Source organism: Phoenix dactylifera, chromosome 3 (assembly GCF_051530095.1).
Source record: "Phoenix dactylifera cultivar Ajwa chromosome 3, Ajwa_hap1_PhDact_Kaust_v1.1, whole genome shotgun sequence".
Taxonomy (NCBI): Eukaryota; Viridiplantae; Streptophyta; class Magnoliopsida; order Arecales; family Arecaceae; genus Phoenix; species Phoenix dactylifera.
In genome coordinates this window covers 52,688,658-52,747,727 of record NC_143192.1, presented here as the reverse complement: position 1 = coordinate 52,747,727, position 59,070 = coordinate 52,688,658, and the positions used below count along the sequence as shown (strand labels likewise).

General features: G+C 37.9%; 5 protein-coding genes across 25 annotated transcripts; 4 read left to right on the top strand and 1 right to left on the bottom strand.

Annotated features, from left to right (window-relative positions):
* Positions 1-2,161: 2,161 nt before the first annotated feature.
* LOC103706163 (protein HIGH ARSENIC CONTENT 1, mitochondrial-like) lies at positions 2,162-4,714 on the top strand. 2 transcript variants are annotated; one of them, XM_008790193.4, is made up of 6 exons: positions 2,162-2,309; positions 2,511-2,588; positions 2,684-2,757; positions 2,829-2,899; positions 3,003-3,056; positions 4,232-4,714. In XM_008790193.4, the coding sequence occupies exons 1-6, from the start codon at positions 2,293-2,295 to the stop codon at positions 4,322-4,324; spliced, it is 387 nt and encodes a 128-aa protein (XP_008788415.1). In that variant the 5' UTR covers positions 2,162-2,292; the 3' UTR covers positions 4,325-4,714. The 2 variants fall into 2 exon arrangements, with proteins under 2 accessions (XP_008788415.1, XP_008788413.1); XM_008790191.5 differs by having other exon boundaries at positions 2,508-2,588.
* Positions 4,715-6,700: 1,986 nt separating this feature from the next.
* Positions 6,701-17,023, top strand: LOC103706164 (uncharacterized). Its single transcript, XM_008790194.5, has 3 exons — positions 6,701-7,913; positions 13,102-13,450; positions 16,530-17,023. Exons 1-3 carry the CDS (start codon positions 6,889-6,891, stop codon positions 16,791-16,793), a joined length of 1,638 nt encoding a protein of 545 aa, XP_008788416.4. The 5' UTR covers positions 6,701-6,888; the 3' UTR covers positions 16,794-17,023.
* Positions 17,024-24,745: 7,722 nt separating this feature from the next.
* LOC103706166 (26S proteasome non-ATPase regulatory subunit 4 homolog) lies at positions 24,746-40,947 on the top strand. 4 transcript variants are annotated; one of them, XM_008790198.6, is made up of 11 exons: positions 24,746-24,945; positions 25,066-25,179; positions 25,339-25,444; positions 27,081-27,195; positions 27,278-27,487; positions 27,574-27,886; positions 32,140-32,266; positions 33,530-33,633; positions 33,723-33,791; positions 40,082-40,174; positions 40,650-40,947. In XM_008790198.6, exons 1-10 carry the CDS (start codon positions 24,934-24,936, stop codon positions 40,130-40,132), a joined length of 1,221 nt encoding a protein of 406 aa, XP_008788420.4. In that variant the 5' UTR covers positions 24,746-24,933; the 3' UTR covers positions 40,133-40,174; positions 40,650-40,947. The 4 variants fall into 4 exon arrangements, with proteins under 4 accessions (XP_008788420.4, XP_008788419.4, XP_008788418.4 ...); XM_008790197.5 differs by having other exon boundaries at positions 40,645-40,947; XM_008790196.5 differs by having other exon boundaries at positions 24,775-24,945; positions 33,723-33,809.
* A 1,948-nt stretch (positions 40,948-42,895) lies between these two features.
* On the bottom strand, positions 42,896-58,757 carry LOC103706168 (uncharacterized). 17 transcript variants are annotated; one of them, XR_015976682.2, is made up of 9 exons: positions 58,387-58,728; positions 58,137-58,249; positions 56,497-56,568; positions 55,806-55,841; positions 50,273-50,318; positions 49,537-49,624; positions 49,364-49,421; positions 48,776-48,894; positions 42,905-42,948 (listed from the first exon to the last, which is right to left on the bottom strand). XR_015976682.2 is itself a non-coding variant. In XM_008790202.6 (8 exons), the coding sequence occupies exons 1-8, from the start codon at positions 58,463-58,465 to the stop codon at positions 48,844-48,846; spliced, it is 543 nt and encodes a 180-aa protein (XP_008788424.2). In that variant the 5' UTR covers positions 58,466-58,728; the 3' UTR covers positions 48,523-48,843. The 17 variants fall into 17 exon arrangements, 12 of the variants coding, with proteins under 12 accessions (XP_088575176.1, XP_008788424.2, XP_026660126.2 ...); XR_015976681.2 differs by lacking the exon at positions 42,905-42,948 and adding an exon at positions 48,523-48,636; XR_015976683.2 differs by lacking the exons at positions 42,905-42,948; positions 49,364-49,421 and adding an exon at positions 48,523-48,636 and having other exon boundaries at positions 49,537-49,656; positions 58,387-58,731.
* LOC103706167 (actin-depolymerizing factor 5-like) lies at positions 45,967-48,318 on the top strand. Its single transcript, XM_008790199.5, has 3 exons — positions 45,967-46,384; positions 46,462-46,718; positions 47,923-48,318. The coding sequence occupies exons 1-3, from the start codon at positions 46,370-46,372 to the stop codon at positions 48,074-48,076; spliced, it is 426 nt and encodes a 141-aa protein (XP_008788421.1). The 5' UTR covers positions 45,967-46,369; the 3' UTR covers positions 48,077-48,318.
* Positions 58,758-59,070: the final 313 nt, after the last annotated feature.

Genomic DNA, 59,070 nt, shown 5'->3' with positions numbered 1-59,070 from the left:
ACTTGCAACATGAAGAAATGAGAATATGCTAGCTATTTTTGGTCTTTAGTCTATTGAAGAAAAACTAGAGCCTGCAAGTGGAAAATAGAAAACAAAGATAAAAGAAGTTGACTGCAGTAATTTTAAGAGAAAAGTATCGATAAACCACTTATATAATCAAATAATGAGAGATTTGTTTCTGATTGATAAGTGTAATTCTATAAGAAAGTTAAAATTCAATCAACTGAAAAAAGTCAAATAATGAGTGCATGACCCTCTTCACTGGTGGATGCTTGACCATCTCAACATTGGAAAGAGTTTCTACACCTTTCATCCTGGTCAAAAGTTCTGTACTAATGAAGACTCCAAGGTCCAAGCGAAGAATCTAGCCCCATTGATGATAGTTTGAATCTGATAAATTACTACTAGAAATATATATATTTTTCTCTTTGCACCTAAGCTTAATAAATAGCATTTATGCTTATGTACGATACTGCATTTAAATCCAATAAGTATCGGGCGTAACACGCCACTAATATTTCAAACTCTTACCATCAGACTTGTCTTCAACTTAAGCAAAATATATCAACCTATATACATATCAGGATTTTCATATTAAAATATATTTTATATTTCAACCATTCAAATATTTTCAAAACTACTACGATGATTCCTTCTTCTAGATCAGGAATCTTTGCTTATCCGAGTCAGACCCGTGAGATGGCTACTATTGTACATTCAAGAAAAAAACCCCACTCTACTATTGTACAATTGACTTATTTTATTTGCAGATTTTTTTTTTTTTTTGCTCGAATGCCCTTTTTTTTTAATACTAATGCTTAGGTATATATACTTAAAAAAATAATTTTTATAAATTTTGTTGATTATGAGAAAGTAATAAATTTCATAATAGCATATTTTTAGTCGAGCAACTACTTTTTTAGAATAATTATATAAAATAAATGTTATATGTTTAATAAAAAAAATTTACTCCATTCTATCTAAAAAATTAAAGGTATTTTTGAAAAAAAAATAGTCCAATATCTAGCTGATGAAAACTAATTTTTTTCATATTCTATATATTTTTTTATACTATATATATTATTTTATAAAAAACTGCATTTTTATTTTTTTTAAAAAATAAGTTTTTTTAATACAACAGTAACTCAAACAATTCTAGTGCGAGTACAACCAATAGAATCAAGAAAGAGAAAAAAGTGTAAACATAGAGGGGTAGTTATCTCAGTAGTCCTTATGACTGCATTAAAATACCGAGCAACAAAAAAAGCAATACAGAAGGCCACCCTATTGGCCTCCTTGAAGACATGGACTGCCTGAAACCAGTCGACGGATATAATATAACAACAGGTGCCCACACCCATACCGGTCCTCTTTCTGAATCCAATCAATCATAGAAAAGTCCCCTCAAGATACATCCTATCCATACTAAGCACCTATGTCGCGAAGGTGATATCCTCTTAAGCTGCCTATAACTCAATTAAGGGCTCGTTTGGTTCGCGGGAAGTATTTTCCCTCCTAGGAATATGAATCCTGGGAATCAGATTCCTAGGAAGAGGATACCTAGGAAAGTACTTTTGACATGTTTGGTTAACCATGGGAAAGTGACTAATTTCCAAAGTGCTTATGTTTGGTTGACCATCCACTTTCCTAGGAAAGTTATGTATAATTCCTATTATGCCCTTAATAAAAATTAGGTCTTTAATGCCTCTTTAATGCTTCTTTAATACTGAAGGGTCTTTTTGGGAAAAAATAAAAAAGAAGTGATTCCCACCTCATGGGAAAGTAACTTTCCCATGTTTCTCACGGAAAAGACTTTCCCATGAAATGTGGGAATCATATTCCCATGGGAATACAACTTTCCCATCTCTCTCCTTTGAAAACTCCAACCAAACAAGAGGCATTTCATTACTTTCCCATTGACCACACTTTCCCCCCTCCTTTTCCTGCGAACCAAACCAGCCCTAAATATGGGGTACTTCTTAATTTTTTCATTAACCTCTTTTTTTTTTAGCCCTTTCCTTGTCGTGGAATCAAGCGGGTCCGACGGGTAATCTCGGGTACACCGCCCCGCTCAGCCGTTACGTCGGCAAACAGAACGTTGAACCGTTCTCCTCCTTGGTACTATACTAAACTATAGAAAAAAAGAAATGGGGCCAGGCCGACTCCCTTCTTATATCTGGTGGCGCCGTCGGAGAGGAAAACCAGAGCCTGGAAAGCCAACGGCAGCACCCACAGACACTCCCTCCTCCGCCCTCCGAATCTCACCTCCTTTGCTTCTACTTTGACCCTTCCATGGCTCCCACTTTAAGGTAACCAAATTCCCCCACTTTCTCTCTTTTCCTCGTCCCTCTCCCTCTTCCTCTCCCTCTTATTATTTCCTTACCATCTCAAATCCAGTAGTTAAAAGAATACAAAATCATGGCGGCTTCTCTTTGGGTGATGAAATGGTTTTGGTTTTGTAATGTTATCTCCTTGTTTCTTCTTTTCCTGTGGCCGCCTTTTTCCAGTAGCTCGGAAGCAGTCGCGACCGTGGACGTCCACGCCGCGAAACGCCTCATGTGCTCCGGCCACCGCTACTTGGACGTCAGGTCCTTTAATCTCCTCTCCTGCTCCTCCATTTCCTTTCTATTTGCTCTTTCCCTTGTTCTTATCACTAAAAATTTATGTATTCATTACTGTATAGGACCGTGGAGGAATTCAACAAGGGTCATCTAGAGAACGCCATAAACGTCCCGTATCTGTTCTTCACCCCACAAGGTAAGCCTCTGCTTAGTTTTTACTTTTGGCATGGAAGTCGAGATGCATTTCTTTTCTTTTTTTTGGATCAGGGAGGGAGAAAAATTCGAAGTTTGTGGAGCAGGTGTCGTTGGTTTGCAACAAGGATGATCACATAGTTGTGGTATTTCCTCTTGGTTTTCACATGGAAATAAATTCCATGATTCGAATGGCCGAACGTTAATCATGTTCTTTTCTTTTCGTTTTTCTTTTTGTCGCCTGGGCAGGGATGTCAGAGTGGAATGCGATCCCTCCCAGCAACTGTGGATCTTGTCAACGCTGTGAGTGGTTTTCTTCTTTACAGGTTGAACGATAAATTTAGCGAGCAATCCGGTTTGACGGTCCGCCCGTGGATCGTGCATGCAGAGGGCGCGATTCAAGAGGCGGTTGAACCTCTCATTTTGGTGCCTCCACGGCGCACAGCCAATCAGTCACCTCGAGTCTTGATTCAAAGTAGACAGATTATGTCACACATGAAGCACACCTCAAATCTTATCGATTCTTTTAGTTCCATCTGAAAATAATATTTGGAATCTTGTCCAATATGATATCAAGCTAGGTCCTATCCATACGAGTAAGGATCAATATACCAGTATCGAAGCCTGTACCAATCAATTTGTACCAGCATGGAGAAAAAGAGGTAGAGAGGGAGGAAGGAAGAGGGAGAAAGACGATAAAATAGGAGGGCTAAGAGGGCTGAGCCCCTCCTCTAACTCTCTACAACCCTCCCTCCTCCTTCTCCTGTCTCTTTCTCTTGTTTTCTTTTTTTTCTTCTCCCTCTTTCTCTTCTTCACCGGTTTCTTTGTTTTGAATGTTGAAACCATCCGGATTTATTGCAGGCACGACTCGGTATGCTCTGAACTGTACAATTTGAGATAATTTCGCATTCCTTGCATATAAAGAACTCACTTTGCAAGCTCCTAATAGGCTCCTCTAAGATACAATTATCTTTCCTCTATAGCAGCTTAAGCCCAAGGAATAAATTAGATATTCCTTGTGCTGAATCCATCTCAGGACTCTATTATACTATTAAATGGAAAGGCGGTATATTATAAAGTGATTATTACAAAGCTATTATTGAGATGACCTAAGAAAACTCTGTCTGCACATTTTAGGTTATTTCTCCTTTTCATTTGTTATGTGTGAACGTGTGTAAAGATTCCTCTTGATATTATCTCACAAGCTAGAACTTTTACTCTCATGACAAGTTACGAGAATAGCTCTCGCGTGCAAGTTTCAAGTAAATCAATGCAATTTGATTTACATACTTGGTTCTGTGAATCAAGAACTATTAATTTGATTCCCTTTTAGCTGATTGATGCTAAAAGGAAAAGGACTTTGCTTTCAACCTTCAAATTAGCTGGTACCAAAGAAAAAGGTTGCTCTTTTGTTGTTTAGGTACATAAGCTTTGTTTCTGTAGATGAAATTGAGCTGGCGTTTTTAATTAAATTGCAGGGTTTCAAGCACGCAAAGAACATGGGAGGTGGTTATGCCGCATGGGTGGAGAACGGGTTTGTCGTGAAGAAGCCCAAGGGAGAGCTGCAGTGATCGCGTTACGTTTAAGTTGGCCGTCCATTGCGTATGCGTACGTCTAATTATGAAATAAAATAACTATTAAACTAATATTAGCTAATAAACCTCAGGTTGACTCTCCGTGAGCTCACTTGCTGTTGCAACCTTTCATGATTTTTGTATAATTATTTTGTTTTCGAGATGCAGTGCCTGTATTTTAGTTGGATTGTTTTCTAGTTTTGTTGGTCGTTGAATATGAGCTCCGTTGTACCAACAAAAAAAAATTAGTTGGATTGATGGGTTGGCCTTCGTAATAATAATATAGCCACTTTTGCTTTGCTCCCTTGGTGGTAGTCACCATACTAAGTTGTATTTATTAGTAACTGATGTGAGTATTTGATGGTTATGTTGAATTTTAGAATTAAATGCTTCTAAAATTTTGCCAACTTTCTCTGGTTGCTCCAAGTAATAACTTCAAAGAGGAGCAAACCTTTTGCCCTAAAAGGTTCGCACTTGATGCTAAGCCTTTGGTGAAGGTGCATGCACATTAGCAATCGTGTTTCATACACGATTATAAGAAACCCACCTTCGATATGCTCGAAAGCTACTCTAATTGTGATCAAGGCTGGATTTGATACAAGGTGTGTCCTTCATCACTAGGTTACATAGATAAGTAAGTCCATGAATACTGGATTCAAGAGCATATCGGCAACCCACGATCTCTTTAGTTTCTCTCTTGTACTACTATTAGGGTTCGTTTGGTTCACCGTAAGCATTTTTCCTCCTAAGAATATGATTCCTGAGAAACAAATTTCTAGGAAGAGGATGCCTAGAAAAGTACTTTTGGCATGTTTGGTTGATCATGAAAAAGTGACAAATTTTCAAAGTGCTTATGTTTGGTTGGCCATCCACTTTCTTGGGAAAGTTATATATAATTTCTATTATGCTCTTAATAAAAATTAAGTCTTTAATGCCTCTTTAATGCTTCTTTAATGCTGAAGGGCCTTTTTGGAAAAAAATAAAAATGGAGTGATTCCTGCCTCATGGAAAAGTAACTTTTCCATGTTTCTCATGGGAAAGACTTTCCCAAAATGTGGGAATCATATTTCCATGGGAATACAACTTTTCCATCTCTCTTCTTTAAAAACTTCAATCAAACAAGAGGCATCTCATTACTTTTCCATTGACCACACTTTTCCCCTTCTTTTCTCGTGAACCAAACGAGCCCTTATTGATTCAAATGCCCAACCCATTGGAGATGTTATCACTAGATAACCCCAAAGTGTTTTGTTATTGGGGTCGACAACTTTCAGAAATAACTTCTTAGAACCATTTGCTATCGGCTCCCTTCCTCTTTATCTCACCTATACTATTTCAAACAAATAGTATTGGGGTTAACGATTTTAGAAATAACTTTAAAAGAACAAAGTCTACGAAGCTCTCAAATTGCCCATGATATTTAGTGTAGCCAATACATCGAGTTGCATTCCTTAACTACTAAAGTTTTTTCGTGCAAGATGCATAGGTGATCACCTTCCTTGTTATTTAATCATCATTTGTGAATAATGCATCTGCATTTTTTTCAAGCTTTCATGAGCTAATCATCCGTTGGATTAAAAGAACAAAGTCTACGAAGCTCTCAAATTGCCCATGATATTTAGTGTAGCCAATACATCGAGTTGCATTCCTTAACTACTAAAGTTTTTTCGTGCAAGATGCATAGGTGATCACCTTCCTTGTTATTTAATCATCATTTGTGAATAATGCATCTGCATTTTTTTCAAGCTTTCATGAGCTAATCATCCGTTGGATCACCTCATGAAGGTCTTTTTTTTATTGCATATTCCCCATGGCCTGCACCAGACAAAAACAGCCGGACATAATAGTTGTGATTATTGAAGAAAATCATTATCACTTGAAAAAAAGTACGATAAAGTCTGATTCCCTTAATAACCCATCCGACATGGCACCTCATGATTGGTCTAGCTTCATGCGGACCACTCCAACTTCTACGAACTACACTAATCTCGTCGTGCCACGTCGAATGGCTACGTAACTTTTCAAGTGGATCGAATTGGATTTAATTCTTAATCGCATGCGAACCGTACCTTCGGTCTTCGTTAGTTAACGAGAAGCCGCGGTCCTCCGTACACCTTACAGCAACAGTCCACGTGTCTCTCATACGCCCTCCACAGCATGCCCCATCGTCCCCATCCAAGAGCCAAGCTAATGTCGCACCCGTGGTCCCCACACGACATGTTCTCCAGCCACGTGGACCGAAACGGGTGGTGAATTCGGTAGAATTTGTTCCGGTTGGTGGGTGGCAAGGGAACTTCTCACGTGCGTGAGCGGGCGCCCCCAGAGAATTTTCCTTATAAAAAACGGCTCTGCAAACAAACAAACCTCGACACTTACTTCAGCAAAAAAAAAAAAAAAACAAAACAAACAAACCTCGCGCTGCTTCCAAAAGACTAAAACACCCTTTCCCTTTCCGGATCTTATTTGATTTCATCAGGCCTTGGACGCTGGCATTTCCTACCTTCATCGTCCAACTCCGGACCCGGAGATCTCCAACCCGTCCATCCCACACGAGCCGTCTGATGGGAGGCGGCGAAGAGACCAAGCCGTCCATCCTGTACGACCCCTCCGCCTCCACCCAGCCCCTCCTCTCCGCCGCCGACCCCGCCGCCCCCCCGCAGGACGCCGACGACGACGACCAGTACCCCCCGATCTCCTACCAGCACGGCCCTCGCCCCCTTCGCGACCTTCCCGCTCTCATACTCTTCCTCCTCCTCTCTCTTTCCACCATCGCCCTCGGCCTCGTCGCTGTCGCCCGCCGCAACCCCGCCGCCTCCCGTGTCTCCTCCTTCGTCTTCGACCCCGCCTCCTCCTCCTGCGTCCTCCCCTCCTCCAATACTCTCTCGCTCTCCCTCTCCCTCTACTCCTCCTCTTCTTCCCCTTTCTTGAAGGATCTCATCTGGACTCTCGTCGTCACCCTCCTCCTCTCCGGCCCCATCGCCCTCGCTGTCCTCTGGATCCTTCGCCATTACCCCAAACAAGTGGTGTACACTGCCCTTCCCTTCTTCATCCTCATCCCGGCCTTCGTCAATGTCTACTGGTTCGCCGCCTGCGCCCTCAGCCACGGGTGCCGCCACTCCTTCCCTCTCGCCTACCGAATCCTCACCCTCATCTTTATCTTCCTCCTCATCGCTATCATCCTTTGGATCATCGTCGCCAACTGGCACCGCGTCGAGCTGACCGTGCGGATCGTCCGGATATCCGCCGCCGCCCTCGCCAGCAACATCAGCCTGCTCGCCATTCTTCCTGCGTTGGGACTCGGGCTCCTGGTGTACTTCACCCCAATTGTGGTGTTCTTGGTGTATTCGACCTGGAACGGGAAGGTGGTGCCGAAGGAGAAGGAGGGCGCCGGTGGGGAGTATTATTTGTGTGTGTGGAGGCAGGATGGGTGGGTGCCGGCATACTTTGCGCTGGCGATCATCACGATGGTTTGGTCAGTGGCGACAATGGTGGAAGCACAGGTGTATGTCATTAGTGGGACGATCGCTCAGTGGTACTTCTCCAAGGAGCGGTCCAAGCATATCCGAAACATAAGGAACTCTTTGAGGTATGATTGATGTTCTTATCCCCTTCCAATCTTTCTTTCTGCTAGCTGGAAAGAGAACTAATGGTGGCTGGCTGGTTATACTGGCCGGTTTATACAGTAATTTCCCTTGTTCAAGATGCATCTCTTTTTCAGTAGATTGGTATGTAGTTTAGATTATGTGGTCACGATGCTGCATTCGTGAACTCATGAGGTCGACTTACAATTTAATTGTCCATGTAGAAATGAGATGTAATCCATGCTCTGGTTTTCATTTGCTTGCTTGCTTTTGATCTTTAGGACAAAAATTGAACTTTCCTTGTTCCAGCAAAGAAAATATATAGGATGCTAGATGAGAAAAGAAAACTAGATTTTGACTTGCTTAGATTTCTTTAGTTGTAGGCTGAAATTTTTATTGAGGTGAACATAGGTGTGCGTTTCCTTAACGTAGCACATCTAGTAATTTTCCTTTCCAAAATATTGTGGTCGTAGAGAAAGTTGGCTGGGCATTTCTGACCTGGCAGCGCATCCTGATCACTCTTGCCCAGAAGTTATCCTATTTGATGAGGTTGACTTGTTAAACTTTGCAAAGCATACAAACTGCAAGAGCTTCTTTTAAACTTAGAGAGCCTGACAATATGGTTAACTGCTACCAGATTCTTTGTGTAAACTTTAGAAGCCTTATTGCTAGATTAAACCATAGTTACTTAACTATGATCATATTTAAAAAAAAAACTTATACTATTTACTTGAGGATCTCAAAAGTATTCTCAGAATGGCACTTTTTCTGACAATGGTGCTTCATTTCCCAAGAATTCAAAGGCTGCCAAGATTAAGGATTTGATTTTTGTCCTGAATAAAAGGACTATGACAACCTTTGGAAATTGATGAACTTTTAATATTCTTTTGATTTAGTTGATAGTTACACTAAGAGTAAAATATAAAGGAATCCCTCAATTGCAATTTAAAAGGACAACAAAATGGCTTTTTAGTTGGGCACTGTTGGTATGGCTGTGAGGTTGGTGAACTATTAGTTACATACTTGAGTTTGGACTTAATGTTGGGAAATTGTATGCATATGATGAGATTAGTTGGATAAGATCTTTTGAGGTTACAGTAAAGTGATAAACTAGCAAAATTTAATCTATTTGTGCTCCTCATCTACTAGTAAGCCTTCTTGCGACAATGCAGCTAAGGATTTTCCCTAGCGACTTTCCTTGTAAAGATTAAATGGTGGTTGACCAAAATGGGAATTTAGTGTTGGCTATTGGGATAACGTCGCAAGGCCAAGACCAAGAGCTAAGGCGGTCAGGTTGAGAAAGCTGGACCAAATGAAAGCACTTACTTGTGAGTAGTTCTGAAGGTTTAGGATTGGAGAAGAGGTGGTTTGGGCTTTGGAGAAATATGATTGATTACAAAACTGCACAGGAAGAGTTTATTTGGCTAAGATAGCTATATTAGCTTGATTCATGGATTGCACAAAATATCATTAGCGGAAAAGGTTGCTATGATGGTTAGTTTGGAAGAGGTAAAAAAAAAAATGAAACTGCAGCTATTTATACTGTCCCATAGAGTTCCTTAACATTTTCTTTGACTATTGGTAAGGATGTGGGCCTTTTGGTTATGTTTGTTATGCTACCAAAACTATTTTTAAATTTTTGTCATCTAGTGATGACCCTCACGGCCTCACGGTTATCCTAATTATGATCCTTAAATTATGAGCACTTTGTTTCCATATTCATTTCCATACCTAAGGTGGAAGGCTTCTAAGTTGAAGGTTTTAAAAGGAGGAAGGGAAAACCTAAACTGAGAAAGCCAGAAGTTGTGTTAAAAAAAGGATATTGAAAATCTTAATATAATGTTAGAGGACTCCTAGATGGGAATGCTTGGTGATGGATGATTTATATAGCTGAACCCAATTTGTTGGGACATGGCTTCTGATGGTATGATTATGATCGTTTCCTTAGCTGGCATTATGCTCTCAAAATAAGCCAGTTTTTCATTTTTTTTTCTTTAAAGACCTTTTTTCATTAAACACTATTCACTACATTGCAACTTATGCATTGAACCAAATAGGATATGGAATTAAATGATGGGTTGCAAGGATTTAGGTGTCAATACCTATTGCTCTGCACCATATAGTAAATACCATGCTGGCTAGGTGTGGGCATGATGTGCCTTTGAAGGGGGGATGGGGAGGCTTACTGCTGTATTATGCATTTTAATTAGTGTTAATTTGTGCTGGCTGGTGTTAAGCGGTACAGACTTCATAGGAACCCCTTTTTCGTTCTCGGCATGAGCCATTGCATAAAGTTGATTCATAAATTTGCACCAACTGTTAATAAAATCAAACTTATGTTCCATGCTTGGAAATTATGGGGAAGAGTGATAGAACAAAGAATTAAGGCAAAGAAAAACCTCTAAATTATAGCCATATGTTCGGTAGGTAAATAATGGAGGCTATCTTTTTGCTTAGGCAATAGATGGGAAGGTTTTGAGAGAAGCAGAAAATCTAGACATGGTTTTATCAACTTGGAGAAAGCATATGAAGAGTATTATGAGGTGCAATTTCCTGGTCATTAGGGAAGTAAGTTTTGAATAAGTTATACCTTGAATTGTTGATGGCATGTATCTTAAGGCAGTGACAGTTGCCAGTGGTTATGGCGAGGCAAGTAAATTTGCAGCTGCAGTGAGTTCACATTGAGGATTAACTATAAGTTCTGCATCCCAAGAATAGTCTTAGTTGAACTTATTGCTAATATTTAAGAAAATGTTTAGTGTTTGTTATTTTTATAAGATATGGTGAGAAGTGGATGAGATCTGACTGTTCCGTTGGAATATGATTTCAACTGGCATACATAGATACATAAATACATGCAATGTGAGGCCTTCATTAAAATTAATGGCAAAGATATACCACATTGTTATCAGCTTCACTGTAGATGAACTTGCTGCCAATATTCAGCAAAATATATTATAGTTAGTATGTTATGTTCAAATGATATGATGCTGATGTATGAGAAAAGGATGAGGTTAAATTTTCATGTGGAATTATGGTGGAAAATCTTAAAAGAAGGGCCTTAAAGTCAGTAAAGATAAATGGAATTCCAGTGGACTACAAATGAAAGGGAGGTCTCATTTGACGGCCAAGACATACTACATAGCAATAAGTTTTGCTTTCTTGGATCCAATTGTAAAATAAACAATGACACAATAGACTAATGCATTCAAAAGGATTAGCACTAAGTGGGTAAAGTGGAGAGATGCTTATCGTGTTATGCATCTCATGTGTTCCTCAGCAGAGGGGATTTTTCCTTTTCTTAAATGGCAGAAAAGACCATACTGTTGTATGCTTTCTAATACTGGGCAACAAGAGGTGTAAGAGAACATGATGAACATGGCATATATGAGAATATTGATGTGGATGTATGGTAAAGCTAAGAAGGTTAGAATTAAGAATGGCTGCATTAGGGGCATTGGAGCTGCCAGTGATCAGTCCCTGATAAGGAGAGGTGTTTGAATCTATGCTAAAGAGTCTAAAAAAGAAGGGAGAGGAGGGCCTACACTAGCATTGATGGAGCAGTAACAGTGGATGCAAAAAGCTCATGGGAAAGATTGTTAAATGAAGATTCATACAGATGATTCAAAATAATTTGGTAAGGCAGTGAGGCTTGATGGTGATGATTAGGGATGGCAGTGTGTTTGCTTTTGCTTGATGATATTGAATATTGTAGATTTTTCAAATTTAGATATGGAATATAATATAGCAGTAACAGTGGACGTAAAAAGCTCATTGGAAAAGATTGTTAAATGAGGATTCATATAGATAATTCCAAAATAATTTGGTAAGGCAGTGAGGCTTGATAGTGATGATTATGGATGACAGCATAGTATGTTGAACCGGCCTGTACCAGCCGGTTCAGCACGTACCGTACCGGTCCGGACCCTGACCGGTACAGTTCAGCCGTAGAAATTGGTACAGGGCCCGTATTGGCTGAACCCAGCCAGAGTCGGAAGATAAGAAGAGGAGAGAGAAAGCGGGGGAGGGAGGGCCACGCCGGGGGAGGTCGCGGCGGCGGCCTTGGCCTCCGCCCCCCACTCCCCCCTTACGGCCCTTCACGGGCGGCGGAGGCCTCTCCTTCCTCCCTCCCTCCCTCCCCCACTCGCTCTCTCTAGGCCTTCGTCTTCTCCGGCTCCGGCTGGGTCTAGTTCGGCAAACAAGCCGAACTGATCTGGTAGGCCACCGGTACGCCTACTGGTACAGGTTCGGCATCTCTTTGATGACAGGGTGTTTGCTTTTGCTCGATGACATTGAATATTGTAGATTTTTCAAATTTAGATATGGACTATAACATAGACTCATGATTCTCTTTGCTTGGCTGTTTGCTCTGTTTTATTCTAATTATATTTGCGGTGGCTATTTTGTTCTATTTTCAAACTTAGATATGGAATTTAACATAGACTCATGATTCTATATGCTGTGGCTATTTTATTCTGTTTTCTGCTTTGTTTTAACATTCTTCTAGAAGAGTGGTTAGAGGCTAGGAAATACTTGAAAATGTAAAATAGTTGGTCACCTATCCAAGTCATTGAACAAATGTAGCTTCTTTTCTCCATTATGTATCTTTTGTACAAGCAAGGTTTGGAAGTTGGGAAGCAATACTTATATGCTTTTATTATTAGCTGTTGAAAGAGAAATTTCCAAAACCAGAAGTGTTATTATTTATGAGGCAAACTAACTGCTTTTTTTCAACAAATCCACAATGTGAAACCAACACTCTTCATACAATAGCCTATTACATCTTCATATGACACCATAAACCTAATACCAAATAGGTGCTGGTACCAACACTATAAATCCAGTCATCAGCGCCAAAAAGACAAAACCTGCCCTAATCCTAAATTATGACGGAGAAACCCTAAACTCCCTCAAAACAGTCATTAAAATAATAAACAACAGCAAAAAAGGGTGTCCCGATGAATTACTAGGATGCCAACCCAGCTCGAGCATCCAGATAATACTGTCCCAACCCAGTCCTTGACCAATACCATGTTTAGGATTGGGATTTAAAACCTGAGTCACAGATGTTGTTAAACAGAAAGCTCAGCATTGTTTATTGCTTGTCCAATGAATGCTATGATACATTTGTATATAGATACTTTCATATAAACATTTCGTTCGTGTTCATGATTAATTTCCTAATATATGCAGGAATGCTTTTGGTCCCTCCTTTGGTACGGTATGTTTTTCAGGAATGGTAATGGGTGCTATCCGTGTCATCCGTGCTGTTGTAGATAGTGCAAAGCAAGAAGATGTGGCTCAAGGATGTGTGAATCTAATGCTCAAGTGCTGTGCTAATTTCTTGCTGTCAGCATGCGACTTTGTCAACAAGTTTACTGTAAACTTTGCTGCGATAACGGGTGAAGGATACTGTTCTGCTGCTAAGATGACATATGAGCTTCTAAAACGGAATCTTCTTTCTGCTGTTTTTGTTGAGACAGTCTCCACACGCATACTGGCTGGAATAATTTTTGTTCTCTCGGCGTTGTACGCTATAGTGGTATGTTGAGCCTATTAATTTCTCATTGTTATATCTAAGATACGCCATTTCGGTACCAGGCTCTGTATCGGTGCCATCTTATTATTATGTCACTACGTCCGGTACGGAAACCGGTTCGACATACTGAGTGGCGATATGCCCCTTCTTAGCGCATACCAGTATTGAACTAGTACAGTTCGGTATGGTACACCCCGTACCGTCCAGTTCAGTATGGTGTACCTTAGTTATATCTAGTAACTTCAATGTCCTTTTGTAGAGAGCAATGAATAATGCCTGTACCTGTGATAGATGAAGTGTTTCAGTTTATGCCATAGTATTTTTCATCTAATCAGACAATTATCGTGACTGTAAACAGGGTCATCACCCAGCTATCTGTTTTTAGGTTGATTAGTTGTCTTTCGTGGTATTTTTGGGCGAACATGTATAGTCTATTTTTATATGGAGATGCTTTGGATAAATTACAGTTTTGTTTGAAATCTCATCGAAATTAGATTCTGCATACTCTTTTCATCTGATTCTTAGGCTTGCATTTTTAAAAATCTCCTTAGTTTTTTTAAATTTAGCATCTATTCAAATCCTGCTTGAAATGATGAACTGATGTCACAAACAAAGCTGGGCTTAAATGAGTTGATAGTGGGCCTTGGATCAGGCCTTTTTGTCCTCCAGAGATGGTTTAATGTTTGTTGTTGACAACATGACATCCTTTTAATGGTATACTGGAGACTTTTGGGATCTTCAATGAGAAAATAAAGGGGCTTGTATAGCTTTCAGATTTTAGATTTCTTTCTTCCTTTGCAAGGATTTGGAAGAAAATTAGTGGCATTTGTTGTGGTCTTTTGTACTTATTCTCCGATATTTTATAGCTAGCAATTTTATAGAAGTGGAGAGGTTTGCAGGAAAGGGACTGGTTTGCTGTTGTCTGGACACAGAAGTAGTGAAAGGGCCATCTTCAGCCTGCTTTTCTCCTTGTAACCTCTCCTTTTGTTTGCAAAATCTCCTTGTAGTCTTCAGCCACCTTTTCCTTTACCCTGTCCCTTTTCCCCTCTTTTTCTCTTCTTTCTTTCTACTTTTTTCTTACTGCCGTTTCTTGGCTAACATTTACCTCCCCCCCCCCCCCCCCCCCATACCGGGCGTACCGACACTGAGTAAGGAGGGTGTACATTAGCTTTTTCTTAAGAAATCCTCAATTCACCCTTCTTTGCCCAAACACTATAGATATGTCCAGATCCATCAGCAGAAAAATTTCTTGGCTAACATTCCTATAGAATCCCTTAAAAACCTAATATTCATATCTATTAGTCTCCCTGTAGATTGTACATGATCCCAACTTTAGGAAGATGAATCAAAGTGGTATCATGAAACTTCTATACTAAGTCGAGAGTTCTTACTAAGAGGATGAGCCCAAATATAGAGGCTGTAATGTTGGATATCAAGAGGATGCTCATGCTGTTAGCGAGCTGTGTACACCTAAAGGTTCCACCCTTCCAGCACAAGATCTCTTGGTCACTTACTACACAGCAATTAGACTTGGAGGATAAGAGAGACACTGAGAGATTACAACTTGGATGGAGGCAAGCCTTCTGTCTTCTAATATTATGTTTAAAATTATGAAGGAAGCTGACTGTTTGTCATTCCATAAAATCAAGACTGGTCAACCTTCATATTCACTAGATATTTCACAAGAGACTCGAAAGGTTGAAAGAAACTCTTCCTGCAAAAAGGTCTGTAATGATTTGGAAATCTATTGGATCATGAGGGTTGGAATAACACCAATAATTTAAAACTCTATCATAAACATGCTGGAAAAGTGTGTAAAATGACTTTAGTATGGGAAGCACCGGAACTTTCTTTCCAAGGAAATAGTTAAGAGGTTTTAGTTATAGTTAGAATATACTTTTTCTAGTTATGGACATGTTGGGAAAAGGCTTAATAGTGGGATTTATGTTGAGATTATGGGCAATCCAATGTTCTAATCATGCATAATGTTATCCTGTGATTGTTTAGACTTTAGACCAAGGATGGAGGAGGTTAAAATAAAAAACTTGTTCTATAAATAAATCTTTCTGAGTCTCAGTCTAGAAATCTGTTGCAGCGAGCTGAAAAGAAAGATGTTATTAGCTTGGACCAAGGGATAAGTAAACCTCTCTTTATTTGAATGCTTCATGCAATTGCATTTTGGTTTTTAAAGTTTTGCAAGAGAAACTATGTTTTGATGGATTCTGTGAAGACCAGAGCTCATTCAATTTTAGTCTGAAATCATGCAGCACGTATCTGGTCTATGTAAATATTGGTTTGTCTTAGTTTTTGAGTCATGTTCATTTTGCATTCTCATTCTTGTTATGCTTATCTTATCATGGCACATTATCTTAGCAGATGTCTTCCCAAACCATTTGGTTAAGTAAATTAAAAAAATGCATAGGCTGTGATCCATTGTACATTAGCTTTTATCATCCCTTATGATTCTGGAGCTCCGAAGAACTCCACCAATACAAATGAGTTCTGAAAATTTATCAGTATTGCTCATTGCTTTGTTAATAATCTCTGTAATGGCAGAACTAACTTAACAATGTTACATTTCTGAGTGGTTCATGGACTTCTAGAGAATTTGAAGCTAGGAATTTCTGGGTATGCATTGTTATAAAAGAAAACTAACATGTATATACACATAACTAGATGGACACTTCCCTTCTACTGTTTGCAGTGGTCAGAGAGAGAGAGAGAGAGAGGTCCTCTCTATGATGCTTCTTCACTTTTTCATGACACTTGCCATAATGAGATCTCTTGTTTATATAAGAAATTTAAGCGTGCGAATTCTAGTTTTCATTTCTGGAGTGCACGACACCAGAGTTGTACAGTAGCAAGATTCATCTGAGAGCAAACGCACTAAAATTGGAACATTAATAAACTACAATAAAAAAACATATCTACTTTGAGAAGATTCTTGTTTCTCTTGCTCTTATGAATAACATGTGCTAAATGCTGTTACATACCTAAGTTTGATGAGATTTTCTGAATACGAAATTCATGCATTTCTGTTTTATCTTCTGATGAATATCACTACATCTGTGCCTTGAAGCAGGTTTGTGCAATTTTAAAAGCTGCGAGTGCTCTGGGTGCAGAAATGTATCTTGTTGCAGCCCTCGCATGGTTGCTGCTCATGGTGGTATTGGGTTACTTTGTTCACGTATTGGATAATGTTATCGACACCATTTACGTGTGCTATGCCATAGACAGGGATAAAGGGGAAGTGTGTAAGCAGGAGGTCCACGAGGTCTATGAACTTCTCCCTCTCAGTAGAAATCATAGACCCTCCCTTAACAACAGAACTCCATTGGTTGTATAATGATCTGCTTCTTACTCTTCTGTATAATTCTGAGAATGTCATTTCATGGAGATTTCACGAGTAATAAGCGCTCTGCTGCCACTAGAGAAGTCAACAAATTGTGTGTACATTTGCCCCCAAATCATCATCGCTTGTATGATATCTGAACTTATTGTTCCTCAGCTGTAGAAAATATGTAATCATAATTGTTGTCATGGTATGACATTTTTTTGATGGTGAGTTGCTTCTTATATGCTTTATCTGCTCCAGTTCTGTTTGCATACGGATTGTTATTGAATCCATGGGCGATTCAGAATACAATCTAGTGTTTCTGATGCTAAATATATGTTTGCTCGCTTGCACTGTGTTATACTTTTTCAAGGTTTCTGCTTTCATTTCCAGTTCAAGCATCCCCATATACATTTCTTCTCTCTCTCTCTCTCTCTCTCTCTCTCTCTCTCTCTCTCTCTCTCTCTCTCTCTCTCTCTATATATATATATATATATATATATATTAAAGCCAGGGCCATCCTTTTGACGCCTCGGGGGGTTTCTCACCAGAAAAAGACTATGCGGACCAAATCCGAGCTTTGGCTTTCAAGATCCCCAACTCTAGCTTGCAAGAAAAACTGGTGTTCGCTTGTAACGGCCTTATGTGAAGTAAAACCACGGTCGGCTGTTCGACGTCCAAAGCCTCATGACGTCATGGCTGCCGGCCCCTCTTTCTTCAGCGACTCCATCCTCTCTCTCTCTCTCCCTCAAATCCTTTCAAAGAAACAATGGTTTCCTTCTTCCTTGCGTTCTTTCTTTTTAATGTAGATATTGGAACCCAAGAAGAGAGGGGACTTCAAACTCCGTCGTCATGGAGGAACGGTCGCTCCCTGAGACGCCGACGTGGTCCGTCGCAACCGTAGTAACTGCCATGGTTGTCACTGGATTTATTCTCCGGCGATCCATACTTGGGCGCAGAAAGGTACGTAGCGGTGTTTCTTGATCTTCTGGCGTTCCTCGCTTTTGGATTTGGTTTCTTCTTTTAGGGTTCCTAACCATGTTCTTGATTTCCTGTGGATGGTCAGAACCCGAAGGAAAGCTCTTCTGGCCGCAGAGCTGATGGTGTTTGGCCTCCTGCCATTGTTGTTGGGCCACTGGACTGAGTGGGTCTCAAGGGTTTGCATCAAAGAGACGGCACCGAGCACCCTCTTCTATCATTGTGCGAAAGAAGATTTCGAGGATCATGTGTCGCCCCTCGGTGATCACTCATATACTCTGAATCGATCAGGGTTCTGACGGTTGGAGAGACATGGGTTCTGCGCCGAGGTGAACTATTTGATTGAGCTCATTCCGTTGAATTAGTTTCCTTTTCTTTTCAAGATAAACATAATGTGTTGTGTTGGCTTGTGTTATACCGGATTAATCCTATATCTCTTACATCTATGAGGTTTCTCCTCTTTGGATACACTTGATTTAGTGGGTCAGCCATGGTTGTATTTAGTTCTGTCTCGGTATACCCAACTTCCTTCTCGCAATTAAAATGACATCAAATTATTAAGTCATTATGCAAATTAATACCCAAGTTCCTTCTCGCAAATACGTCAAATTAGTGATTCATTATGCAATCAAACCTCCAAATTGCCCTATGACTTGATGTCAGACTAGTTGGAATACAGTAACATTTATTTGCAAGCAGAATTCATAAATGTTTGTTCTTGCTATGGCGGAAGGTAGTTTAGTAATATTTCTCACAGGTCAGAATTAGCAAATGTTGCATATTTCTTTCAGATGTCTTTATTTCTTTATTTATCTTAGATCTTTCATATTTGTATTAAATGTATTTATAGCATCATAATTTGATTGCTCTTTTTTTGTACGGTGTGCCACTTTGGGGTTATGCCATAATATGCACTTTTTAAAGTTTCCATGGTACTTTTCTTGCCCCTTATTTTGGTTCTTCAGAACTTAGTGTTAGAAATGTTAAATCATATTGTTTTTTTTTTTGGGTTCTGCATTAATGTTGTATTGTCGTTACCATAAATGATTAAAGTTTATGCATAGAACAATTTTCTATTCCAAACCTACTATCAAAACTAACTAACAATACTTATACTGTGATAAATAAACTCAAATTGTTTAAGTCTTTCTCTAGTGGTTTCTTTTATATTGTTTTAACATAGCTTATGAAATTGTACTTGGTACATCGACTTTGTGGGAAATCAACACATCCTCTTGTTACATTAGAACCATCTCGTTGTTACGACTCACAATATGCTTTGGGTAAGTATTATCTTGTTATAAGAAATTTTTTTAACATACTTATGTCATATATCAACACTAATTCTTATTGACAGCTGGCATATCCATTCTAATCATATGCTTATTTAGAAAGTCTCCATCAATAACATAATTGAGCTAAGTTCGAAGGTAGTGCCATCAAATATGTTCACCTTTGGTTGCAAAAAATGACAACTAAGCTGTTCTGGTTTTTCCAATCAATATCTAATATGAATAATTATCATAGTAAGATACAATATTTTAGCTATGGCCAATGCAATATCTAGTTGAATAATTTCAGTGATGGTTTAGATTTAGTAGTCTTTAACAAACATTATTCACTTAACACAGGCAGGTCAAACAAGTTATTTCACTTGATGGAGGTTCCTAATTTTGCACTTTTATCTCAAAAAGTTGATATAGCAACATCCATGCTGTGCATGCCTACTTAGATATGTACATACACAGATATGCTTTTCCTTGTTTAAAATGGACTCCTGACTAGATAGGAAACATTTATTTCCTAGTTTTTTAAAGGCACAAAAAGGACAAGCAAGACATTAACTCATGAATTCAGAAAGTTATTTTTACGATGGAAATAGTGGTGGTGAGATAGATGGTGCCTACAAGAGATGGGAAGGAAATAGAAATATGATTTTTATGGGTAATTAGGTTATTGGGTCATGGAGGTCAACATGGTGAGGTGAAGCTATATTATCATTAGTGGATATTATTCTCCCAGATGTAACTCTATACAGGAAACTCTGCCAGAAAATTACAAGAGTATATGAGCCTTACAAAAGGAAAAGTACAATATGATGGAAGGACAACTTCTGAGGTCAGCAGAGGTTGGTGTTTTGCACTGTCTTATCTGGCACCGCACCTGTCTTTCACCATCTAGAGGAATGATGAAAGGACTAACTAAAGAGGATTTAGTGGATTTAAGAAAGTTGGCTCATTGATCTATATCAATCTGGCCATAAACTTTTGTGGAGATATAGACATGCAAATTTCTCAAACTCTAGGTTGGACAAGGGGATCAGGGTACTCAACATACCATAAATTTCTCACTTATATATATGAAATGAAGTCTAATAATGTCTCTTCGAACTTAGAAACAGAAATTGAAACATAGGGAATGGCACTTAATGTTCTAAATATTTGTCAGGGAAGCATTAACATTGCAGTCAACATTAATAGAAGGCAGTTAGATGCTAAGATGTAGGGTGGAGCAGCAAGATAGTTTGCAAAAAGAAACCCTATCAAGAAAATGGTTAAACATTGGGATGAAGAAATCTTCATCTAATAGAGTAGAAGAAAGGTAATATTTGGGGGCAACAAATTACTTTGTCAGTTTTAAAAGAATTCTTCTTTTGGATGGATGGTGTAGCTTGGTTGGAAATAGCAAAACTTTAATGAAATTCCATGACTTCCAACACTTGTAGAGACATTTAAATGTTCAAGTATTTGGTAAACCTAATTAAGTATCTAGGATTGTTGTCAAATATTGTTTAACAAATGTATATCAAATTGAAAAGTCCAGAATAAATCATATGATCCTGATTTAACTTAGCTAATCAGATTCAGTATATCCTCTTCCAACCATTCTTACAAGCATCTAAACTTACATCTTAGGAATGGATCTTCCTAATTGCATGACAATAAATATTATAGTATTTTCTCCACCCTTTTCAATCCCTGTTAGAATCAACTTCATGCTGAAAATCCAGTATAAATATGAGCATAAAAGAGATTCTTAGAACAATTTTTATACTTGTAGGTTGTAACTGAAGTTATGATCTTCATCTTGAGATGACCGTTTCACTATCATGCTATTCATTAGGTTGAGATCATGATTTGCTTTTGTAGCTCATTCATGTTGATGTCTTCAATAATTGTCTCATGCTTCTGCTTGTGTCGATGCGTGTAGAACTTTCATAGCTACCTCACATTGGATAGAATAATGTCAAGAAGTGAAGATTTGACCACAGCTTGTCCATGTGAAGAAGGCCAATGAGAAGGGACGAAATAGGAAAGTGAGCACAATGGAATGAAAGGACAGCCAAGAAATGCCCAATTCGCACCATAAGAAGGCAATGATCTCTTAGGAAATGTCTAGCATTGCATTTCATATTGCCAAATTTCCAGCTTGTTTTTCAAGTGACTTAAAATGTAGTGCTATGCTCAAAGCCATGAACTAGCATGCTCACACTTTGAGAACCTCGTTATGGTCTTGCAGATAATTTAGGAAAGCTTACGCTAGAATACTTATTGGTTTACATTTTGTAACGGACTTAGCTCTAGATATGTTGTTTTGATCTCTTAACTTCTATTGTTCCTAGGAATGAAACATCCATGGGAAGCTATTGTCACCTTGATAAATTGAGAGGGTATGCTATCAGTGTAAATTCTATATTTTTTCTTTGGGAGAAAAATTCAATTTAACTCATTAATACTGCTAGCTTGTACAAACAAATTAATTCCTTCGTAGATGTAAGTAGCCATTAGCCTTGGGGAAATAGCTCTTGGTCTTGGTTTATAATGAAATATGATTTAAATGAATTTTAGATACCTCTGATCATCTATCTGTCAAGACCTTAGAGGTTCATGCTTTTATTTTAATTATGTACCATGTTTCTATCCAAGTATATCTAATTGTTGGTTGCTGCAGGATCCTTTTTCCAGTTTTGGTGCAGCTATTGCACTTCTCCATTGTATGTTATCTTTACGCAGGTTGGACTCATCTCTCTGAACTAGTGCTGATCTTAGTATATTCCCCTTTGATGAATGCAAAATAAAATATGCATGACATAAACATCTTCATATTCCATTTTGATCGAACTAAAAGTTTTAGGTTCAGAATAAGTTCTACCCACCACCTAGAAAAGATGACGGTCTAGGTTTACCCACCATGTTCTTTAAATCTCATTTTCAGTTAGAGTTAGATTAACACCACTGTACTTCACAGCCAAAAAAAAGGGTGTCATGGAACTAACCCACCTCTCAGAGGAAAGCTAGATGATGTCATTTATTTTTAGGCTATGATTAACCTGATCCCATGAAATTTCACTTGCTGATTCATAACTATTTAATTATTTAGTTGTCTTTATGCAGTTTAGTTCTTGATGATTCTTCATGTCAATTGCTGCTGGGATTAAAATTTTACAATTAATTAAATTATGGATATTTTATTTTTCATCCACGAGTTTTCCACCTAGAATTCTGGTATCTAATGTTACAGATTGGGTCAAATCATAAGAAGGCATTAGTTGGAGAAGTTATTAGGGAGTCACTTCATCGGTGGCGAAAAAGAGCGAAGCATAAATTGATGCAAAAATATGATGCATGCTTCTCCAAGGCCAGTGCACATGAGCTCCTCAAGACTTGAAAGCAGGTCAGGCTGGTGTAATGTAGTCTCTGAGCAGAAAGAGATTTTTGAATTGTTTCAAGATGATTGGCTTGTGCAGGTTTCTCGTTAGTTGGATCTGCTTAACAACAAATGGTGATGATCAACATGTTAAAGTAAGAGTCCTTCTATGGAATGCATAATTTTTTCATTTCCGGAGTCCAAAGTTCAATGAAGGAGTGAACTGTGAACCCGTGGAACTGCAATTTTTGTTTATACAAGATGTAGTTTGACTACGAATCGTTCTAGTGACATGTTTTTGTCCGTAACACGTGGGGAAAAGAATTGCTGGTTTTGAGGGAAGATCTATGGGATCAGTTCAGAAAGAAAGTTTATCATAGATAAATAGTTTTTACTTGATAAGTTTGCACTTTAAACGCATTAAGCTCCTGGTTTTAATGATATTGTGCTTATGACTTAGGGTTTCTTACTCTAAAGCATAGAGAGGGGAGGCTAGTTTATCCACTTGAAAGGAATATTTCCTTTCATATGTTGGACTAACCTAATAAAAAAAGAATATTACAGGGTATAGACCAAGTTTCGAACTTGCATCTACTTTAAGAACCCACTATAAAACCCAGATACAAAGCACCGGATCCGGTTGACACGCATGAAAAAAAATAAAACCTTCAAAATTTGGGAAAAATTCTAGAAAAATCTTTAACCACAACATCAACAATCCCAAGTTCTGGTCATCTATTATTGTAATTAAGGTGCCATCATGGTTGGTTCAACTAGTTAGTGCCCCAAGTGAAGTACATGAGTCATAACTAGATGTTGGATATTTGGCTTGTAGACGGTGGTGTTGTTCTTTTTTTAATTTTAACTTTATCTTTTTTCGTTTTAGGAAAGAGAGTTATTGGGAGGCAAATTTAGAAGCAGGCAGCAAGTTAAATGACCAATCTTTAGTTCATATACCGGACATGCATAATAATGCGACAATCCCACGTAGATCTATTTGGGCCCTATTTGGCAGAGCTGTTAGCAGTAGAGTTTTTATAAAAAACTATTTGTTGTTTGGTAACTATATTTCTAAAGTGCTGTAAAATTTTAATATCCGTTTGGTAAAGAGAGTATTTTTTGGTATAACAAAATGATCATAAAAAATATTGCATAGTATTATACAATAGAGCATAATAAGATATAATATGTATTAATATATAAATATATGATATAGTATAATATTACTTTTTTACCTATTTTATTTTTTGTTTTTATTCTTTTACTATCTAGAGTAGAAGGTACGAGTGAGGTCAGCTATCGTGAGATCAAATATAATGTAATATAATATTATTATAATATAGTAACATAATATTATATACTATAGTATAATAATATAACATAATTTAATATTATATAACATAACACATCAATATATTATGATATAATATAATATAATATTATATTTATAGTATAATATAATAATAAATATATAAAATATGATAATTATTATCATTATATATTAATATTTTATTAATATAATATTTTTAGGAACTAATTTTTGGGTTTTTTATTTTCTTGTTGGGACTTCTGCAGATTTTTGCAATATAAAGAAATATTTTCTATAATTATAATATTTTATCATGGGTATTTTAGTTCAACAAGAAAAAATATTTATTAATCAAAACAACTTTTCGATGCATGCTTAAAGTACTTTTCCCAAGAAGTTCTATTTTGGAGCTCCTTTCAAGAATCTATTTTAGTTTTATGGTAAAGTTAAAACAATTTTTTGATTTTTTAACTAATATTTTTATTTCATTCAAAAGTTTGGAGGCCTTTTTAACTCTTTTCTTCCTATAATATTAGGGCTCGTTTGGTTCGCGGGAAGCATTTTTCCTTCTAGGAAAGTTACAAATTTTCAAAGTGCTTATGTTTGGTTGGCTATCCACTTTCCTAGGAAAGTTATGTATAATTTCTATTATGCCCTTAATAAAAATTAGATTTTTAATGTCTCTTTAATGCTTCTTTAATGCTGAAGGGACTTTTTGGGAAAAAGTAAAAATGGAGTGATTCTGTCTCATAGGAAAGTAACTTTTCCATATTTCTGATTGGAAAGACTTTCCCATAAAATATGGAAATCATATTTCTATGGAAATACAACTTTTCCTTCTCTCTTCTTTGAAAATTTTAATCAAATAAGAGGCATGTTATTACTTTTTCGTTGACTATTTTTTTTTTTTTTTCCTGCGAACCAAACGATCCTTAATGCGATGAGCCTAAAGTTGCATCTCGCGGCAGCACGCGGCGCTGCCCATAAATCTAAAGTTCAAGCCACGGGTCGGCTTATTATTATTTGTCATCATCGAAGTAACAAGAAACAGACTAGACAGCTGATCTATTAGTATAACCGCACTGCCGTAGATTGTTTAGCCCGCAAGCAACAAGTCTAGAAACCCGCCGTCCAACCTCTCATCCTTAAAACCCTCACCCCCCTCCCCTCCCCCCCGCCCCCCTCTCCCTTCTTCGATCTCCATCTCGCCTCGTCGCCATGGTTCTAGAGGTCTCTTCTCTGCCTCTGGATACCTTCCTTCTTCCTCCCTTCCATCCGCAGTTTGCGTGATATCTTTGGATCTTTAGGGTTTCGCTGACACCTTCTCCTTGCTTTTCTTGGTTCTCCCAGGCCACCATGATCTGTATCGATAATTCGGAGTGGACGCGGAATGGGGACTACTCGCCCTCCCGATTCCAAGCCCAAGCCGAGGCTGTCAATCTCATTTGCGGAGCTAAAACGCAGGTAATCACTCACCTTTCCCTAACCCGTGCCCTTTTCTTTATCTCTAAGCCGATTCTTGAAATTCTTCATTCTAGAGTTCTCTTCGTTGGATTAGTCGGCCATTAGGGTTTTGGATTCTATATCCTCTTGTTTATTTATTTGATGTTTCCAATATTACAGTCAAATCCGGAGAATACAGTGGGCGTGCTGACGATGGCAGGCAAAGGGGTCCGTGTTTTGGTCACGCCGACCAGTGATCTTGGAAAGATCCTATCTTGCATGCATGGTAGGATTTTTCTTTGCAAAATTGTTTCTCTTTTAAAACCGTTCATCTCTTTGTTTGTAATCGAGTTTCTTTCTCGAACGATCCCCTATTTGTTCATAATGATTGTCATAGCATTCGAGTAGCGGTTCTACATTATATAGTCTGCTTTTGCTTCTTTTACAATTAGCTTGTTTCTCTCACTTAGCTATTCTACTCGCTTTTACAATAGAAACTATTTTCTGAACCTGAAAACTTTAAGAGTTTTTGAATATTGGAGATGGAGGCGCTGCAGAAGGTCACATCTTTTTGTCTGAAGAACCTCGTTTTTGAGTGGTATTTTGGTGGATCATAAATGCGCTCGCCTGTCATTTAAGCAGCGGACTGTAGCACCTATCTATGCATTGTTCCTTTTATTTGTTTTTGATGGTTATTACTTCTCTTTTAAGTTTCCTAATTCCAATGACTCTTGATGGGAAGTCTTGATTGTTGATTTGCAAATGCTCTGAATAAAGAAGGAAAAGCATACTTTTTTCTTTGCATATGGTTAATGAAAACATTAGAAATTTTCTCTAGGACCACATCTAATGAATGTTATACCGATGAAACTGAAGAAAAATAAGGAAAGCATATTAAAATTATGAAACAAATTATAGATTAGCTGAAGCTTTTATTTCTAATCTATGGAGGCTGCAACGTGTTGTGCTCATGGAAAGTTATCCTTCTTACGTTTTCGAACGTCATGGCTTGAGATGTGTATGTAATCATTGTGCATAAGCTGGTGGCTATTTGGGCATGTTTATGGTATTGTTGGGGTATTACTATGGCCATGAGCTGTTTTATGTCATGATAAATGTCATTTTCTTCTTAACCAATGGAGAATATTTTTTCCCAATAATTTCTTAAATCTGCTAACATTTTAGGCAAGAATACTTGATCTCACCTTTCATTTCTTTCTCATCATGTTGTTACAAATTTTAAAGTATTGAATCATTGATGTTATGATTTATACCTTCGAGCCATAGCGATGGTCATTCATGGCCCTCATTTAGAGCATCTATGGTAACATGTTGGTTATTCATATTTTGGCATTATTTCCTATTCAGAGTAGAAAAATAATGTCAATTCAATATGTTCCTTTCCATTCATGTAATATTGTTGAGGACCAGATCACGCATTCTATTTGTAGTTACATGCTAATGTGTGTATATTTGCATTCGTGGACATGCATCCAGATATGCATATGCTATATGGTTTACATCTAATGGCATGCATCATTCTCTATGGAAAAGGTTTATTTCTCATCTGAGAGTTTTTTTTTTGAAAGATTTTCATTTTAAAAAGTGTCAATTTGCCAAATATCTTTAATTCTTTGAAGTTCGTGTTCATAAAAAATAGCTTTTTTGAGAGATTCTTAAAAGTTGTTGTTTAGATTTCTCTGAAATAAACGTACTACTGGAGATATGAGGAAATGTACATGCTAAACCATTATTACCTGGCTTTTCTTCTGAGTTGAAACTAGAGTTCTCTTATTATAAAACATGCTTGGCAGAATAATCTAAGCTCTTCTTGGCATAAAGCACAGATTCAGTTTCTTTTATCGTTCTTTGAATAATTTTTTGTATATCAGATATGGTATGTCTATGCTTTCTGTATGTAGGGCTGGAAATTGGTGGTGAGTTGAACTTGACTGCCGGGATCCAGGTTGCTCAGCTGGCTCTTAAACACCGCCAAAATAAGAAGCAGCAACAAAGGATCATAGTTTTTGCTGGAAGGTACGGTATGCACAAGATGCGTATTTGCACTTGCATTATTCCATGGATTTATGATTTTCTTGTCAACTCTTCCATGTATTAGTCCAATTAAATATGATAAGAAGACATTGGAGGCAATTGGAAGAAAGTTGAAGAAGAACAGTGTTTCTCTTGATATTGTTGATTTTGGAGAATGTGATGATGGCAAACCTGAAAAACTAGAGACTCTTATTTCTGTTGTAAACAATAATGACAGCAGTCACATAGTTCGTGTGCCTCCTGGGCCAAATGCTCTTTCTGATGTACTTATGAGGTAAGTTACAATTGCCAAGAGTCCATGATACCCCTTAAGATCCATAAATCATGTCCAACTTATCTGGTTTATTTATTGTTGCACAGTACACCAATCTTTACAGGAGATGGAGATGGAGGAAGTGGTTTTGCTGCTGCTGCAGCTGCTGCTGCAGCTGGTGGCATGTCTGGATTTGATTTTGGTGTGGATCCTAACATAGATCCTGAGTTGGCTCTTGCACTTAGGGTTTCAATGGAAGAGGAGAGGGCCAGGCAAGAAGCTGCTGCAAAAAAGGCTGCGGAGGAGGCTGCTAAACAAGAAAAAGAGGGGGAACAGGCTTCGAGTTCCCATGATGCAACTATGGCTGAGCCAGACAGTAGTTCAGCACCTGCAGTTGATGATAAAAGACATAAGTTGACTGTCAGTTTCCTTTCCTCCTTTGTTAACTTACATGGAATTAGCTCATGCATATCTATTGTTTCTGTATCATGCTAATCATCTGATTAAAGTGTTTAGAGAATTGTATCATGAAATTTGTGTCTTGTGCATGTGGTGGATACCCACATTTTGAATTCCTTTCTTCCTTCTTGACATGTTAGTATTATTTATGACAATTAAAATGTTTGAAAAGTTTGTTTTTGCTTTGGTTTTGATTGATGCTATGAATTTACAGGGTTTGCACTTTGCACTATCGATGGTTTCAGCACTTTTGCTCTAGATTTCAGAGTTTTAGCCATAGAAATCAGGAAAAGTTCAAAATTTTGAAAAATACAAGATAAGAGGAGCCATGGAGAGATTTTGAGTATTTTGAAAATCTAGGTTTCTTTTTTGTCTGTAGCTCTTTAGGCTGAAGTTAATACTTGCAATAAGTTCATAAAGTATACTGGTATTTCGTAACATGAATATCATTTGGCTTTTGAGCTTCATTTCTTTTAAAATTCATTATAATTACTAGGGATGAAGCTTTCTAATGCCTAGTGCATTCAAATATTTTCTTCATCATTTTTTAGTACAATCCACAAATATATTTGATTTGGACATTGCTTTCTTATATTTTCGAGGTTTAACTGACTATTTAATTAAATGCTTGGGGTTATAAAAAATTAAATTTACTTTATACAAAAGATGTCATTGCTATAAACCAAGGTTGCGGAACTGTCCCGAACCGTCCGGTTTGGGGCGCCTTGAGCTGTACCGGCGGCGGACTGAGATGGTTTCGGCAAAGAAACCAAGACGCCGTCGCTGGAGGAGGAGAAGGAGAAGAAAAGAGAAGAAAAGAGAGCGAGCGGGGGAGGGAGGGAGGCCGGCGTTGGTGCAAGTAGAGGCTGCGCCCTCCACTGGCCTCCCTCCCTCTCCCTCTCTCTCTCCCTCCCTCCCTTGTTCTCTCTCTCTCTCTCTCTCTCTCTCTCTCTCTCTCTCTCTCTCTTTTTCTGTCTCCCATGGTCTCCTATGTCAGTACAAGCTTTTCATAGCACGACGCGGGCCGTACCGACTCATGCCGCCGAGCAACCGGTACAGTGTCCGGTATCGGCACGGCAGACCCTGTTATAAATAATGTATCTTTTATTTAGTGGCCTCATTGGTACATCACGAGACATAATTTTTTAGAGATTGTTTTTTGTTCATCCTAGTTGTTTATCACATATGTATATGAATATGTATGATGATTCTATCATATTGTATATCTCCTTGTGTATTAGTCCTTTGAACGTTAGGTATCAAACATTCTTCATTAATCAATTTCAATTTCCAAAGTTCGCATGTAAGACACTTGGGGAAAGTAGATAAACTTCGGCATTTTATCCATTTACATCTTAGTTTTCCTTAGGAGTTCCAATTTTTTGCAACATGTCAGTCTGACCTATTGTAGCCTTGGAAATAATGATTCCAGAAAATCATCCCTTTGTATGGAATTTGGCCCCAAATGTGATTTTCCTATTCTGAACTTAAGTTTGAGTTGGATCTTGGTCTGTGGATTTGGACAACCTGAGTCCAGAGAAGGGAAGTTAAAAATTACTACGTGTTGCTTCATCCACCCTTTTGTTAGGTCTTTGCTTGGGATTTAAGTTATCAATTGGATGACCAGCTACAGCTAGTTTCTGAACTCCTTTCCCTCTTTGGTTCTCAGACTCGCACATACATAGGATCCCTAACAACTCCTCCTTTTGTCTCTATTCGCTCAGTCAAAAAAGTTTTCGGTTTTTGTTTTTTCTTTTTTTTTCTTGGGGTGGGAGAGGCATGCTCATGGACATGGCAGAAAGAAGGGGCAACTGAGTGACATTATCATTAAAGATCAACTTGGCTTGTGGATTAATGACATCTGTAAACCAACTAGGTAGTGGTTCACTTCAAATTCAAAGCCTTCTTCTCTGTATACAATAGCTTCCTTGATTCCTTTGTATATCCCTGACCAGCTTAGACTCTATTATTTCTAGCAATAGCCATCAAAGAATTTAATGTTTTTTTTTTTGGATGCCTACCGAGATAGCTGGGTTAAGAGTGGAATTTTTGTTTCAGTACATTTCTATATTTCCATGGGAGGTGGGGGATGGGTTTGGTTAAGGCTCTCTATGTCAGAGAATAGAGTAGAGTAAGTGGAACGCGACAAGCAGAGTTGCTATTTCTCTTTCATTCCCTTGTAGGTTGGCTTGGCTTTCAGCGATTTAGTCAAACTGGGCCACTTTTGGATCGACTGATTTTATGTGTGATGTTAATGTGATTGGTAGGTTTCCTTTAAGGGGTAGTTGGTATTGTTGATGCATGTTTGGTTTTGACTTTATAGGTTTCGTTTAAGTTTGAGTTGCAATAGGAGTAGTAGCAACAATTTTGTTTCAACTTTATTGTAATTTGGGGATTTAGGAAACCTATATAAAGGAGGATTCATGTCTAGAAACTAGTTTTAGATGCAAGTTTGGAATAGTCATTAGAATTTAGTTGGACAAGGTTTAGAGGTTTCTTTGATATTTAAAACCTGAAATTTGTTTATGTTTATGCTTTATTCTCTTTGTGTTTGTCCCTAAGAAAGGGGTAATTAACTGTCGTTGGTCTCCTTGGTAAAGTAGTCTTTCTCTTTCTTTATATTTTGTACTTCTAAAGCAGTCCACTAGAATCTATATTAGGGTACTTGTCAAATATAACTTAGTGAGGACTTTGAGTAATAAAGCAAGGTTTATATCATACAATTTTCAAGGTGTAACTTTGTAAGCATGCTCTAAAGATGCAGCTCTTCAACCCTAGATGTCATGCCTGGGTAAATCATTGTGGCACTTACCTTTGTAATATCTTATCTTTTTTTTTTGTACTCTCCACTTCGCCTTTTATCTTGTCACAATACAACCTCTCAACCCCCCTAATTTATAATCATTAATCTCTCCTACACTTTCCCTTTCATTTTTTTTTTAACCTTCATACTACATTTCTGACTAAAATTCGACCTTCATGGCTGGTTCTTTCATAGATGCTATATTAAAACCCACTCCAACCATTCATTTCAATTCCGAGTTCTCGACTTAAAAATTCCATTGTAGTTTCATTGTTCTAGTTCACTTTAGAGGAGCTTTAAGACTTGTCCAAATTGAGGACAAAGTGACAAATGAGTATGTTAAAGGATCTATAAGGGTTGTGCAAATTAAAGACAAAGTGATGGGGCATCAATATAAGTGTTATGGATATGTAGAACAAAGATCCGAGGGAGCTCTAGTAAGGAGTGCCTACATTGTTATAGAATGTAGGACAAGGAGGGGAAGACCTAAAATAATGTGGATGGATGGAATTTGTGAGAAAGGGTATGGAAAACCCTGAAATGACACTGGAAACAGCACTAAGCAGGAATGCTTGGTAATTGGAGATTCATAAAACTGACCACAAATAGTTTGGACAAGACTTGATGGTTGTGGTAACCTTTGTTGTTGATATAACTCTTAATATGCAATGTTGGATAATAGAATTGACTCTAGACAGCTTGTTATGTGGTTCTGAGTGTTGTTGAATAAAAAAAGTAGGTCATGAACTTTTTATTCTTTAATTGCCTGACACATGAAGCAAAAGGTGTGCTGGGAATCTTTTTCTTTTTTGATGTTGACTTCTCTACTTTGTTCTGTGACAATGGAAAAAAGTGGTCTTATTTTAGGGGAATCACCCGAATTGTCCCTGTCTGTCTCGCCATTTATTGAGATGATGATTGGTCAAGTTGCTCTCAGATTCTCCCTTGTTCCGTCCATATGCTTGTCCTGAGTGTGCATTACAATACAAATGTCTTCTAAAGGTTCCTCTGTTGTGAATCTGAATCGCCAAGAACATTCTATATGAAGTTTTGTTGAAGATTTCGATTATTCAAGGGCCCATATGTGGATGTTCCATGATGAAGTATAATGTTTCTGCATATATAAAGTTAGTACTGTTAGATATATTAAATGCGTCAATAGTACTGACTATTGACATGATGTTGAAAAGGTCTCATTTACATGTTGTAAATGTATAATTATATACTATCATGGATTATCGATGAGTTTGAGCCAAATTTTCGTTTTCATCAATATTCTTAATCTGTGAAACATGATTCTCTGTTAGGTATTTTTATTGTTTGTGATTCTTATATTATTCCTCTGATGATTCTAGTGAGTGTAGATATCAAAGAATGAGTAATTCTGTGAATGTACTTCTTGTGGTAACAGGATGATGAGACTGCATTGCTAGAACAGGCTCTTGCAATGTCCATGGATGATCCTAAGTCCACTAATGTGGCTGTGGCAGATACTGATATGTCAGAGGCTACAGCAGATGACCAAGAATTAGCATTTGGTTAGTTTCATTGTTGCTGTAACAATTCATTTATGAGCAGGAAGATTAGGCATATGTTTTCTGCTTCTTGTTGAACATTCATTAATTAAGTTACTTAAAGAATCCAAATGCTAAATCAAATCTCATAATCTATAAGAATACTACTGTTACTTGTTTATCTGAAAATTTCAAGGTTAACTCAGAGAATAAGGAGTGAAAGAGGTTCTAACCTTTATTCTTTACTGAAATGAATGTGCTGGTCAGTTCATAAGGTGGAAACATTCTCTTTAATTTCAGATGAAGCCGGAATGTCACTTATGAAATTTAGCTTATCTTCATAATAATCAATGTTATAATATGGTATAGGTCCTATTATTCAGACTTTACATTTCATTTTAAATCTGACATCAGATTCATGTGTTTGTATTATACTTATTTGGCTTAAATTGTTTTTTACTTTTGTTAGTACAGTATCATATCTATCTGAAGTCCAGTCTGTTACACCTCAAAGATATGTACATACATACACATTTGCGTACATGATTACGTGCATAGATCTGTGTTTTCCATCTGTATGTGAATGGCATTCTAGTCTATACTTGCTTAGGCATTCTATGGCGTATGTACTGCCCTGGGGCCCCTCCATAGCATTTGAAATCTCTCATGGGTTCATACCCCTAGAGAAGCAGCGAGATGGTGTGCTCCTTTTTGCTCACTAAGATGTGATTAGAGATAGTGTATTCACAAGTAATCATGTTGCCTTAATTACTTTGGTTTCATTGAGACCCTTTTGTGTGCCTCATAATTTGTACTTCATACTCTTATATAACATAACCTCTTCTGCTAATAAAGATTCACCAGTTATCTGGAGAAAAAGATCAAATCATGCTACAGACTGCAACTGAAATAATGCTAAGATGATTAGTAAGTTGTTTGAAGACATCATGTATATTCTATATCAAACTTTGATGTCTGATCTTAAAGTCATTGTTTCCATTGGAGAAGGAGAAATGTTACTCTTCTTGTTTCTAAGGATTCTTGATCAACATGATTTTTCTTTTTTTCTACTTTGAAAACTTGCTTCCTTGTTAACTTGCACACTTTGCATCCTTACTCCTTAACAAACTTAAAGTAAGGATGCATCAGCATATCTGACCCTTCCCAGATGCTACAGTGGTGTGAGCCTTATGTAGTTGGATGCCCTTTTACTCCTTAACAAACTTGGTGTCCTTTTAGTCAAATTGCAATGTCATGGTTTTGATGCTTGTATTGCTCTGTATGCAGCCCTTCAAATGTCTGTTCAGGATAATGTGAAGGACTCGTCAACCCATTCTGAGATGAGCAAGGTGTTGGAGGACCAGTCATTTGTTTCATCAATCCTGAATTCGGTATATTATTTGAATTTCTATGTTTTTTAAATCTCCGTTCTGTATTGATCCGCTTCACTGACAGCTTATAATGACTATTTTACTCACAGCTTCCAGGTGTTGATCCTAATGACGCTTCGGTGAAAGATTTGCTAGCATCTTTGCAAGGCCAATCTGAAGTATGTGTACGAACCTTGGTATAGACTGTTTTCATTAGGCTTTCTCATTTACAACATGTTTCTATTTTTGGTATTTCTTCAGGTGCAATACAAGCATAAAAAAGAGAAATTAGACATATCGCTACTCATTGTGCATTGTTTAACTAGTATCTTGATTTGGTAAATAAGCATTCAAAGTTTTTCCTTCATGTGGCAATGGGTTGTACATTGTTTGACAACAACAATAACAAACATGCAATATCCTATCTAATTTGTTGGACATTATTGATATCAATGGTTCATCCAATGTCATGTTCTTTCTTAGACATCCGTGACTTCCATTCAGGTTACCTTTAGATTATTCTGCTTCATTTTTCATCTCTTACCTCAATTCCTAATCTATGCTTCATTTAATTTTATTAGACATACCATTCAACAATAAATGACGCTTTGTTTTTTTCTACAATTTCCTTTATATGCTTAATCAAACTCCACTCCTTCACTGCCCAAACATCTATCTCAACACCCACTGCTACTGCCCTCTCTTTATATGCTTGAGAGCTCCTTATAGCAGCACATTTTGAGCCAGTCTTATTACTGTCTGATAATTTTCTCATGTTCCATAATAATATGTCAACCATGAAAATTAGGGTTTCATTGAGTCTGGTCCAAAAAAGTTTGGACTCCGGTAAACCTAGACCCAAGCCTTTTGGGCTTTGGATGTAAATTTTGTTCCATACTCAGTCCATTGAAGGTAAGGGTGCAGTCGAGTCGAGTCGAGCCGAGTAACTAGAGGCTCGAACTCAACTCGATTCCAAATACTTGGGCTCGAAATTCGAATCGAGATCAATCAAACCTTAATATGCAAGCACAGACTTGACTTGTTCAAAGAAAAAGCGATACTCAGAATCGACTCGACTTGACTCAAATATCAATCGAGCCATACTTGAGCTTGAGCTTGAGCTCGAATTTGAGTGTTGGTCATAATTAAAAAATATAGTTAAAACAAAATATTATGTAATATTTTATTTTAAATATTGAATTTATAATATATATTATAAATAAAATAAAATATTATTAGAATGTTTATGCTCAACTAAGCTCACGAGATTTTGAGCCGAGTATTTTGCTACTTGAGCTTAACTCAAGCTCGATAATAGTTTAGTCGCATCGAGCTTGGATGCGAGTCGAGCTCGAGCAGCTTGCAAGCTACTCGGCAAATTTGCACTCCTAATTAAAGGATAAGGTCATGTTTGGGTTCAGGTACTAATAGTGCTTAAAAAAGCAATTGCAGTATACAGGCAACAAGGGATCGGATGGTGCATGTGGCATGCGGACTACATATGTGGGTTTACATATGGTTACCTTTTTAAATTATTCAAAAATAAAAATAATACATTAAATACAATAATAACAACAATAAAGATATTAGCATTTTTTGGATGGATAATCATCAAGTTAATAACAATGACAACAATTAGTATTTATTGCTTAGAATCTAATATCTAAGAATGATAATGATAACATAATCAACATTTCAATATTATTAATACCTAGATTAAGCCCACTTGAAACCCATATTTTCAAAAATTGAAGAATAAGAATTTCATAAGACTGGCCATTGTGGGTATGTTAAGACCTAGCCTACTTGACGTGCATCAGGTTTGGGAAGTTGTGGATAGAGTCTAGGTTCTCATCAAGTACCAAGAAACATATCTTGAACAACTAATCAAAGTAAAATCATCCATGCTTTGAGAAGCTTATCAATGAAGTGTCCATTTACCAGCTCAAAACAATGAAATGATGACCAACAGGCACTTGATAGTTAGGCATAAAACATTGATTCACTAACAATTGAAATGATACATTTAATTTAAAAGTCAAGTACAGGCAACATGTTCTAACATTTGATTTTTTATTCTTTCTACCACACTAAATTATAGAACAAAATTGTCATATATGAAGAGCTTAGAAATTGAAGATATATAATAAAACTAGTATTATATTAGAGATGGACTTTGCTCCTCTTGAGAGGAGAGGGTAACGTCTCTTGACTCCAAAGTCAATAATAGGGCATATTGAAGATCCACATAATTGATCATGATCTATATCATAAAATTGCCTAGAAATAAAAAAAACACATATTTTATGGTCTCTAGCCTATGCAACATTGGACAAAAATTGGATGGTTTCCATTGTATTAGTGTGTTAAAATACGTGATAGAGTATTTAATTTGAGTATTCCTCTTATTAATCATGACCTACACGTGTTACTATAGATCTTAATACTTAGACCATAGCAAAATATGGCTTTGTATTATGTTAACAATTAATTTTGATATCCACATGATGCATAAGTTAGAGACCACCAAAACATGTGATTTTTTGTTTTAAGCATTTTTGGTAGTATAAATCATGATTATGTATGTGAATCTTCGATTTGAATGCCACCTTATTGATTTTGGAGTCGAGAATAGATACTTGTCCTCTGACGAGAAGGAAAGTTCATGTCCTTATATTATATGTATATAAATGAACCAGCTAATTAGCCAGGGTCAGGTTAAATCAGGTCTAAAACCTCAAACCCAGACCTGACCCAAAAAGATTTCAATGAATAATTTTGGAATCATACCCTACCCATTCATCAGCTGGTAGAGATTGTGATTGGATTAGGTACTAAGTTTGTGGGTGGGAGCGACAGCCCTAATTAACAACTCGAACATGGCAGCCATCAATACTCCATAAGCATATCCTCCCTTGATCTACTATTACAAAAATTAGTTTGATATATATTCATCTAGTTTATTCTTTTATACAAGGCTTGTTGCATCATTTTGCACCAAATAGTTCAATGCTTACCAAACCAAACCGACATAGAACCAGGATGATTCAAGAAGTTGAAACAAAATAGCAAGTGAACTGGACCATACCAGAGGAAATCAGGCCAAACCAATTGGTTTTGGCTGGGTTTCGGGCAATGGTGACTCGGATTCGCAAAACCCTCAATTGTTAATGATCTCGTTCTCTTACACTCTCTTGTTCTGTCTTCGATCCCCCATGACTGCCGTTGCCAATCACCCTCAACCACCACGGCTGAGCATCTAAACCTCCTCTGTTTGTCCCTCTTCAACCCCTCAAGACCCTTGAACCCTTTGTCAACATCACATGCTTCCTCCACGACTGTGACACCTTCACCACCACTACCTCCTTTGTCATTGCCTCCCTAGCTTCCCCAACGCCTTTCATGGATACTGCATGCTGACCTCCCTCCTCTTTCCCTTTTCCTCATTCTAGATTTGGAGACATCGACACTTGTGCATTTGTCAAATCGGGGTAGGTTCGGGTTGGGCTTTTGGTTCTAATATCAAGATAGTTTTGCTAGACTCGAGCCCAGCCTTGCCCATTCTTAGACTTGAAATCTTGAGCCCGATCCCAACTCCATGCCAAATTTGAAAGCCCAAGCTTGACCTGCTGAATTCGAATAAATCGAGCAGGCAACTCGACTGAGCTTGACCCGACAGAGTGAGAAAGAGCAGTGGAACCATGGAGGGTCCGACGGTGCTAGTCATCGATTCCCAATGGTATTGCCAACTGACTTCCTTGTCACTGACCAGCTGACCTTGGAGAGGGGACTCCTGCTAGTGTTCTTGCCCCAGGGACTGATCGACTTGCTAAAGCTTCTCAAAGGCAGTGAAGGACAAGAAGTGTAGAGAGAAGGGGGTGAGAGACGAGGGCAAAGAGCATGGGATTTGAGTCGAGCCAAACCAGTAGACATTCTTGTCATCTTCCATAGAAAGATGGTTGGAAAGAAGAGAAAAAAATGGTAGAGTTGTGATATTAGAGTGAGGGGGTAGAAGAGAGAAAGGAAGGAGGACGAGGCAGTATTGGTTGGGGGGTGGGGACGCATGGAGGGAGAGAGAGGGGGAGAGAGTTTTTTTTTTTGGGGGGGGGGGGGGGGGTGGGTTGGAGCACTAGTGGATCATGGGGTGGTGTCAACAGGTAGAGGGAGGAGAGAGATAGGCGTAAGAGGAGCAGGTTAGGGATTAGGGCCCCCATTCTCCTCCTTTTCCTTATTTTCCAAATTTTAAGATAAAATATATTATAATATTATATATATTATATGCAAGATAAATAACAAATATAAAATAAATAATATTATTATATGTTTTGGGTAGGGTTAGGTTGGGCCAAGTCAACTTTGAAGAGTTTCAGCTTCTTTCGGATGCTCTTGTGGAGACCTCCGATGTACTTAATAAAAATTGCATAATCGTCGATGGAGATTTCAAGAAAGATTGCTTGCTTGTGGAACTCGATGGTGAAGTCTTAAACAGACTGATCATACTTCTGTCGTAGGTACTGCTACTTGATCCATCGATCTTCCTCGTGGCCGATTGGGTAGAATTACTTCTTGATTAGGCTCTTGAATTTGTTTCATGTGAAATTTAAAACATTATTGTTTCTTGTGTACGAATTCTACCAGGTATGAGCATGGCTAGAAAGCTTGAGACGAACAAAAATTATCTTTTGGACACTTGAGTTTCCATAGACGAGTAAAGCTATTTTCTCGTGTACAAATTCCTCCCTTTCACAATTTGGGTTGGATTTTTCTCCTAGTTCGAATTGGACTAAATATCCTAAAATAAATATGATTAATAAAAATATTCTAGAAAAAGCTAAAATTTAGATATATTTTAAAAAAATGAAATTCTTGAGAAAGTAGATCTCGACTTCGACATCATCTATGTTTTCTATCGCTCCGCCTGATTCTTCTCAGATAGAAAACTACGCCCGGTCAAAGTTTTATCCGAAAAAGAAACTTTCAGTTTGATTAACCCATTTCGGGGCCTAAATGATAGAGTTTCGGCCCAATTAAACCTTTTAGGAGGTTAGCCCAAAGTTGTAGATCTCGAAAAGATACCCAATTTAAAAAAAAAAGAAGATTATCTTAATCGGGCATTGTATGACCAAATTATGGTCTCCTGAAATTTGGCCTACAACTTGGCTTCCCAATGTGGTGGATCTCGCTCCTAAACTCTGTCCAGCTCTGCTCATAGTGGTCAAAGTGGTCCACATCGAGTTTGAGGATCCTTTTGGATCAACTCAAACCCTGGTGTTTTTTAATCAACCGTTTCAGTTCCTGAGAATTCATACATACATGTATTGTTTATAAATTTATATTCTGGACAACAATAGTTAAAACAATGTGTCCTTTTTTTCTTTTTTCTTTTTTTTTTTTTTTTTTTTTTGGTAAAACGGCTACTCATTTCATATAACTCTAACGTGAGTACAACCTGCTAAATCGCGGGAAAGTCCTTTTTTTCTTTGGTGCTATTTGAATTCCACTTTACATGTAACTTTTAATTCTACTTGATTTCACACTCAATACGTACAATTAGAGACAAGCACTGATTTCTTTCATCTCTTAATTGTAAAGTCATAAAAAGGCATGTTGTATACTTTTATTAACTAATTTATGAGGATCTGAAAAGCTGGAGGAGTAAAGGGCAAACATAAACGGTTCAAAACTTAAGGAAATTCATTTCTTTGTGTATTTTGAGGTCCTAAAATATGCTTTGTGCAACTTGCGCTTGCAAATCTATTGTGTTTCAAGACTCAGTTTTTTTTTCTTTTTTCTTTTTTCTCTGCGGATACAATTTCTCTTGGCATCAGAGAACCTGTTTATGAGGTGATCCACTCAAGCTGACAACTTGGTCTATTCTTTTTCCTTTTCCCGTATTTCTGGCCGAATTAAAGGACTTCTATGCTTCCAGATTTCATTTTTAAGTTAAGGATTCTGTGTACTGAGTTCATTCTTGGTAGGCATACAAGAAATTCGATTGATCTTGGTCGTGAATATTGGACAGAGTATCCCATAAAGTACCATATGCAATTTTCAATTAGTGCTTTTGTTGTGCTTTTCACTTATGAGTACTGTCAGAAGTACTCAGTTATAAAAAACACTCTTTGAGTAACAAGAGAGAAATAAATCTAGTACTAATCTAATTATTTCTTTTGTTTCTTCATTGCAAGATTTCCGATAATGTTAGTATGATATAGTACTATTATAAAAGTTTTAAGCTTAAATATTGTCAATGAATTTGCCATTTGACACCTAGAATCATGTGTTACTTGATTTTGTGACACAGTGGAGTCATTGCATGCCATTTTATATGAGTCATTACTTCTCCTGCCAAAACTGATTATTACTAATTGAACTGTGTTCAATTATGTTTTTTTTTTTTAAAATCATTTTGGTTTGAAGCTTTGATGCTGATGTTATTGCATTATTCTGCACTGTGCTCAATTTCCAGCCGCTGCAAAAGCAAAATGAAGATAAGCCAGAAAACGAGGGTGATAAGTAAATGATTCCCGATAGGCTGCCCGTGCCTGCTTGTTCTCCAATGGTAAGATTCGATGCCTAAGCCTGTTCTCAAGGCATGATTTAATTCTTTTACTGTCTATTTTTTTGAAATGCAGATACAAGGCTAACCCATTTTCTTTTGTTCACTGGAGACAATTGCCTTCCCTCTGTTACTCCTTTAGTGGCCACTCCATTGTTTAGTTGAAACTTTTGGCTCCAAATATTTCCCTTTGATTGAGATCTCATTAGATGATTAAAGCTAGTCACAGTCTAAATAATTCTTCCCACGCATTACCCGCTTGATAACCTTATTGGTATGCCTCAGCTAGGTTTCAGTTCTTTTCGTAATTCTTATCTGAATCATGAGTGATATGACATTTCTGTTATTATTTTGCTTTTTTTTTTTTTTCTCTAGCTATTCATCTACCTGCTTTTTCCGTGTTCATGTTTTTTTCACAAGCTATTCAAACTGTTAGCACCTGTATAGCAAATTCGTTGATTCCTTTGTTGCAGGTCAGGTATCCGTACTTTGCTCTGAGTTGTGCCCACTAGCATTGATGGATAAGAGCAAGCCTGCTATTTCACTAGAACCCAGGAAAAAGACATTTTTAAGAAGCTAGCTGTGGCCTTCCAACTGGAGAGCTAACATTTTCACAGACCTGTTTGTCTGTCAGTTGATTCAGTTCTGTGTTGTCGGGTTTTTTTTTTTTTCAAGAGTAGCTAATCCGTGTTGATCTCTATCACAAGTGATTCCTTTGAATGAATCTGAAAATAAACATTCAGGATATGAAAAGTTGCATGCCATGTCAGACCTCATAACAGGATTTTGAACCTACATAGATATCATTGCTGCTCAGAAGGTTCGGTGGCTGTCGGCAATCCCATTCATCGGGTTGTGGCAGTTGGGACTCATGCTCGACTACAGGATTTTCTTGCTTTGGGCCCACCATGAGCAAATCATCCTTACATGGCCCCATTGGCTGCTAGGATATCTTTCCTGCCTTCCAGTAGCAAGAGGACAGAGGGATTTTAAATCTAAATTTGAAAACTAGAATTTTAGAAGAGCAGGAATTGGGAAATCTCAAATAAGAGCCCTTCTTTGCTGGCTTTCACGTCCGTCTTATCAGCCACGAGGGCGTCCGCGATGCACAGGCCTTTAGCAAGGATTGCAGCATTTATTTTTCTTTTAGATTATTATTACAATTTAATTAGTTAAACCGTGTTTTGGAATTTGGTTGAGGAAAGGGAACTAATTGTCGCTCACCTACGCATGGTGATCCTCTTAATATGAAGGTAGAGAGAGCTAAATTGAGAAAGTTCACGAAGACAAAGGGATAACAGACGTAGATGTGGAGACAACTGCCGCCTGGGGGGCTTCTTTCCAGTTCATAGATTCGTTTATTCCTCCTTCCCCGTTGCATGACAAGAACGGCTAGGGGGCGTATTGGTCCCATCGTCCTTTTGCATCCACTCTTTTGCCATTCACACCAACACTTGGGCTTCTAGTGTTGTAGTCTCTCTGTCGGATAAAGCTTATCCTCTGATACCTTTCTTCAGGGCTTAACATTAATTTTGCTATCCACCATTGCCGTATCTTCGGTTGCCTGTCATCATGGGCGGACAGACGGTGATCACTTTCTGTTTAAAAGCCTCCTGATGCGCTTGGTTTCCGCGTCTCAACTTTGTAATGGTGGACGCGTCTTCGTGGTTCTCTATGGGATTACACAAACTATGTGATTTCCTTGGAGAAGGATTTTTGTTGCTAAGCTTGAAATTTGGTTTTAAATTGGTTTCAAGCTCAATTGCATGTACGTATTACTCCGTCATCTTAAGAGGGAAAATATTTTGTAGCCGCAACCTCGATTTTGTATTTGTATTTATACCTGAAGGCCATCTCATGGATGAATACATAATGATGGGGCACTAAATATGTATGGTAACCCTGCGCTCCTAGGTTTGATCGGATCATGGCCAAGATGGCAACTTTGCAGCTTATCAACATAATCAAATCAAATCAACTTCTACCAACCAGACGATCAAGTCGAGTATAGCAGAAACAACCGACCTCTAAGGTTGAGCTCGCCAACTCAGCCAGACAACCACTCGGCTCAGCATCGAGCCAACTAGAGTCCTTTCATCTCAGATCATAGCCACATGCCTGAGTCATTGATGGCACATTTCTAAGCCGTTACAACGTGCTCTCAGATGGTTATAGTCGGATCCCATATGATTACAGTGGAATCTCCGACAATTATAGCGCTCTTAGAACATAATCTCTAGGGATTCTGCATCCTTAAGGTATAAATAGACCTAGAGACCCTTCATGAAAGGTAACTGACAAAAATCCTAACTGAACGGCATCTCTGTATCTTTGATTCCTTCTTCATGCCCACACAAACCCTCTTTGTTCCCAAACAAACACTCATCCTAACTTTTAAGTATTAGAGGATCCGGCTAGAGCAAAGCTCTAGCAAATTCTTTGGTCTTGTTTGTTATCTTGCAGATCGACAAAAGTAGCCCACATCAGCGAGCCGGAAATTGGCAGCAACATATAGGAATAGCAATCTCTGCATCTCAACCTATCCAACAAATGTGCTAATCAAAGCTGAGAGTGTTCTTGTTGAGTTAACTACTAGCAAAGTAGTTTTATAGTCGGATGGAAGATCGCAGTCATCCATGCTTCCAAATAATTCATGTTTCCTCATGCATATCTCATCCTTCCATCCTGTCGCCTACATTACATGTGCCGTGCTCGTGCTTCAAAAACAAACGCCATCTTAAAAGGCTCCAATCAGTAAATAATCAAGGCAACGATTTCTGCATTAAATCAAATCCAAAGTTTATAAAAGGTTGGTCACTGTTCATGAATAAAATATTTGAGTGAAGGATAAATGTCATGTTGATAGCTGGTCATAAAATTTGCTTAATCCTGCCATGCTGGATGGGATTGTCATCCTCCAGCCATCTTCTTGGTCCTAAAAGGTCAAGCAGCTAATGCAAATAGAACTAAATAGACTGCAACGACGTTTACTTACATTTTGTTGAAATCACTACTTATCTTAAAAGCTTAAGCTAATAGGATAAGGTAGATTTATTTATATATTTTTTTACCACTCCCCCTTATATGTGGTCCGGACTTTTCTTTTAATGGGTGAGCCCAACATGTGAAATTTTTCTAATAATAGGGTTAAAGAGTGCGGAGACAGGATTCAAACTCATGACCTCTACTCTGATACCATATTGAAATCACCACTTGTCCTTAAAGCTTAAGCTAATAGGATAAGGTAGATTTATTTATATATATTATATATTTTTTTTACACATTTTGAGATTAATCAGCTAGTCGATAGTTGGTGGTGAAGACATTAAACCATGGAAAAATTGTCTTGCCCAAATAATGGCTCCATGAGGCCACGACTAACTCGACCTTAGAAATGCAATGGCCATAGAATTCATATGGACAAATGATTGATTTAAGCTGCGATTGGTCCAAACTTTCTAAAAACGGCTTCTTACGGCCTGCCCAGAATGCCCCTATATACCTTCAGTTTCAAGACTTTGTTCGCACAGCGAATAAAGGCCGGATTGAAGGGGGCAGTTAGTTGGCTGCTTCTTGGCCACGGCCCCCCTGCTTATAGATACGCGATACTTGTTCTAAATTCTAAGGCTTCAACACAGCTCTTCTGCACAGAAGAAAGAAAAGGTACCTCCCTTTTCCCACATGCACCATATCCAACTTAATGGCGATAAAATGTTTCTAGGAATGACCATTCTATGATTCTGCGGGGGTTTGCTACCTTCGGCTCATACAAGCACATTGGGAGTCGTATCACGATTACCCCACTAGGTAAAGGACCACAAGCCTAGTCCGAGAAGTTAACATCGATTTTGCTGAAAAGCCTTCTTGAATTTTGCAACACTTACCGAATGCAGAGACTGTGTGCCACCCACAATCTTCTTCTCCTTGTACGCTTGCATGTCTCGAAGTAGCCGTTTGTATGCTAAGATTCAGTGTCGGTGGACGGGGGACAGGATCCCCGTGCCCTCTCTTGGGTGTAATCGAGCAAAGAATGAACAGAACTCGATGAGGCTGCTGGATCCAAGACTGGGACCAAACTCCAATGGTTACATTCACCAATGTCACTTGTTGGTCTGTCTAAGCTATACTATAGACTAAGGACCGTCGAACTATCCCAAATCGGATAGTTGAGATGCACCAAACTAAACCGATCAATTATCGAGATAGTTTAGCCGGTCGATCTAGTTTTCTTTTTTTAAAACAAAAAAATCTCTAATGGTGGCTTCGTGATGACGACGACGATGCTATAAAGATGAAAATATCCATATGGATCTATTTTCATATCTGAATCTAACTAAATATGAATAAAAATTTGAGTATCTAACTATTATCTGTATCCATATCTATATTCATTAAAAAAACTATCCAATCCATATCCAAATATCTAACTCTATTTATTATAGCACTCATAATTTTTTAAGAGAAATAAATGACTACATTAATATGCTATTAATTTGATTTATCATCTGCATAGTAATATCTTTAATTCTGCAGCCATAAAGTTTTATCCGACTTATATTTACATTTGTGTCTATACTTCCAATATCCAATTTATATATGTATCTATTTAAAACGAATATGGATATGAATTTTTTGCATGCAACTAACATCTATATCCATATCTGTATTTGTCAAATAAAATAAATATGGATATAGATATATTAGTATTTGATCTGATTTCAACCCTACGATGCTGGCTAGGGTTGGGGTTTAGCACGGGCTGCACGTCTAGGGTTAGGGTACCGGTGCACCTCCCTTCCTCCCTCTTCTCTTCTTTTCTCTCTCTCCCCCTCCTCTCTCTCTCCCCCCTCCCTTTCCTTGGTTCCTGGGACACCTTGGCTTAGTACAATATATTGCAATACCATATCGAACCAATCACCAACCGATACGACCTTTGGTACTGGTTCAGAGAATCGCATGTTAATTGTTGGATAGAAATCTAATGAAGGCCTTGAGATCATCGAAGAAATGAACCCAGACATTTGCTGGGCAAAAAGAGCTCCAATCAAGCCCATAGCTGGTTTGAGAATTGGTCCGAGCATATTTGGCCTAGCTCTATGTGGTCAAAGCTACAACCTAAAAATGTTTTGAGTTCCCTTTAAGCATGCAAAAAGCAAATCAATACATTTTTTAAGTATAATAGAACAATGTCTTTTCAGCATCATGAGGCATTTCAACTCTAATTTGAATGTTCATTCAGTTGCATGCATTCCGTTGAAGGAGCAAAACCAGCCCTTCTCCAAGGTTTTGCAGCTATAACTTATAAGAGCAAAATCAACCTTTAAAATATGTTTCCTATGATTTGATCCCAACAAAATATATGGAAACCATGTGTATATTTTTCCTTCAAATCAAAAAGTTTTAGTCACAAGATGGCATGCGGTTTAACAATTGCTTAATGGGCCGGATGAAACACTTAAAGGCATAACACAAACTAACTTGAGGTGCTCATGGAAGAATTTCAAGGGCTGATGACACCTAATTGCAGCGTGATCCAGCGGAAACAAGCCAGGAAGATCAGAATTGTTGTCCCGACACACAACCAAATCCAAAAACCGTAATGAACTCACTAAATCTAATTATTATTTTTACTACTTCACTGTATTCATTTGGATCAAATCATGATCCCTCAAGTCTGGAGAGGTTTCGCCAACCTAAAAAAATGGGAGAAGACCACCCGGACGAGTCCATTGCATCAAACACTATAAGCTACAAAATCGCAATACCATAGGTTACAGATTACTGGATTGCTTCAGTGTAATACGACAAATTCTGGCTTGTTATGACGTGTGCTTTAGTGAAGGATTCCACCACAAATCTCCTCCTTAAAGTCGCCCTCTTGTCGAAAATAAGCATCATATTTTATTTTTTTTTCGAAAGATTAAAAGTAAACACAATATAACCAACATTTAACACGACGTATCCAGATAGGACTCAGCCAGATTCGAGATCTAACATAGATACTAGCGTATCTATCCTACCAACTTTTTCGGCTCCCCCACATGGAAATAGGGCGCCTTTAGATAAGGACTACGACGATTCTAAAGTCCAGGGGTCTATATATACTCGGATACTCCCGACCCTCGAGCCTCCAGATCCCGCCGGCGAGCTAAGAAAGCCCGGAGCCGGAGCTCCACAAGCCCCATTGCAACCATTGCTATGGCTTTCAAGATGGTAATACCGACGTATGTCGTCTATGGAGTTCGTCGAGTTTGCTTCGAAAGGCTTTTGATTAGTTTTTCCGATGGCAGGCAAGCGAGGGGATGAGAGTGACGGAGGAGTGCCGGCAGTCGTTCATGGCCATGAAGTGGAAGCGGGTTCACCGATACGTCGTGTACAAGATCGACGAGAGGTCGAGATCTGTGATGGTGGATAGGGTGGGAGGTCCTGGCGAGGGATACGAAGAGCTTGCTGCCTCCCTCCCAAACGACGACTGCCGCTATGCTGTCTTCGACTTCGACTTTGTCGTCGACAAATGCCGGAAGAGCAAAATCTTCTTTATCACCTGGTTCTCTCTCTCTCTCTCTCTCTCTCTCTCTCTCTCTCTCTCTGACTCTCAGTGGTTGTTAAGATAGGAGTTCTTTTGAGGGACGGGAAAGTAATTTCCCGTTTTTTTTTTATAAGAGAAATAGTAGAATAATGAACGTCCGGGAAACACAGGTTTCTGCAGCAGAATGAGAAATCTATAGACATGGTTATTATACGTACAAGTTTAGGTTGACGTGGTCTCGAAAATTAATAAGCCTAGATGTGGATGCAACGGAACCGCGATGTGTTAAGAAAAGCAATTGAAGAGCTCATCACATAGGTGGATCAGATTTTCAGACTGGCCTATGATGGCAAAGAAATTGATAGCGCCAATTCTTTACTCAAAAATACCAATCCTGAATGCTAAATATCCATGATGTATATTTTTTCCCTTCATGTACAGGCGTACATTAAGATTGATATCGCAGCTTGTACCGGCCGGCTACCAATTTGGTATGGTACAAATCCATATTGTATCATGCCAGAGCGTACCACAACAGGAGAGGAAGGAAGAGAGAGAGGAGGGTGAGGGAGGGGGAGAGAGAGAAAGAAAGAGGAAGGGAGGGAGAGAGAGAGAAAACCCTGACTTTAGGAGAATTGGGGTTAGAGAGAAGAAGAATAGAAGAAAGGATGGTGGAGAGGTGGAGAGCGAGAAAGAGAGAGAGAGAAAAAGAAAAAGCTATACCTCTTTGGCTACGTTGGAGTCGAAATCACTATCAAGGTCGATCAACCATCATTGTTGGTCATTCACATTACATACCATGGAGCTTCGAAGCTCCCATCATGACAAAGAGGGAGGACCTCGGTCATGGTGGAAGATCAATCGATCGAGAGAGAAGGGAGCGTGGAGAGAGAGTGATTCGAAGGGGTCAGGACCTTGCGGGGCGCAGGGGGCGGGGACCATGTTAGATGCACTTGATTTGCCCGAGCTTTGAGATAGAGACACAAGGACTTAATGTTAATCTACACTGCTAACCTTGCCAAACCTATATGATATATCTTCGGGTTGAGATCATGCTTGTTACTGTCTTTGTTACTGCATTCCTTAATCTACACTGCTGACAAACTTATTTGTTGTTAACTATGCTGAACCACTGGCCCCATAGCATACTTGTTGTTGCCCAAATGATAACGGATTAGAATTAATTGAACGGATTTGCCTTTTTTTTTTTTCTTCTCCCCAGGTCTCCAACTGCATCAAGGGTAAGAGCAAAGATGCTGTATGCCACCTCAAAACAATGGCTGAGGAGGGCGCTCGACGGAGTCTGTTATGAGGTGCAGGCCACGGATCCCACTGAGATGGGATTTGATGATGTTATCAGAAAACGGGCCCAATGAGCAGCTAAAACTGCTTGCTGACTGTGCTTCTCTCCTTGCTTATTAAATATGTCAAACTTCTTATGTACATATCAAAACTTCATGTCACCATTAGATTCTCACCAAGGAGGGAGGCCTGGTAACCTACCCTTCGTCATTTCTATTAATATAGTCTGCTTGTATTGTTGTGATGTGAGAAAGAGAATAAAGACAAGCAGCGCTGTTAGTTCTCTCTTCGAAATATAAGTTAATCAAAAGTACTAATGCACCGGAGAGCTTTCTGAGCTTTTCTAGGTGCGATCATACCAGCACTAATGGACCGGATTCTAGGCTGCGTATTTTTTCCCCAAGCAAACCTAGGCCTGGCTTGAAAAATAACTGGACCAACAGGGCATAAATCGTTTTGTAGGCAAGCCCAAAGACCAGGCTTGGGCCACATCCAAAATATTAGAGTGCTTTTAGGCATAAAAGAGGAAGAATTTGAAATATTTGATCGATAAGTCTTATGTCTGATGGCATGTGAATATATGACTAAATCAAGCATGTGTCTCATAAACAGCTAGCTTATCCTATATCCCCATCTGCTACAAAAGAAAGAGGAGTCAAAAGCACTTGCCACCAACAATATCGTAAAAATTTAAGGCATAACGCTCCTGAATTTGATTTATTAAAAAAAATAATCAAATGACAAGCAATGTAAAAGATGAAAAGGAGTCTCACAAATTGCTGTTGACTAAAAATTGAAGTGTTGGATAGTTGAATGCAGTTCTGATTCCCCTGCAACATTTCTACTCCTTTGATGTCATAATCATCAATCCCAATGCACCAATGATTAAGTACTGCCAAAAAAACAGAGAAAGAGGAGAAAAAAAAAAGTTGAAAACAAAGCGGCCTGAACCTGAAAATAACTACAACAGGATAGCTCCATATATTATTCTGGATCGGCAATATGTTGAGATGGAGTTATCAGCGAAAAAGATGAACACACCTAAAGTGATTATGCTTAAGAAAAGACAGTTTAACAAGATACAGAAGTGAGAAGAATTACATTGATAAAGACATTTTTGAACAAACCATGACAACAACCTAATATATTAATCATTCAAACAAGCCAAGTTTGTTCCAGTCTTTTACCCTTGGTCATTTTTTATATATGTTAAAACAAGTTTGAATACACCTGTTTTCCTATTCAATAACTTCTTTAATAAATGGCTGGGATGAAATTCAGATGTCAAAGTCACTAATTAGAACATGTCAATTCCTCCTTCCAAGCATAAATTTATGTTGGCTATTCTCAAGACAGCATACCTTAATAACTGGCTTCTCATTCATGATAATGGTAACCCATCCAACATATGGCAAAACTCTGTATCGATCCAATTTTGAAGTAAAGAAATAAGTAAAAATACAAAAGTGGACATGCCAAAAAAACAAATATTATAAGAAGAATATGATGTTAAAATGTAATAACTAATTCTTACCCTATAGCTCGCCCTGTGATATGATGCTTCTGAAGCCAAAGCTGACCGTAAGGATAAAGAAGCCTATCATCTTCTTCATTATTATCTCCTGATGTTCAAACCCATAAATGTAACTGTTCACTGATGAACACTACAAAACCAGTATGGAATGAGAAAAAATTGAGGGCAGAATCCTAGTTTAATAATTTCGCTTTCTTAGGTTTCCAGATATTCCTAGTCTTACCATTTATTTCTCACATTACACATATTTATATTTCTAGGTGTATCTATCTCTTTGACTAATTAATCTTAAACTTCTAGATGTACGAACCAATGGCTCTCTGCCTCGACATTATGAAACTAGGCATCATATTTTCTCACAGTTGATGTCTCTGAGGATCAACAGAGAAAACATAAAAGCAATAATACTCAAGATCTGTACAGGCATTCTAGCACAAAAGAATATTGCTCTGATAATAATTAGTAGTGAATACATCCCAGTAGAAAATCAAAGCAATGTTATTGAGGTAGAAAGTGTAGGACAATGAACAAAGCATAATATTTTGCACATTTCTGACAATTTTGTTCTCATTTCCTTTGTCAAGGATGGAAAACTGAAAATTTGCATGGCATCAACATGGCGGAATTAAAGAGGTTTACCAGCAGGATTATTGAATTTTTATTAGTCATGCAGATTATCATAAGGTTCATAATGGTTTCCTAAATTCTTGAGTAAAGGGTACAATATTTTTCATACCTTTTGTGAGAACATCAACTTCTCCTGTGTCTTGCCGCTCATGGACCTGGGTACAAAATTAAGGAACAAAATTAAAGCTTATGAAAAACCAATGAGAAATAGTATCAATTTCTAGTGAAGAAATTATGAGAATCTTCCTGTAGGAACGCAGACAAAGAAACTTACAGTTAAATCTGAACAGTGGCAAAACAGTCAGGTAAGTTACTACAACTAGATTTGCAGCATATAGGTCAGGATCAATGTGAATAATGCTCTGATCTTACAGTAGATAGTAAGAATGGCATCACAGGCATCATTACTAAGATTTGACAAGAATAACAAGAATTTACTTGTCATCAGAGCATAAGAGGGTTTGTGTAGATCAAGGCCAAACTGGAAAAGAAATATAGATCCATAGAAAAGGTCTGGGACCCAAAAGTAAACCTTATTCACCAACCTGGAACGATGGATATGGTGAAAAGAAATATGATCCAAATAGACTTAACCAAACTTGAAGGAACCTGAACAGAGTTCACATCAAAGTCTATAAAATTCAGACCTAACATGAAACTGAATTAAAGCAATGCCAAATGTACTGAGTGAGTCTGTCAAGGTCACGAAACCAAAAACAGACCAGACCCACTTATCCCTGTTTAGGATACCAGCTATGAGTTTTCTTTAAGAGCAACAAGCCAACAACATTGGCATCTCAAATAATGAGACTTCAGAGCATCATGAAATCACATAAGAAGTCTGTTCTAGGCCTCAAACACTAACACACAAGATAATAAAATAAGCATATGTTTTCCTAAGTTGGAGCTCTAAGCCTCTAAGGATGGTGTAGACAAGAAAAAATTAAATAAGAATGAAGGCAATCAAAGAAGAAGGTAGATAGAAGAGGGAAAAGAAAAAGCTAAGGCAGAGCAACTGCATGGTCTGTTCAATCAGACTATTTGCATGCCTGTCTGCCTCGATTAATATGTTGAAAAAACCTTATCATACATAACAGATCAAAATGCCCTGAAGCAGTGTTCTCCTGGAGTTGTTGCATATTTTTGGGCTAAAATTAGGCCAAACAGAGATAAGGCAAGAGCCATACACAGCAAATCACTTAGAAAGAATTCGAACCACCATTAGAACTATCGCTTGCACATAATTAACAACAACCTAGCTATCAAATCTTCAACATTCCCTCTTAAGCCATAGATATAAATCCTTGCAATGACATTGAATGAGTCAGACCATCTCAAAAGCTTCGGTTAACATTCTTGCAACCTGAACCATTGATCGATAGATATGAATCAGTTACTTTCTACCTTTAACTTATGTCGCTCCAAACTAACTTGCTTATTCTTTACTAAAAGATTGGATAGCTGGCTACATGTCCAACTGCTTGGTCAATAAAAAATGTAACTTTTTTCAATGAAAACCTAACTTCTAGACATTATCTGACTGGTCCACTCTATTTCTTAGTTCTCCATAATAGTTAAAAGTTAAGCATTTACATCCAAGAAACTTTAGTAGATTATGGTTACTCTATTGTTCATTAAAGAAAATTCCCAATCAGCAGCTGCATATCCTTCCATCTTTTCTTGCTAGATTCATAAAGTCATAAGTATTTCCATGTTGTTGATGATTATTTTCTAGGTTGTTGATTTGGAACAATAAAATGATCAAGCAATGAACCCAAAATGGGAAGAAGATGGCACAAAGGAGTGAGGAATAAATAGGCTTCAGTTTCTGACTGCCACTGGTATGTGTCAGCCAAAACAGGAATCGTTAGAGTAGGTTTAGGCAAAAACTGGTTGTAACATGCAAAAACCATTCCTGCCCCTGAATGAAGGAGGATTACAGGTTTTTGACCATTTTTACTTACTTTCCGTCATTTTTTGGCCATGAGAAATATCTCATTTCTTTTGACCAAGGCCATGTGTTGCTAGATTTTGCTCCAATCTTACAAAAACTTGAGTAGACTGGCAAGGATTTCATCAAATTACAGTTTACCCAAAAAATGAGTTTAAGTAAAATTATTAAAGTCCCTTCTTTTCTCTATAAAAATCTTCAGATCTATACTGAAGAATAAGTATATTGCAAGAAAAGCAAGAACTTATAAATTGCTGTCAAGACACGAGACAATGAGGATGCTGTTGGAAGTTTTAATTTGAAAAGATTTAAATTTTAAAAATAAAAAAACTAATCTTATCCCTTAATTGTTAGTTGTTTCAAAAGCTTTAAAATTCCTTCCTTTTTTGTCCCACATCAAATATGAGAAAGCAAGTCTTCTTGCTTAAACGGAAACCCCATCCCATTAAGGCCAAGTTGGGCTTTGAGGGAAGCGGACTGGTGACAACACGCGCATGCACACGCTCGGCTCGGCTTGGTAAGGCCAACTGGCTGTGCCGTGCCCATTTAAATGGCAAGGTGGGGCGTGGGCAATGGAACATATCCGAACACATCACATCCACTCCCTCTGATACTTTATCTCTCATGGCGCATTGCTTCCGAGTTTCCAAGTTTCTTCCACTTTCTTCTTCCTTTTCTAGGCAACTGAAGGAAATCATTCAGGTCAAACCTCATCGTGCTTGTTGGAGGAGGATTGGGCTGAGCCAGGTTGTACTTTGAGGACAAGATCGCCGCAAACCCATATGTAGAGGATAAATCACGTTCTTAGGGCAGTGTCAATCACACGCCTCGATCCAGGCAAGATTTTTTCAATCTTCTAATTTTCTTTTAGTATTTTTTTTCTTTTATAATACTATTCTAAATTTATAGAAATAGGAACATAGTAATTTCTAGGCCATATTTCACCAATAGATGCGTGTGCAGATAGGCTAAAGTGACTATTGCATTCAAAGACCCATGATCATGCATTAGAATAGGTACCAAGGACATAAGGCACGATAGCATTTCCTAAAGCTACGTATGCATGGAATATCCAAGGAAGCCAAGAATGTATATATATAATCTTGGATCTTACAAGATCACATGAGGTTCCTGAGTGCTATAATCTTTTTTAGTGTAGGTCTGAGGAAAACTAGAATACTATAGAGTTGTTTATTGCATATTTCTCTATAGTGAACTCGAAAAACATAAAAGTTATTGATGATGATGCCCACAATGATGATGACACCGATGATGATAATGGTGGTGGTTATGGTGATGATGGTAAGGACAATGATAATGAAGTTCAAATATGTAATATGTAAAATATGTTCAAATATTTACATGGTATTTGACCATTGTTTTCCATTCATCAGATATAAGATGCCTAGATAGGTAGAGCTATATATACAAGAGTAACATCCTTCACATATAACTGGGCTTAGATTCAGTTTCAAAACAAATCAAGAAATGGGTGACAAGCTTGATGTCCTTGCTGTGTCTTCTGGTGCTAAAAATGTGGGTTCGATTCTAGGAATCATAAATGCTGAGCAGAGGCCTGGATGAAAGTGATGGGCGAGGCGATCTCACATATAAGGGTGGTGAGTTAGTGTTTCACAAATATTAAATCTTACGAAAGCTAATTCTGTAACAGCTAATATCAAAGCAAAAATCTAAATAAAGGTGAGTGTCATATCTACATCCAAGCAGGCAATTGTCTTGATCTAGAGCTAGGTGAAGGCAATGATTGCTAGAGCTAGCTAACTGAAACCAATAAGGAGAGCAACTTGCAACAAGGATGCAAGTACCAGTGAGTACCGGCGGTACTAAATCTTACCACTAAGAAACCGATACAAGTACACCCCTCATATTGATACCATACTAACACATGCTTACTACCCTGATTTTATGTGTCAGCATAGCATGTATTGTTATGGTACTGTACTGTAAAGTATCAGTATGGGTTATCAATACCAGTACTTTAAACCTTGCCTTGCAGTATAATTCTTAACACAATGTGTGTTAGTATATTTAGAGGTGGCTATGGAAAAGGGAGATATGTTGCTGACTTGGAGCTCATAATAAAGTTTGAGCAAGAGAAGTGCATGTATATAATCAAGGACTTATAAAAGTTGCCTTGTGTTGATATATGCAGTCAAGGCCCAAAGTTCTAGAAGGTGAGGATGTGAAGACAGAAGGTTATGTAGAAGCCAGAATAATAAGGAATTGTGGCACCTCATATAATGCAAGACAAAAAGCAATACTTGAAATAAATCCATCATGATGGCATGAAGCTTAATATTATGATCAAGACATAAGAATGATGAAGAGGGGCAAAAATGGAGGAGAGCGAACAACTCAGAGATAGAACATGCACCATAGGAATGCTGCATGTCCATAAAAATTGATTATAGGTGTGACTCTCTCTTATGGCTTTCAAGTACTTGGGCTGGAAGAATCTTAAGAGTCTAAAGCAAACAAGTACTATAATGGTACGCATACAAGTTCACGTACTCATGCGCAACATCATGAGTTTTCCAAAGGATAATGACGTCTCAAGGGAGCATTTCAACATCTTCCATTAGAAGTAGCACTGTTAAGATGTAAATGATGATGATGAAGCAGGGGCCTACTTTTGACCTTGAAATTACATAAAATATCTATAAGATGTTCTTCATGATCAAGGTAGTGCTACATGAAAATATTTGATAGTGGGGGCTGTGGAAAAGGAGGTAGCATGATATAGTGTCACTGTCAATGATAAAAACAGGTGTGCAAGGTTCAGTGACACAAGATTTGAAGATTTTATTATTGATACATGTGTTCTCAAACTATGTTCTAGTAATCTTATTTTATCCCCAAGTTTCCCCCCCTCTCTCTGCAATCTTTCAAATCAAAATGATTGTTCTATTGCCAAATACAGTCAAGAGTATCGGATCATACAGATGGTATTCACTGCTATTGATGGTCTGCATCTTTCAGAAGCCCAAACTGAAATGTGATTCAGTTAAGATGCTCAGAACATAACTGCTATATGGTCAACAACATTAATGTTTGTCTTCCCTTTACAAGGTTGCAGATTAAGCATTGAAAATGTGAATTGAAGACCATTCTCAGCATTACATAATGGAAAAGATATTTAGATTAAAAGAGTCTATCAGGGTAAAAAATAGTTTATTCAAATTCAACAAACAACAGTGGATTGTTGACCGGAAAGAGTTCAAAGTTATTCTGGTATGTGCAATCCTTCAAGATGCCATAATATACATGGATTTAACATAAAAAGAAAAGCAACTTAAAAGGACCAAAAGCTAAATCAACTTGTCCAGTATAGCATAACTGACATGCAATCTCAACATTACTAAAAGTTAATAGATTACTTATGTAGAACTGTAATAAGTCATTGACAATTAATCATATTTAAATTTTAGAAGGCCCTGAAGCTTAGATTAGTGAAATACCAAGAGATGTAGATGAAATCAAAATTGATGGGCAAATGAAATAGAAGAATAAATTCATCTTAGAAAGCCTCATAAGTCATAACTAAGAGTAATGAAGAGACAGAGACCCTGATTACTTATAAGCATTACCTTGCCTATTCTGATCATACCAAGAATATTTAATGTACTTAAAGTTTGATGAATGAAGGAACGAAGCAGGAGAAAAGACTTACTTCAATTACACGATGAACAATGGGAATGTCTTTTCCCTGACACAAATAAATAATAGCATTAACATGCTAGGGGAAAAAACATCTGCAACATTAATAAAAAAGGGGGGAAAAATGCATTCTTAGGAACTAAAGCTTGTACTCAGTGCTCCACCTTACAGGCCAGGTTATTATTGAGCATTGTGTATAATATGAGAAGGATTAGCAATCTGAAAGTGAAGAAGTTGAAATTTCATATGTAAAGCAAACATATTAACAAACAAACAACAAGTTTAATTTTTCCTGCAAAAATCTGAATGGAAAATACATAGTTTATAAATAATATAGTTTTACCGTACCGAAATCTTTAGTTTGAGCATGAAGAACAACTTTCTACTTGGATTCAAGAATTTCATCATATAAGATACAACCCTCAAAAGGATTGAATGGTGAAGAGTATCAGAGAGAGAGAGAGAGCAGAAAGTTTGTTGGCTATGTCAAGTATGATTGGCATACGTAGTTTTTTTTCTTGAATTCCATAGTGGATGCACAATCAATATTTGAGGGATGAGATGAAAGTCTAAAAGCTAGAGAAAGAACTTCAATATATTGAATGCATGCAAAATCTAGAGAACATTACCAAGATTGTAAGTAATATTTAAAATGTCGGAATCTTTTATGAGCTGTAATTGAAATTATATAGGTAAACACTTACATCAACATTAAATACAACTATTTCACCAGCACGAATAGGGTCCTGATTCATGTGCAAGAATAGAATATCACCCTGCACTAGTACCAAACAGATGGTGTGGATTAAGGAAGACTCGAAAACATTAAAGAATTATTCACTTACGAAATATTTGTAAACATGTGCATACAAATATTAAGTGTCGTTAGACCTTGAAAACCATAAGTTAAAAGAGTAATCTGATACTAAAATGTGTTAAAGATGGGTCTTCACATTAGTAAGAATGAATCCAGAAGACAAATATTGTCTTATTCCATATGCATTTGTTCCAATTATTCCATAGTCAGGTGGGGCCTAATTCAAAAGGCCCATTTTGTTATCACAAGGAAAAGAATAAAGTAATTATGTATAAATGAATAATTACTTATTCATTTATCATATTTCGAGTATACATACTTATCTTAATGTATGTGTTCATATGAGTGTGCTCAATCACTGTTAGCAATAATAATTGTTGCAATTACAAACAAACAATTGATTGCATCTGTGCCCCTACCTCACTCACGAATCGACACCAAGAAATGCCTAATCCTTTCAACTTCTTAAGGATCGGCCAGATACTATATATCCTTTCAATTTCTTAAGGATGTCAAATTTACCATATCCTATAGTCTGTCCATCCTTGTTTAGATTCGATATAGATAAATATTGGTAAACTAAGTACCAAATTTCAAAGTAACTGCTTCATGTTTTTTTTCCTTTTTGAGACAGCTACTTTACATGGCCCGGAGTAAATGCATCCACTCGCATCAGTCACCAAAATGTCACGGAGGCACCTGGGAATGACTGATGAGGCCACCCACAGGACAGCTCCAATGTGATCAGCCACATGAGCAGCAACCCTGTCAGCAGCATTATTGGCTTCCCTGTAAACAACTGCTTCATGTTTCACACAAACTAAGGAAATCAACCAGCTGAATGCCTGACTGGAAGGGGTGCGGATCTTTGTTGGATTTTGGGTCTTGCTATTGCTCTGGATTCTACCCTTGTATTAGCTGATTCCTTTAGTTGTGCAGAATTCAATGCGTTGCCTCCCACTTCACCAAAAAAAAAAAAAAAGTAATAATATATTTTTTTTTAAAAAAAAAAGAAGAAATGAGAAATAGTGACGAGGAAGAAAACAGAAAAAGGAAATAACTTGAATCTAATTTTACCATGAAATTCATCCTTTTAAAATGACTGCGAAAAAGAAAAGATTGCCTGCCTCTATACACTTAATATATAATCCATCTTATACGAATACTAAATAAAAAATTCCCAAACAAATGGATATGACAAGAGTTGGTCATTGCTTAACTTCTTAAACTTAAAAACCATCTAATCTCATCCTCAAGATAGTGCATCATCATGATTAACACCGAAGCCCTTAATCCAGATGAAATGTGATAACAATTCATTTTGACAGATGTCTCATTGAACATCCCAGTCTCAGAAATCAGATAGCATCATCAACTAGAATCCAAATGGAAAACACCTCCTACAGTTCAGCCAACTATATTGGACACGAAGCACATACCTATACTCTTGTTATAAAAGAATGCTTCATGACCAATTCTTTTATCCAAGCAATGAGCTTTTCATAATAAATAAAAACTAGGACTCACCCTCTGAAAGCCAGGTTCCATGCTTCCAGAAAGAACAACCACAACAGGCGACTCCGTCCCGGTAACACACATCAATCCCCTCCATAATATCAATGCCGATGTAACAACCAGACCTGAAAAATAATCTCAGAAAAGTTTAATATAGTCACACCACGCGTTTCAAATTAAAATTATTTTTTTATAAAAAAGTTAATGTATAGCGCTTCGTGAGATAAATTAATAGAAACTAATCGTAATCATTCGTACGAACCGAGGTTAACAGCTTGGGTGAGGGCTTGCTTCGTCTGGAGAGATCGAATAGACTCCAAGTTTCCGCCGATCCAACCCATCTTCTTGATCTCTCTCGGCGCACTTGCTCTTTCTTCTACCTGCTTGTTGTATTGCCCGCGCTGCTTCTCCGCCCTTGGTTGGTTGTTTGGCCCTTAAGTTTTGTGATGGGGCCGACGATGACCGCCGAGAGCGCGGGACGACGGCCGCGACGTGGCTCCAGTTTTGCAAGCCGTTGGATTAACATCCGATGGTCGTCCGTCTAGCCGTCCGGACCGGATTAGATTGTTGACAAATCGACCAAATATTTAAGAAGGAATGCCTTTAACCGGTCTCCCCCCACTAGCAGCGTGCAACCAAAGCATATGACGTGGCCGAAATCTGTTGGCTGTTGCGGTAGCACCACCAGTAGACTGCGTTTAATAGCGGATAGAAGCAACATGCCCCAAATAAGTGGCACGTGTCGTGTATCAGACTGTGCAAATTTCAGGCTCCAACGTGGCAGACATCCCGTGGTCAACGAGCCGGGACTAGAATATCAAACAAGTTTTTTATTTCCTTTCTGACAATTTAAAAAAGAAAGCGATAGGATAATAGCTGTTGTCTTGGTTATAATCTAAATTTTCCATATGCCCTGTTGGGCTAAGTGGCCATCTCTAGAATTTGT

Bases quoted from the DNA above. Each gene is read 5' to 3' on its own strand.
- LOC103706166 (XM_008790196.5), top strand. The intron at 25,445-27,080 runs GTAGGATTTTTC...TTCTGTATGTAG, and splicing joins GATCCTATCTTGCATGCATG to GGCTGGAAATTGGTGGTGAG. The intron at 32,267-33,529 runs GTTAGTTTCATT...CTCTGTATGCAG, and splicing joins TGACCAAGAATTAGCATTTG to CCCTTCAAATGTCTGTTCAG.
- LOC103706164 (XM_008790194.5), top strand. From the start codon at position 6,889: ATGGGAGGCGGCGAAGAGACCAAGCCGTCCATCCTGTACGACCCCTCC. The intron at 7,914-13,101 runs GTATGATTGATG...TAATATATGCAG, and splicing joins AACATAAGGAACTCTTTGAG to GAATGCTTTTGGTCCCTCCT. The intron at 13,451-16,529 runs GTATGTTGAGCC...GCCTTGAAGCAG, and splicing joins CGGCGTTGTACGCTATAGTG to GTTTGTGCAATTTTAAAAGC.
- LOC103706168 (XM_088719043.2), bottom strand. From the start codon at position 58,465: ATGGGTTGGATCGGCGGAAACTTGGAGTCTATTCGATCTCTCCAGACG. The intron at 55,842-56,496 runs GTAAGTGTTTAC...TATTTGTGTCAG, and splicing joins TAGTTGTATTTAATGTTGAT to GGAAAAGACATTCCCATTGT. The intron at 48,895-50,272 runs GTATGAAAAATA...TTTTTTTGGCAG, and splicing joins AGTTGATGTTCTCACAAAAG to TACTTAATCATTGGTGCATT.
- LOC103706167 (XM_008790199.5), top strand. The intron at 46,719-47,922 runs GTTCTCTCTCTC...TCTTCTCCCCAG, and splicing joins AAAATCTTCTTTATCACCTG to GTCTCCAACTGCATCAAGGG.
- LOC103706163 (XM_008790191.5), top strand. The intron at 2,589-2,683 runs GTCCTTTAATCT...ATTACTGTATAG, and splicing joins CACCGCTACTTGGACGTCAG to GACCGTGGAGGAATTCAACA. The intron at 2,900-3,002 runs GTATTTCCTCTT...TCGCCTGGGCAG, and splicing joins AGGATGATCACATAGTTGTG to GGATGTCAGAGTGGAATGCG.